General features: G+C 37.0%; 3 protein-coding genes and 1 pseudogene across 7 annotated transcripts; 1 reads left to right on the top strand and 3 right to left on the bottom strand.

The window, feature by feature from the left end:
* Positions 1-7,006: 7,006 nt before the first annotated feature.
* On the bottom strand, positions 7,007-7,422 carry LOC134372592 (protein FAM32A-like; annotated as a pseudogene).
* Positions 7,423-17,525: 10,103 nt separating this feature from the next.
* On the top strand, positions 17,526-18,839 carry GCNT3 (glucosaminyl (N-acetyl) transferase 3, mucin type). Its single transcript, XM_063091953.1, has one exon. The coding sequence runs from the start codon at positions 17,526-17,528 to the stop codon at positions 18,837-18,839; it is 1,314 nt and encodes a 437-aa protein (XP_062948023.1).
* A 15,526-nt stretch (positions 18,840-34,365) lies between these two features.
* GTF2A2 (general transcription factor IIA subunit 2) lies at positions 34,366-47,340 on the bottom strand. 4 transcript variants are annotated; one of them, XM_063091065.1, is made up of 6 exons: positions 47,225-47,340; positions 44,395-44,507; positions 43,376-43,496; positions 42,238-42,342; positions 37,322-37,448; positions 34,366-34,667 (listed from the first exon to the last, which is right to left on the bottom strand). In XM_063091065.1, exons 3-6 carry the CDS (start codon positions 43,445-43,447, stop codon positions 34,642-34,644), a joined length of 330 nt encoding a protein of 109 aa, XP_062947135.1. In that variant the 5' UTR covers positions 43,448-43,496; positions 44,395-44,507; positions 47,225-47,340; the 3' UTR covers positions 34,366-34,641. The 4 variants fall into 4 exon arrangements, with proteins under 4 accessions (XP_062947135.1, XP_062947134.1, XP_062947137.1 ...); XM_063091064.1 differs by lacking the exon at positions 44,395-44,507; XM_063091067.1 differs by lacking the exons at positions 44,395-44,507; positions 47,225-47,340 and adding an exon at positions 46,911-47,209 and having other exon boundaries at positions 43,376-43,515.
* Positions 47,341-48,288: 948 nt separating this feature from the next.
* BNIP2 (BCL2 interacting protein 2) lies at positions 48,289-70,928 on the bottom strand. Of its 2 annotated transcripts, XM_063090457.1 has the most exons (11): positions 70,746-70,928; positions 65,087-65,193; positions 64,013-64,080; positions 63,350-63,526; positions 61,028-61,204; positions 58,741-58,843; positions 57,803-57,934; positions 56,521-56,607; positions 56,312-56,410; positions 55,528-55,563; positions 48,289-52,827 (listed from the first exon to the last, which is right to left on the bottom strand). In XM_063090457.1, exons 2-11 carry the CDS (start codon positions 65,134-65,136, stop codon positions 52,776-52,778), a joined length of 981 nt encoding a protein of 326 aa, XP_062946527.1. In that variant the 5' UTR covers positions 65,137-65,193; positions 70,746-70,928; the 3' UTR covers positions 48,289-52,775. The 2 variants fall into 2 exon arrangements, with proteins under 2 accessions (XP_062946527.1, XP_062946529.1); XM_063090459.1 differs by lacking the exon at positions 55,528-55,563.
* Positions 70,929-72,089: the final 1,161 nt, after the last annotated feature.

The following is a 72,089-nucleotide window of genomic DNA, read 5'->3' as shown; positions in this document are numbered from 1 at the left end:
TTCTTGCTTTCTCTAACTACTCACTACTCTTAACCACTTCACTGTGTTTTTTCAGAAGGGCTGATTTCTTCCTCCCTAGTAGTAACTTCCAATGTCCTGTTGCATTTCTATAGTTCCTGGACAAGCACATGAGTAGCAGAAATACTAAAAAGAACTGTATTTGTGAATTTGGGGATCTTTATGAAAAAAACAATAGAATGTATATTATATTTGTTTAGTATTAGGCTTCAGAAACTAAGCACAGAAACATGTCTTTTTCATATGTCCTAGGGCTATCAATAAGTATTTGTGGTGCTGGATCGGGAACTGATCAACATTTTAGGGAAAAAGAAACTGGTAGTGTGAGATTTCATTCTGGCAATGTTAACAAATTTTCATTTTTTAATTTGATCAAATGAAATAAATGTGCAATATTACAAGGGTCTGGGCCAAATCTTGCAGGAATATTTGAAACCACTGGGGATCAACAGAATTTTCACACAAAATATATTAGCCATTGCACTTTTAAAAATCATACGTCATTCATTCTAAGATGCACGTTTGTTCACAGTTTGAGGTCCCTTCCCATCAATGGCATCTGTGATCCCTCCTGGCCCTGCTGCTGTCCTGATGGAGCTGCCTTTGCTTACCTATGCATGTGAGCACGGGCATCACTATTCAGGTTGTGGTCCCGTCAATTGAGTTAGGTGCCTTGCTGGAATCATACATGTTGAGTTTAATCCAGCTATCATTTTTACCATTTTTAAGTGTATAGTCATACAAGCATTTAAGTACATTGTTGTGTAACCATTACCACTGTCCATATCATCCTAAACTGAAATTCTGTATCCATTAAACAGTAACACCACCCCTCCCTCCAGCCCCTGGTAACTACCATTCTACTTTCTTTCTCTATGAATTTGACTATTCTAGGTACATCATATAAGAGGAATCACGCAGTATTCGTCCTGTGTGACTGGGTATTTCACTCAGCATAATGTTTTCAAGGTTCATCCGTGTTGTAGCATGTGACAAGATTTCCTTCCATTGAATGTATATTACCACGTTTTTCTTTACCCATTCATTTGTTGGTGATTTTCACTGCTTTTTAAAAAACAGCTTTATATTGACATATAATTAACATACAGTAAACCACACATATTTAAAGTATAACATACATGTGTATCTATCGCTATCTATGTATATATATATTTCCGCAATAAAAAAAGATCAGTTTATGATACAGGATTAAAACAAAAGCTCAAAAATTACGTAAATGGTACAAGAGTGGAGCAGAAGGCATAGATTTTATATATTAGAGAAACAAACATTCATTTTTGGAGAAATGACCTAATTCTGTAACAAAGTGTTTTATGAGAGATCAGGAAGTTAACTTACACTTTATAAAGCAATAAAGATTTACACTTTATTACTGAGGCTTTTCCAGGATAAGTGCTGCAACTGAAAGTAGGAAGAAATGCCAAATTCCTCAAAATAAATTTCAAAGCCATGACATGTCTATGTGACTGATTCATGCATCGCGCTGGGCTATCATAAAGGAGCTGTTCTGGCTGAACAGAAGCTGCTCAATTTCCAGAGACATTTGATTCACTTGAGTCAAAAATAAAACGTCATCTGTAGCCAAATAGAAAATGGTCACCAAACTCCCGGGTTCTTCAACACCCTCAGAATTGTACAGTCATGCTAAGGGTGACAGAGAACAAAGGGTTGGCTCAGGATCGGGTCATTTGGTCTAAGTATGCAGACAAGCATGAAGCAGGCACATGGCTAGAAGGCTTGGTGTCCAACTTGAGTTAGCAGCATTTCTTAGCGGCTCCTACAGTAACGATGCGTCTTATAATCAGTGGCATCTTAGACATGAGGAAATGTAGTGACTAGGAAACACATGAAAAACAGTTTCAAAGCCACCAAGTGAATTGTTTCCGGTTGTCATCTTCTTCTTGAGATACATCTGTCTTCTTCACCCCAGGTCCTCAGAGAAGCACAGCCATAGCCAGCGCAGGAATGGATCCCACCAGGTCTGAGTCCATCTGGTCGACCTGCCCTACACAGTCCTACTTTATATTATTACTAGTCCAAGCTGATACATTTCAAATGCGTTTAAACTCTTACTTCAGGCTTTCCCTAAGTTTCCCTTTGTCTTAACCTATTTCCTTTTGTAGGACTTTCTTGCCTGCCTTGTATAGGTAGGAAGAAAACAAAGGCCCCGCAGAATGATCAGGGAATTTGTAGGTGAGACTTCTTTGTTTATTTTGGCAGGTACAAATCATCTTTGAGACCGTCTTTGGAACATTTTATTGGTTTGCCCTGAAGTGAGAGATATGTGAGGTTAAATGCCCAGCCCTTGATACCTTCCTTCTACTGTGTAATGGAGTTCAATTTCACTTACGCACCAATAAATATTTGCTGACTCCTTGCTCATTTCTGGGACTTATGCACAGCACTTGATGGGAGAAGATGATGTGTCCAACTGAGGTTGTCCTTGGCATCTGTCTTCTCCCACCTGTCCTCTCTGTGACCTCTGCCTCTCTGCCAGCTTCCCCTGATGACATCAGATCATCGTTTTGTTGCTGTTTTTGTTTTCTTTTTTAATTCAATATTCTTATTTTTAAGAAATTTATGGGCATGATCATGCTCCCTGGAAAAATCCCAGCCTTTGAGTAGCAACTGAAGTAAAATTTTAATAAGACAAAATGCTCAGTAAATGGAGAAGGGTGTCCTGATTGATTGAATTTTCCTGATACTCTTCAGGTTAAGCAGAAAATATCGGGTGAAATATTTGTAAAAAGGAGAAGTCTACTTTCTTTTGAAGGCAGACGATTAAACATTACCATTAAGAAAAATTATTTAAAAGCTGGCAATAAGAAATAAAGGTAGGCAGCATGTCTTTGCAGTATCATGTGAGGGCATTCTTTAACAAGCCTACCTAAGGATTATTCAGTTACGTAGGGCAGAGCTTCTCTACCTTTACACTAGCGACATTTTGGGACGGAAAACTCTTTGTTGTGGGGTCTGTCCTGTTCATTGTAGGATGTTTAACAGCATCCCTGGCCTCCACCTATTAGATGCCAGTAGATAACCCCTCCCACCACAAGCTGTAACTAAAAATGTCTCCAGACAATGTCAGATGTGCCAGAGGGAGGCAAATTTGCCCCTGTTGAGAACCACTGATTGGGGAGAATGCACCTTTGTTTGGCTTTGCTACTTGCTGTTAATGAAGGCCTCAAACTCAGTAAAAGGTACATGTTAACTTCCAGATTTCGTTCGATAGAGATGAAAATAACTTTTCCCAGTAGAAGAGATCCCCAAATGTTATGGTTTTGTGCTGCCTATGGGGCATTAACCAGTTTTGTATCCTGCCTAGGAACTTTCTTCTAACATTCCTTTATAAATGTCTACAAATATCCACTTTTTCAAGATGTTCTTTGAACCAGCTTTGCCATCTCACTACTCTCACTAATTACTGAGTTGAGTAAATTTTTGACATGTTCAATGTATATTTATAGAGATTCATGTTTTTAGCTCTTATGAAAATTATACTTTGGCATGACCGACTTTTCCTTTTCAGGCTGGGTGACCATTGTGAACTTTGGGATCAGAGGCTCCTAGCTTTCAGGTTTGGCTTCCAAGTCTTCTCAAATCTATCTCTGTCGTGCTTCTAAATTCTTGCTGTCTCCCATGGCTCTCTCCTCCTCTTACCCCCAGTGTCACTGATCAAGTTGGGTACCCCTCATCGTTTGCACCTGGACTGCTGCACTGTCTTCCCATCTGACCTCCTCATTTCCAATCTTTTGTTCCTTCCTTCTATCCCTGGTGAGCTTTGCTGCCCAAAAACGATTTTTGAACCATGGTTCTGACATGTTGCTTCCAGGACAAAGATGCCAGGCAGGATCATAGAATTTCTGAATTGAAAAAGCTGGTCTTTCAGATTCAGGGTTAGGAGTTCAGATTTCTACATGCAAAAAAATGGAGACCCAGAAAAGCCAAGTAGTTGATTAAAGTCACACAGTGGGGAGTAGAATATTTCTCAAGAGATTGGTAATCAGGCTGAATGTGACCTAAATGGTCCCTGGATATTGACTTTGTGCATAAATCCTGGATATCATCCTGTTCCCCATTTACTTCTATTTCAAAGTACAGGACAGAAAAATGTTTTCATTAATGGGCATGGCGAATGGGGTGCCAACTAATTTGGGCTTTTCTGGCTTCAATTAACACTCTCCAGAGCAGGCCTGATCTATTTTCCTTTGGCATTAGGATCCTGCCTGCTTTAACCTCAGAAAGGTCTGGGTTCCTTATTCTGCCACTCAGTTGACTGTGTGGGTGGTTTGTCCTAATATTCCTGTAATTAATACTATTTGCTTTTTGCTATATGTTTCTGCTGCTTTCCAGCTCTCTGGCCTCTAGTAGCACTTCTAACTTCTTTTTTTTTTGGTTTTTCCATAGAGAACCAACAATGGAGTTAGCTACTTAATAAAAAAATTTCTCTCACACGTATAGTTGGTTCAGCTTGGTGTTGGATGCCATTTATTTTTGCACAACTGCACAGACTGCGATAAGTATTGTATCCACTTGATTAAAGCCCACAAGAATATCTTAATTAAATAGTGCCCGAGGTATGTGGTTATAAAATCCTATGTTATACCAATTAAGATTGGCTTGTTTGCTTTGTTTCTTTATGAATTATGTTATTTCCCCTACAAAATCACTGGCAGTGTGTGGTTTTCAAAATCAATGAATGGTGTATACATATCCAAAATCAAATGTATTTTTGGAACTTAAGTGATACCTCAAGGCAGCTCTGTTTCCTTACATTCCCCACATTCCCATTCACTGTTTTTTTTGGCATTTTCTGGAAGTGCTAAGCCAAAAGGTGAAAAGCTTTATTTCAAAGTATAACTATTTGGTCCTAGCATAATCATTGCCTTTCCTACTTCATTCCATAAATCAAAATATATTCTAGATGGATCCAAAATTTAAGTGTAACAAAAGTCATAAAAATTTTAAAAGAAAATGTGAGTGAATATTTGTATGACTCTGGGCTTTTGAAGCATGCTACAAAGCTCAGAAACCAAGAGGAAAGTATAGATAAATTTGACTACTTAAAAGAAATGCAAACTTAGTCAAAGTCCAACAAGATACTGGGACGAAATATCTACAAAACCAAAACAAAGAGTAAATGACCATTAAATTCAAAGAGCTCTTACAAATGAAAAAGAAAAACTAACAATCCAATAAAACAAATGTGTAGAAAAAATCAACAGCAAAGAAATTTAAGAAGAAATGCAAATGATCAAGGGGGGAAAAAACATGAAAAGATGCTTGAACTCACTATTAATCAAAGAAACGTAGATTAAAACCACAGTGTTATATCGTTTTTCATCTAGTGATTATGGAAAAGACAAAAATAAGAGATAATACTATGTGATGAAAAGAGGGGTACTTTTGTATTAGGTGGATAATTAAAGCTGCACAATCTTTGACCCAGAAATTATACTTCTAGTAATTTATTCTATAAAGATAGTTGCACAAATACACAAATATATATGTATAAATATATACATACATTTTTTTAATGCAGCAAGTTTTCTAATTAGAGCTGTATGTAAACAACTTCATCTCTATTGGTAACAAGATTTTAAAAATACTTATACTATACCTCACTCAAGCACAACCAAAGGAATAATCTGTGGCCTTTAAAAACAAGGTAGCTTTGGAGCTGGTTGGTTAGCTTAGTTGATTAGAGTGCGGCGTTGTAAAACCAAAGTCAGTGGTTTGGATCCCTGTACTGTCCAGCTGCCAACTCCCCCCCCCCAAAAAAACAAGGTAGCTTTAAATGCACTAATGTGGGGATCGGCTGGTTAGCTCAGTTGGTTAGAATGTGGCGCTGATAACACCAAGGTCCAGGGTTCAATCCCTGTTCTGGCCAGCTGCCAAAAATAAAAAGTACTAACATGGAATGACTTCATATATACATATATTTTTTAAAAAACTGATTTTTGCTTTATTCTGTAGTTTACATATGACTGCCCCATATCCAACACTTGGTTGTTCTCTTCTGACTTTGTTGTTCTTTTAGTATCGTTATCAACAAAGACCATTTCTCCCAATAGCATACGCAGTTTGATCTTCATCTAGTACACGTAGGTCCTCAAAGATCCTGGCCCTCCAGAACCTGTATTGGACTTGCACCCTTCCACTTGACTGTGTACCCTGGTCTGTCTGTGCTGGGGTTCTGCCCTGGTCCTGTGTACCCTGGTCTGTCTGTGCTGGGGTTCTGCCCTGGTCCTGTCACTTCTGGGGTGTCCTCAGGGCAGGCTCCATGTGATGTACCAACTCTGAATAAATAGGCGACGCTGCTTGGAGCCCCGGGTGGAGGAAGGGTGAGAGGCTGGCTGGGTCTGGGTTCCATGACAAAGAATGCTGTGATTGATTAGCAATGTCTGCCAAGGCAATACCCATTAGAAGTGGCTGGAAAGGGGGTTTTGGAGGAACAGGCTCAGAAAGGGATAAGGCGTGTATTCTATCCTTGCCATAGGTGGTGGTTCTGCTACCCACACTGTGTTGTCTCATTGGCCAAGTGGATGCAGAGGCAGTCTGAAGGCCACAGAGCTGTGAGTGGCTTCCCCAGAGTTTGGAGGGAACAGCATAAGCCCCAAGCTAGAGGGAGCTTTTTGGAAGGGCAGCCCATGCATGGTCTCATGGGGGTCTGCACATTAGTTCTTTATCCTCTAGAGTCTGACTCATCCAGGTGAAGACAGGTGGCTGGCCTCAGAGGGTTAGATGCAATTTGGCATTTTTACATGGTATTTACACAGAAATGACCTTTACCTCTGGGTTAATTCAGAACTTTCCAGTCCAAACTAAAATGGTTTATCTTCTATGTGCTACCAAGAAACCAAAACTGAATGAAAGGACAGTCTTACTTGAAAGTCCCAGAATGAAGGAGCACAGCTTCAAAAAGCACTGTCACAGCAGATATGAGGGCACATGTGAAACAGTGTTTCTAGGAAACACCAAAGGGACTAAACATGACCCCTACTTTGCCTTTGGCTTCGCCTTCATGCCGCTCCATACCCAGGGCCAGGAGGCTACTTTGCCGGCTGACTCTGGGAATGTTGCAATGTACCAGGAGGGTATCCGGGTGTCTGCTGAAGTCCCCCACTCCCTGCTTATGGGGTCTGAAGGCTTTCTTCGGGATCCTTTCCATCTGCTGCTTCTTCTGCATCTTCTGGAAGGTCATCTGAGCGGGGCTCCACTTGTCCAGGCTGCCATGCTTCTTCTCCTTGTCCTTTTTGCTTGTTCCCATGCTTCTAGGAGTTTCACCTTGTCTTTGTCTTTCTTCCTCAGCCTGGACACAGGAAGCTCTATGACACCTTTCACCTTCAGGGGCTCCTTTTGGACCTGCTTGTAGGTCACCATGGTGCCCGCCTGAGGTTTGGAAGGTAGATTCTCAATATACATTGAAAAGAGAAAAAGCAAGTTTCAAAAGGGCAGGTAAAATATAATCCAATTTTTGTAAAATAATAATATATTGACTGCTGTTGACGTGCATTCTTCTAGAAGTTTCCTACAAGGAAAGCATGAGTCAGTCACTTTGGTATTGGATGAAATATGTCTTAGAATCCAGTAATCCTTCCCTTCAAAGCTGGGCAGGGCTCTTTCATTCAACCACTTACTCATGAATTTCACAAGCGCTGATTGTACACCCCCGGCAATGAGTAGGAGGCTAAGCAAACTGACCTTGAAGTCAGATTTCCTGAATGTGACTCCATCATATGGAACTCTGTTATCTTGGGCAAGTTAATTTCTTCCCTCCTACATAATCTCCCTTTATGGGTGGAGAAACCAAGGCCCAGGGAAGAGAAAGGCTGCATCCTAGGTGGCCCCCTAGCCAGGGAGTAGCACAGCCTGATCTAGAGTCACGTTGGAAATGGCCAGCCTACCTAGGAATTGTTATACTCACAGTGTGGGTGGCTGGAGTAGAGTCGAGTGAGGAAGGGGGTGGGCCTGGGGCCAGACTGCCGGGGTACAAATTCTGGCCCTGCCACCTACTAGTTGTGTAATCTTCAGTAAGGTCCTCAGTGTCTGTGCCTTATAGGATTTGTTGTGAGTATTAAGTGTAAAGGGCTTAGAACAGTGCCTGGCACACACTTAGCCTCAGTGTATCTTAGTTGTTATTATTTGTGAGGCACTGGTGGATTAAAAAGTGACAAGAAAGTGTAGTTCTTGTACTGAAAGAATATAAAACACAGTGGAGAACAGAGTGTGGGAAATACTTCAATGAGGAAAGTATTGTGATCTTGAGGATAACAATTAGTCAAAAGTATTGTGACTAAGCTGGACCTTCAGCCTGGCATTTCCCTAGTCCCCTACTATTTGCCAGACTGATCTCTGTGCACCCAACAGGTCGTAGCCACCTCCTCTAGGATGTTTTCCAGGAGTCCTACCTTCCCACAGAGCTTTAGGGCTACTTGCCACAGGAGCCTGTGGTACTTTTGGTACTTCCAACATTTTTTGTTTTTGCTTGTTGCTCTTCTCTATGAACTCCTACACAGCTGAGTTTGCATGGCACTTTCTTACCAACACATACTCATTGGTATGCTCAAGTTACAGGTAACAGAGGCAGGGAGAGGATCCAGGAGATCCCAGCACAAGGGAGCTAGGATTTTCCACAACCACTCCAACATGGGCTCTAGTCCACTATCAATTATCCACAGCAGGTACACACAACCAGGCCAGATGGCAGCTGTGGCTCCAGAAATCCCCTGGGCAGGGCCATGGCAGGAAACGTTGCTCAAAGACAAAGCTGTTCCCTGATGAGCAGCGAATACATTATTTGAGACTGGACTGTTTGACCTCCCACCTGTACAGTCTTCTGCGTGCTTCCCTGACAGGTAGGTGGGGTGGGAGGGGAGTCAGAGGCTCACCACTAGCTCCTACAGGCCTGCACTCACCCCTCCACACCTCCCACTTTGCTCCCCACCAAGGAAGGTACAGACAGACTCTTTTTGACCAGGCCTGGCATGAGTTCTCAATGATACATGCCTGAAGGGTGGCAGTGACCATAACTATTCCCATGAACCTTTCCAGGGGTCCAGAGTGTGGAGCTGATAAGACCTTACAGGCTGGGGCTGCATAGAGAGGGCCTTAGAAATACTTTCCTCATTTGCTACCAGAATGGGTGGCATGAAGAGCCAGTAGATTTTTGGTATTTGTTTTGTCTTTTTTAGATCAAGAAAATAGAACTAAAATGTATTGCATGTTATTTCATACAATGCATTTTTATATTTTGCATTTTATATTTTATAGTAGTTGACATGGTGGTCACTTTCATTAAAAAAAAATAATATCCTTTTGAAAAGACAATATGAGTAAGCAAAGTGGCATTTTTTTTTTTTAAAGATGACCGTTAAGGGGATCTTAACCCTTGACCTGGTGTTATCAGCACCACACTCTCCCAAGTGAGCCACAGGCCAGCCCCACAAAGTGGCATTTTGTGAGAGTTAGGTGATGCAAGTGTTTGAATTATCTTATTTAAATTAGTTGCTATCATTATAAAAACATTCAATTTTACATTCATAAAAAGGTATTTCTATTAGTACCAGTTAGACAGAAGTACTCTCATACACACACACACACACACACACACACACACACACACACACACACACTCACACAAGCCTTCTTTCCCCAATAAAGTAAGGACTAGATCCATTCACACAAGCATGCAAAGAGAGAAAATAAAGAAAAAACATGGTTGACTTCTGCAACTGAAGAGAGCATTGTTTTGTTTTGTTTCCTAAGATTATTTTTAAATAACTTAAAAACATCATGCATGTGCATTCTAGATAAATTCCAAAACTGTTGAAACAAAAAGGGAAAAGGAAAACTAGCAGATCACACAATCCAGACTACTGCAATTAATACCGTGATTCCTTTCCAAACTTTTTCCTGAAATGAGTTTTTAAATAAGAAACAAAAGATGGTCATGGTGGTGTGGGGGTGAGGGGGTGAGGGGCTGGTGGTAGAGAGAATGGGAATTAGAGTCCCTGTTCCATACTCTGCAGGACTCAGATTAGTTTTTCTTTACTTCTCTGAAATGTGTTTTTTTCATATCTATGATTCTAAATGTCCCAGTATTAAGAAACAGCTTCCATATGAGTTAAGAATTTATGAATGACTGCTCATGCCAGAGACCTGAAAAAGTGATGGCTAAGTAAGGCAAAAATTATTTTCTCTCACATAAATGAAGCCCAGAAGTAGGAAGTCTGGAACTCATGAAGTGGCTCCATGGCATTACCATCTTTCAGCTCACGGTTTGCAGTCTCAGTGTTGCCTCATGGTCCTAGATAGCTGCTGGAGCTCCAACCATTACACCTGCATTTATGACAATGAAAGAAGGAAGGGGAGAGGGCTTATTCTCTCCCTTTAAAGGAGCCTTCCAATAAGTCTCATTTTACACTCTTAATTATAGTTCTTTTTTGTGGTTTCTATATAGTCAAATCTCTTTCTTTTTTGTTTATAACTTTTTGGTGTTGGTGTAATACTAGAAAGACCTTCCCAACTTGGGTATCATAAAAATATTATGTATTTTCTGGAAATTTTAGAACTGTCTTTTCTTTTTAGATTTAAATCTGAAATTTATTTATGTTTATATTATGGGGCAGGATCTAACCTTCTTTTTCCAAGTGGCTGCCCTATAGGGATATTTTCTTTAACCTCTTACAGTCACTAGCCAGTAGTCTTCCCTAGGCAATGCAGGAGGCAGCCAGACACATTCCTACTCTTCTCTTTCTAGATTTCATGAACATCTATGCTCATTTGTTTGCATTTGTATTTTTAACCATTCCCTTTTTAGTTTCAACCTCTAAGCTTCCATTATATCCAATGAATATCTCATACACAGCATCCTAATGATCTGTTTTCAAATATTTATCCCAACAAGGCTATGAGCTCCTTGAGAGTAGTAACTGTATTTATAAACTTCATATCTTTAGCACTTACAATTTAACAGCTTCCTCAATAAACAACTGTTCAATGGAGTGAATGAGTGTTAGTTACATGCAATGCGTTTCTGGTTCCCTTTAGAAGGTTGCTTTCTAAAGACACAGTAGTAAGCATCTTAATCTCATTATTAACATGCCTCCAAATCCTATCTCAGGTTACTTCGGAGAATGTTTCCTAAGCAAAATTAATCCCTTTACTGTTGTTTGGATTTCAATTAGCTTCAGCTCTGTGACATCCAATTTTTGTGTATAGCTTACTTCAGGGATTCTCTACCCATTACTTCCAGTAGCTACCAATAAGCCATACTTTCAAGACACCAGTACTTAGAGGACCCTCCTAGGGACACTGAGGCAGCTGTTCATTCAGGAAACATCCATGGTGAATCTGCAAGTTCTTGTGTTAGCTGCTGTGGGGAAGGCACAACTGAGTCACACTTAATCCCTGCCCTCAAGGAGCTCATGACACCACACAAGGACCCGTCTGTTTTGATGAGCCTGTGGCGTAGGGGACAGAAAAGCATGGCGTGCTGCCCTCTTGGTCTGTGGTGCTGAGGAGCAGCAGAGCAGCTGCCAGCAGGTTGCCTGGCCTTGGCAGCAAGTGCGGCACTGCCTCCAAGTAGGGACTAAGATCTCCTTCACAATTTGGCAAATGATCAGCTGTGAGGATGACAGTGGAAAGGAGGAGTTGGATTCCTTCACCTGAGAAGATTGTTTTCTTTCCTACTTTCAGAATTTCCCTCTTGCTTCAGTGAATAAGTATTTACTGAGTACTGTGGGTTTTTTTCTTTTCTTTCTTGAATCTCTTTTCTCTTTGACTCCAGGCCATGTGGTGTGTGTCCAGGGTTGTCTAGGAGGAGGGAAAGCTTTGGGTGATAGAAGGGGTAGAGCTCTAAAGAGGAATTATAAGGTGCCCCTGTCTTTCAAGAAATCACAACTGAGCACAAGCTTCGTTTTACAACCCTGGCTTATCACACTGGGTCTTTTATCCACTTGTCTGCAGCCAGAGATCATAAACTCATCTTTGCCAAGGACCAGTGTCCTGGAACACTAAATAAGGTTAGAGCTCAAAACACCCCGCCTCCTCCCATCTTCCTCAATAACTTCAGTCTCTTTCAAACCCTAGCGCCAGCCTACCTGGTAACACATTAACTTGCTTTTCCTGCTTATCTATTCTCACTTACTGCCCTTCTGACTCTTCGTCTTTTTTCCCTTATTGGACCTGGGACTGTCCTTGTACCTACCACCCTTGCTACCCATGATGCTCCCTGCAAGCAATCTCTTTTGTTCTGGGAAGTCTTGGAATTCTGCTAATACCTGCTGCTGTAGGTGCTGAGAGGAAATGGAGATAGAGAACATGACTTCGAGGAGTTTCCTGTCAATGAAAGGACAAAGTTGACACCTAGCAGAGGTAAATGCCACCATAACAAATAAGTAAAGGGAGCATTAGCTAATTTGTAAATTCAGCTTATGATGGCTAGATCCCTGCTGCCTAGGCCCTCCTCTGACCCTGGTGTGGGACTGTAGGGTCCCCCAAGCCTCCATCGAGGTTAACACCAAATCCCACTGGCTTCTCCGAGATCCACCCTGATGACCTTGACCTAGTTTATCTGTTCCCCATGACTGGAACTCCTAGACCTTCCCACACACATACAAGGATTTATAATTCAAAGATCAGGGGATGAAGGTAAAGCTATTTGTCCAACAGGCTAGTTAAACTCATGATTAGGAGAAAAGGATTTAGGAGTCTGGGTGGGAAAAATTTGCCATTTCAAAAACAGCATCACAGTAGTCGTCATTGTGGGAAAACTCAGGACTGAGTTGAACTTTCTTATACTTAACGATGTGGTTCAATGTTGCTTTTGTTTTGGATACTTGAGGGAGGTGAATGCCACCATCTTTTCCGTGCTTGGGACATCTAAATATCTTCATGTAGTCCTGGACTCTTTGATAAATTTACCTCCATGATCATCTTTCTCTGCCTTTGGTTTTCAGCAGTGATAAAAGGAAGCCTAATGAAGGACCTCGTACTCTAGGTCTGGGTTTCTGCCTTGAAATGTGCCTGAGATCCCAGGCACTCTGGGACTGGGTCTGTCCTCCCTCTTGCCAATGTTCCATCTCCTATTCAGGAGAGCATGGAATTAAGATGTGGAATCTCCTGGCCATCTTTCCAAATGCCTGCCTGATCTCTGCAGACCGTCTGGCCCCTCATCTTCCCGTGCCCCTCTCCAGACATTCTATTCCCTCTCCTGCACCTGTCTGGGGTTAGCTGCAGGTCATCCCTGGTCTCATTCTCCCTGGGGTGCTGACAGTGACAACTTACAACTGGGTCTCTTTCCAGACCACAGAGAAGGAGGGCAGTTCCGGGTCCTTTCCCTCACCATATCACAAGCATCAACAATTCTGCCTGGCCCAGAGCTCAAGAATGCTATTTGTAACCCTCCTTGAGTTATTCTGTGAGTAAAACAGGTCTTTGTGGGCTGGCACTGGAGCCTATTTAACGATAACCTTCATTGAGTGGCTGCAAATGCCGGGCTGCATATACCAAGTCTTTCTTATGTGCCATTCTCTTTAATCTTCACAACTATACTATAAAATAGGTATTAGCATTAGCCCCTATTATGCAAAGGAAATCACTGAAACATAGACTGATTAAAGGATTTGCTCAAGGTTATACAGCTAGAAAGTGCAGAGCCAGGATTCAGACCTAGCTTTATCCTGCCAAAGCCCACACTTGCCTTTAACTACCATGCACTTCATGTTACTAACCTGTACGTTATCTCAACAAAATAGATCCACAATTTTTTAATGTTATATTAGCATAAGAGAGAATACCTGTTATGGTTGTCTTAAAAATAAAATATACAAAATGTTATCTCGTTTTTGAAAAAGAGACTCCGTGGTGCAGTTTTTATGGCAAGGAAAGTGGGACTTGAGGGTGCCCTGGATGACAAGTCCGATTTAAAGAAATTGAAGGGATTTTTCTAGGTTGGATACAGGAGCAAGTGCTTATCCTTTAATCATTCTTGCCCCAGGGATTTTACAGCTCAGCAGTGGAGTCTCTGAGAATCCGAGTACTGGAAGCCGACAGAGGACAAAGCGGTCGAGTGGGGCCAATAGAAGCAGGGGCCCAGATGTCCCTACATGGCTCCTTTGCCTTTGCAGAGTATTCATCTACAGTCAGAAACAGGCAGGGAGAACCCCCCAAAGACCTAAACTCCCTATACTGAGGGTCTTGGGGGTTGGGGTGTAAACAGTTCACGTACGAAGGAGGCAACTCTGACCGGTCTCCATCACTACATTACTGTCTTTAGATGAAACCCACCGTTCCGCGCTCTTTGTGATGCTGGAAGCGGGGGGGGGGGGGGGGGGGGGGGACTCCGGGAATCACTGTTCTTCGCCAGCAGCTCCCTATTGGGCTTTGCCAATAGGGGGCGCTGGAGGAAGAGCGCCAGGTAGGAGGCGGGACTTCCGGTTTGCTTCCTGTCTCCTTCCTGCTTCTGTGACCGTCACCGTGTCAACGCATGTTTCCCTCGCTGTGGCCCTTTCTTTGTTAGTTGCACTAACTCCAGTTTGCAGTAAGGATGGACTGAGACACCAGCTGCCTCCCGAGAGGTCTGGATCTCAGCCTCAGGGGCCCTCTGCTGATCTCAGACACCCCAGCCCTAGTTGAGCTGTGCCCTCTCCTCAGAGGTCTGAGTTTCACCTTCTTGGGGCTTCTCAACCCAAATTCTAAATTTAATAATTTTCAGGTCCTCCCTTTATTTCTCCAGCCTAGGGGTGGTAGCTACTTCCAACAATTGCTACTGTCCTAATAATTTAGTGTCATTTTCTTCTGCACCCTCCCCCCCACCTTTTTCAGTTATCTGTTCAAATTTATACCTAATTCTTTAAATTTGCTCCGTTCAGATATGTGGCTGGGATGCTGCTTTTTTGGACGGTTGGTTGGGGGTGGGGTGGGGAAAGGCAAACAATGTCAGCAGCGTTGAAAACCGCATTTCTCACTCTGTGTTGCCAAAACCACCCCATGGGGCTCTCACTGAAGTCCAACAGTGTAATACATTCTTCAGACTGCCACGAACCCTAGGCTAGCAGACAGTACTGAGGGAGATCTACAATCTGGGACCCTGTGGATACCTCTACAACCTACACATTGTTAATAGTCACGTAAAGATAGACACAAGCATTTATTTTATTTTTTTTATTTGAGCAGTTACCTGTGAAGAATGAAGTCTGGTTTTCTTTCATTTGCTTTTTGGAAAAAAAGTAAAATAGCAAAAGAAAAAATCTTTGAAAGGCATTTTTACTGCCTTGCTCCTATAAGGTTCAGGGAACATGGGAAGTGACACTTGGACTCCCAAACAAAACAAGGCAGTGACATACGTGTGTTTCTATTGTTCCTTGTGGAGAGGAAAAAAATGGCTTTTAAGTTCTTGTATGAGCACTGACAGGTTTTTATGAATGATTTCGTGGCAGGAGAACACGGATACAAACTGGGTTACTGTTGAAATACTTGCTTGTCTTCTCAGATATTGTCAGCATTTTTTCCTGCCTCTCTTACCTTCCTGAGTGACTTGTGCTTGAGAATATGTTCCTAATTCATCTGAGCTTGCTCTCTTATCTCAGAGCAAGAAACCAAAAGGTGAGTGATAGACCCTCTTGCTGCTCTGTACTTTGCAGAAAGTAAGGAGGACCCTGAGTCAGTTTCTTGGACATCTTGTGAATACATCAGAAAAATTACTTGGAGGGTTAGAAGACCAGAAGATATGGTGTTCACATTTACTTCCATGGATCCTAACCAGTCTTCACTTAGATACAGAATCACAGTGTGGCATGAAATCTTCCCTTAAGCAGGAAAGACGCTGTTAAAGGTGAGAAGTTTCTTAATTTTTCTTTTATTCCCCCTCTTAGATGCCCATAAAAGTTATTACTAAAGAGGATACAATGTTATGCTTGGGAAGAGATATAACAGGGGAAAAATCATTACTGGAAGGATGTGTCATATTGTTTCTCTCCTTTCAGGGATTTTTTTCCCCCCTATAATATCTGGTTTTCTTTGGTGGTACTCAGTTTCCTGTATTGTATTTAAAAAGTAGGTGTGATTTGGTGGAACAAGAATTAGGCTTACAGACAGACAAAAAAACTCGGGGGAAGGGGAAGTGGAGGAGTCCCCGATTTGCTGCTTATAACATGTGATACTGGCAAGTTAGTTAGCTTCTGTATTCCTGTCTATAAAAGACCTAATAATGATACATTTCAGGTTCACTGTGAAGATTAAATGGGACAATGTAAAGAAATATTTGTGGTCCATAGAAGGTACTCACAAAATATTATACACACATGGCTGTGTGTGTCCCTGTGTGTAGATATATTTTAAATTTGGATGAACTATATGAATGATTATAATGCCTTTTTTGGAGAATATCTAATTGTTTATCCTTCTTTAGGAAAATATTTTAAAAAGGATAGCTAGATATCAAATATGACCAATAAGTTATGTGCGGTGAAAAACATCCTCATACATAAATTGCCAAATAGGAACAAGAAATGTAGTTTTGCCTTTAGATTTTTAGAACTGATGCTGAAAGTCTGAATTTCATGAATTTTTTCTCTAGATCTACAAGAAATTCTAGACACCAGGTAAAAGCTACATTCTAGGTGGTAAAGGGTGGGAGGAAGAATGAGGAATGAAGGGCAGGGACTTCCTCATACTCACTACACCTTTACATCAGCAGGTGCTCAGTTCAGTTTCCCTTCTCTCTCCTGGGCTGGAGGTGGAGCCAGATCCTGATCCCAGTGCGGTCAGCTAGTTTGTATGGTCAGGTTATACATCTCCATCAGCAAGCCAGGTGTAATGTAAAAGGCTTCTCAGCAGGTTGTTACTGAGGGTAACTAATATACAGTAATACAAATACTGAGGGTGTTTGTATTAGTCCGTTTTTGTTGCTTATAACAAAATACATGGAACTGGGTAATTTATAAGGAAAAATGAAATTTATTGCTTACAGTTTCTGAGGCTGAAAAGTCCAAAGTCCGTCTGGTGGTGGCGACAGTGACCCAGGGGTCTCACACTGCAAGATGGTGGGAGCAGAGAGAGCAAGAGAGAGACTCTCCTCTTCTTTTTAATCCCTCAGAACCATGCCCCTGACCACTATTTTTAATCCATTCACTACTGCATGGTCCTACAATTTAATCCCTTCTTCAAGGCTCCACCCTTCAATTACCATAATAGGATTTCCCACACTCTTAACAGTCACAGTGGGGTCTAAGTTTCTAATACATAAAACTTGGGGGACACAATTCAAGTTCTAGTGAGTTTTGGGTGGACATAATTCAACCCACTACAATATTTGTCTGGAGAATAAATATATTTTTGCAACTAGTTTGGAGTTGAACTTGATGTTCCTGGAAATGTGTTCAGTGTTAGTTTGTAACTGGAAGCATTTTGTTCTGTCCAAGGATTCTGTCCTCCTCCTGCTTCACAGTGCCCAGTCTGTACTGGTCTCGCATTCTGTGAAGATGATTAAGTGGAAGAGACTCTGCCAGAAGCATTACCTGTGGGCTCTAGGCTGCTATATTCTGCTGGCCATTGTTGCTCTGCGACTTTCTCTCAGATTGAAATGTGACTCTGATCATCTGGATCTGGAGTCCAGGGAATTTCGTAGCCTGCGCTGTAGGGGTATCTTGTACAAGTCCCTGAAGCTGCCAGCAGGGAGGTCCATCGACTGTCCAGGGATCACCCGGGGGTACCAGGAAGCAGTGAGCCAGGCTATGCTGAATAAACTGGAGGTCAAAAAGAAGCGGGCACCTTTCACAGATGCTGACTACCTCTATATGACTAGAAACTGTGAGCACTTTAAGGCCAAGAGGAAGTACATACAGTTTCCACTGAGCAAAGAGGAGCTAGACTTCCCTATTGCATACTCTATGGTGGTTCATGAGAAAATTGAAAGCTTTGAAAGGCTGCTGCGAGCTGTGTATGCTCCTCAGAACATATACTGCATCCACATGGATGAGAAGTCCCCAGAAACTTTCAAAGAGGCAGTCAGGGCGATTACATCTTGCTTCCCAAATGTCTTCATAGCCAGTAAGCTGGTTCGGGTGTTTTATGCTTCCTGGTCCAGGGTGCAGGCTGACCTGAACTGCATGGAAGACTTGCTCCAGAGCTCAGTGCCATGGAAATACTTCCTGAATACATGTGGGACAGACTTTCCTATAAAGACCAATGCTGAGATTGTCCAGGCCCTCAAGATGTTGAATGGGAAGAACAGTATGGAGTCAGAGATACCTACTGAGTACAAAAAAATCCGCTGGAAATATCACTATGAGATGACAGACCAATTATACATAACCAGCAAGAAGAAGGATCCTCCCCCTAATAATGTAACTATGTTTATAGGGAATGCCTATATTGTGGCTTCTCGAGACTTCATTCAACATGTCTTAAAGCACCCCAAATCCCAACAACTGATTGAATGGGTAAAAGACACCTACAGCCCTGATGAACACCTCTGGGCCACCCTTCAGCGTGCACCATGGATGCCTGGCTCTCTTCCCTACCACCGCAAGTATGACATCTCAGACATGACTGCCATTGCCAGGCTGGTCAAGTGGGAGGGACATGAGGGAGATGTCAGTGAGGGGGCACCTTATGCACCTTGCTCTGGAGCCCACCAGCGGTCTGTCTGTATTTATGGAGCTGGGGACCTGCACTGGATACTTCAAAACCATCACCTGTTGGCCAACAAGTTTGACCCAAAGGTGGATGATAATGTTCTTCAGTGCTTAGAAGAGTACTTGCGTTATAAGGCCATCTATGGGACTGAACTCTGAGACACACTGCGAGAGAATTACTACCTGTGGGGAAGGGACATGTGCAGACATGCCCAGAACTTTCTGGGACTATGTGGGGTGGGAGACTAGGGCTTTGGAATCTGTGGCATCCCCTAGGATAAGGGGGCTGCTATTGGAGTGTGGGTAACTACATCTGCTGCCCCGGGTGAATGCTGACTGTGCTCTCACCCTTATCCTCAACAGTTCCTCCACCGACTGCCACAGAGTGAGAGTGAGAACCACTTATTTGGGAGAGTAAGGGAGGGACATGGGGCAGGGGACCTTGGATTTCAGTTGAATGCCTGGTGTCAGTTTTCCACTGGATGGAGGTGCTGTTCCTAATGATTCTAGGCTTAGTAGTGGGGAGGGGAGTTTTGATAGAAAGAAGCCTTCCCTTTTGAACTGTTAACTTAAAAATAAATAGCTCCTGATTCAAAGTACTACCTCTACTTCTGTCTAATAAATCAGAAATAATATAAATATAAACAGGTAAAATATGTGAGACTTTTTCTCATGACTGTCAGTGACATTTAAAATCCCTAGTGGCTGGCAAGAGAGTCCCCATTATTCTGGAATGAACTTGGCAAGCAGAATGAATAGCACATTCAAAAGAATGTAAAGGAACAGAGCTGATTCTTTTGTTATTGAAAGCCTTCCTCATTTTATTTACATCACTAGATTCCTGACTTTTCTGTAGGAGAAAAGGCAAGGTGACTTAACCAAGTTTGAACACTCATATACTTATGGGAAAATTACAGCACTAATTTTGCCAGCTTCACAGCCAAAGCTTAATGTTCCATAAGAGAGATAATAGCCACTGAGGTAAGATCACATATAATTTATTGTCCAAACTGGAGCACATTAGTAGGGGGAAGGACTGAACTATTAATAATTATATTGGGAAACAAATAAACTAGGACAGTCTAGCTAAACCAGGATGTTTAATAACATAAGGTTTTCGGGCCGAGCCCGTGGCGCACTCGGTAGAGTGCTGCGCTGGGAGCGTGGCGACGCTCCCGCCGCGGGTTCGGATCCTATATAGGAATGACCGGTGCACTCACTGGCTGAGTGCCGGTCACGAAATAATGACAAAAAAAAAAAAAAAAAAAAAAAAAGAAAAACATAAGGTTTTCATATCAGAAGAGTCAAATTTGTCCATTATTTGTCTAGTGTATTTTAGAAATCATACAATTAAACCAATACAACTATAGATTTTTCCTTCCCTCAGAGTCAGATATGTTTCTTTAACTTTTCTCTGGACAGGAAAAATCTTACTAATGTATTGAGCAACCATGTTTGTGTTACTTCTCAAGTTTTGAATTCCTTATTTTTGATTGGTGAACTATTGGTGAACACTGTTTTAATAACTATATTTTTTGTTGCACACTATTCTCATTGTAATCTTTGTTCTTCTCTTGCTTGAGTGAAAATTTTTTGAGAAAGGAAGAAAAGGCAGTTGGTAACCTTGTTTGGGAACATATGACATAATTTAGTTGGGGAGGTCAATCAAGTATTTTGATTAAAAATGGAGAGACTATTTAAATACCTTGCCTGCCTGCCTTAAATACTTTTAATTTACTCAAAGATCTGTTCTTATTTCTTCCATTTAGTCAGTCATTTATTAAAAAGATAAGTATTCCCACCTTTATGAAGCTTGAGTGTACTGACAGGTAATGAAATAACTTCTTCATTCCACAAATACTAATTGAGCTCTTACTATTTACCAGGCATTGTTCTTGACACTGGGATACAGCAGTCAATGAAACTGGCAAAAATTCTCACACTCATGTTGTTCACACACTAGTGGGAAACAGACTATAACTATTATTAGGAGACAAGTGCTAGAGAGAAATCTAAGAAAGTAATAGAGACCTTGGGAGGACAGGGTGGGGAGAGAGGATGCTTAAAATTCTAAATTGGGTGGTCAGGGAATCCCTCAATGAAAAGGTGATATTTGAGTAAAAATCTGAAGGAGATGAGGGAATGATTCCTGAGCATAAATGAGGAAAGAGGAAAAACTTGCAAGGTCCTAAAGCAGGAACACACCTGCCATGTTTCAGGAACAGCAAGGCAACTTGTATAAATGAAAAAGAGTAAGGGAGCAGAAGAAAAGTTAAGAGGGGCATAAGAGGAGGAGGGTATATTGTGAAGGCTTCTGCAAGCCATTATATGCACTTTGTCTTTTCCTGAGTGAAACAGGAAGCCAATGGAGGGTTTTGAGCAGAGGACTGACATGATCTGATTAACATTTTAATAGGATGACTCTAGCTGCTGCATTGAGAACAGACTGGTTGGGAGGTGAGGGTGTGTATTCGTCCTTTTTCTGTCACTTATAACAGAATACCTGAAACTGGGTAATTTATAAATAAATGAAGTTTATTTCTTACAGTTTTGGAGGCTGGGAAGTCCAAGATCCAGGAAGCACATCTGGTGAGGGTCTTCTTTTTGGTGGGAACTCTGTGCGGAGTCCCAAGGTGGTGCAGGGTGCCACATGGCAACAGGGCAAGAGTGCATGTTAGTGTGCTCACTTACTTTCCTTATAAAGCCACCAATGCCCCTGCCATGATAACACATTTGTTCATTAACCAATTAGTCCATTAATCCATGAATAGATTAATCTATCCATGACAACATAGCCCTCATGATCCAGTCACCTCTCAACACTGCCACATTGGGTATCAAGCTTCCACATGAGCTTTGGAGAGGACGAACATTGAGACCATAGCAGGGTGGAAGCAGGGAGGCCAGTTAGGAGGCTATGGCAATAATCCAGGCAATGAGCAACAGTGGCTTGGACCAGCGTAGTAGCAATAGAAGTGGTGAAAGTGGTCACATTTTAGAAATATTTTTGAAGGCTTAGTTTGAGAGTTTGTTGACAGATTAAGTTTGTTTATGAGAGAAATGGAAGAGTCAAGAAGACTCCAAGGGTTTTGTCTTATTAGTAGGACAGAGTTGCCATTAACCAAGATGGGCAACCTGTGAAAGAGAGGGTTTTTTATGGGAAGATCAGGAGTTTGATTTTGAACATATTAAATTGGAGATGCCTATTAGACATCTGAGTAGAGACGTTGAAGATAGATGTGTACAGAAGTCTGAATTCAGGAGAGAGGTCTGGACTCTCTTGAGTACAAAAATACCAAAATCAGCTTATAGATTGTGTAAAGTTATAGAACTGATGACAGCCTTATAGGAGTGAAGCTAGAAAAGAAGTCCCTAAATGAGTTCAGGGGGCTTCTCCAAAATGAAAAGTTCAGGGAGATAATGAGGAACCCACGAAAGTTGGAAAGGAGCAGCTAGTGTGGTAGGTAGAAGGACAACTGGGTGAATATGGTGTTCTGGAAGCCAGGAAGAGAAAGTGTTTCAGGAACGAGAGTTAAGATGAGGATGGAGTGACTATTGGATTTAATAATGTGGACAATGTGACCTTGACAAGATCAGTTCTTGTGGAATGTGGAGGTGAGATTCTGACTGGAGGTGGTTCAAAGAGAATGTTAGAATAAAACTGAATTCAGTGAGTATAGATACATCTTTTCAGGAGTTTTACTTTAAGCTAAGAGAGGATAAAAAATAGTATAGTAACTGATGATTAAAAGAAGGTTGTCTTAAAAATTATAAAAATGCTATCATGTTTGTATGTTGATGGGAAAGATCTACTCGAGAGGAAAAGATGTAGGAATGAGATGGGAGGCTTGCCAGAGTAACATCCTTGTAAAGAAGAGAGGGACAATTATTTAGTGCACAAGAAGAAAGGCTTGTCTTTAATGGAAACGCGTATAGTTCACCCACAGTAACAGGAGTGAAGGCAGGGCGGAGGGGCTCATAGGCAGATGTGGTGATGGAATTTGTGGAGTGCTATCTCTTTTTCTTTTTGATAATATATATCATTATATATATAGGTATAATATACATATGGAAAAATACAGAAATCCCAAATACGTATCTCAAGAATTTTTACAAAGTTAACACACTGTGTAACTAGAACCCGGATCAAGAAACAGAACATTACCAGCAACCCAGGGGGCCCCTTGCATCCTTTTCCAATAACTACCCAAGCTGCTACAAAGATAACCACTGTCCTAACTTCTCACACCATGGATTATTTTATCTGTTTTTAAACTTTATATAAGTACTGTGTTCTGTCTTGTTTATGGCTCCTTAGACTTAAAACGTTATATTTATGAGAATCATCTGTTATTGTGTGTAGCGGTTGTTCAATGACTCTCACTGCTGTGTAATATTCCATTATATGAATATGGATAATCTATACACTGTATTGCTGATGAACATTTGGGTCATTTCCAACTTTTGTCTATTATTAATTGTGCTCCTGTGAACTTTCCTGAACATGTTTTTTAGTGAACATATGTATACATTTCAGTTGGGTATGTATCTAGGAGTGAAATTGCTGGGCCATAAGTTATACATATGTTCACCTTTAGTGAGTACTGCCATATAGCTTGACAGTGATCTACCAATTTACACTCCCACTAGCAATATGTGAGAGTTCCATTTGCTCCATTTCCTTGCTAATATGACTATCTGGCTTTGTCATTTTAACCATTCTGGTGGGTGGTGGTGTTATCAGACTGTGATTTTAATTTGCATTTCCCTGATGACTAATGATGTTGAGTAGCTTTTCATATGCTTATCAGCCATTTGGATATCATAGAAGTTCTCTTTTGATTACCTTTAATTTTTTTCAGTGAAATAAAGAGTAAGATGATTTTGAGACAGATGATTGGGGAGGAGATATTGGAGGTTTAGAAAAAGGAGAAGGTAGGGCCGAGCCCGTGGCGCACTGGGGAGAGTGCGGCGCTGGGAGCGCGGCAACGCTCCCGCCACGGGTTCGGATCCTATATAGGAATGGCCGGTGCACTCACTGGCTGAGTGCCGGTCATGAAAAAGACAAAAAAAAAAGAAAAAAAAGGAGAAGGTATAAATAGTTGATTCAGGCTGAAAACCAGAAAAGACACCAGACCAAGGAAATAAAATATGATGCCAGGCAGCATCAAGGACTCATCGACATTAGGGAAAGTGAGTTTAAAGACATCAGCCACTCATCCACATTCAGCTTCATGGTGCAAGCAGAGGAGGATTTCCCCAGGGTTATAGTTTATACAAGCAAGTATGAGAGAGGGTAAAGGGAATGGTCATAATGATGGACTGTGGAATTTAACCTGGGCATGGAGGGAGGGGAGGGGATTATGCTGTGATGATATAAGGCATAGAGTGGAATGTCATGTCCATGATGTGTTGTGATTGCTCTGAAGTGAGAGATTAGTTCTATTTCAAGGAGTCTGTTAAAAGATTTACAGAAACAGTGACATTTGGACTAGGCCATGAAGGAGTTCACCAAATAACTGAAGTGATAAAGGGTTTTCCAGGCAGGAAAATGACATTACCAAATGCATGAAAATACAGGGTGTGTTCAGAGAACTGAATGTGTAGCTCCCTGTCACTAGAGGGGAGACAGCTGGAAATGAGAACAGGTGAAGATGAGCCTGGAAAATGGTCAGACTGCAGAAAACCTGGTGTTCTGCTTCTTTCGAGGAGTTTGGACTCCATCTGTAAGCCAGGAGGATGTGTAGAAGTTTTAGAATACCTTTAATATGGAAACCTTCGAGCCTATACAATAGTAGAGAGAATGGCATCATGAAACCCCCATGAACCCATCACCTTCCTTTAACAATGATCAACTCCTGACCAATCTTGTTTTATCTATATTCTTACAAACCAGGGCTATTTTGAACTAAATCCCAAATATCATGCTGTTTGATTCATTTATTCTTTAGTATGTATCTCTCAATTAAGATAGGTAATAAATACCATTTTGTTTGTTTTTTGGGGCAGCTGGCCTGTACAGGGATCCAAACCCTTGACCTTGGTGTTATAATACTGCGCTCTAACCAACTGAGCTAACTGACCAGCCCATAAATATAAAAACAGAAATATATCATGCTTAAAATAGTAATGATTTTTTAGTTTTATCAAATACCAAATCAGTTTTTCATTTCCCTAATTATATAATTATGTTTTACAGTTGGGTTATTCGAATCAGGAGTCACTGGGTTGATAAATCTCTTAAAAATCTTTTTATAGATTCCTCCCTCCTCTTTTTCTGTTTTGTTTTTGGAAATTTTATTGAACAAGTTAGGTCTTTTACCGTTACAGTTCCCCATATTTTGGATTCTGCTGCTGGCATCTCAGCAGTATCACCTAACATATTCCTCTGTCCCCAATATTCCTTATGGACCGATACTTAGACCCAGAAGCTTGATCAGATTTAGATTGGAATTTCTGTCAAGATAATGTCATTGTATTCACTGCAATTATTATTTTATGATGGCTTAAAATGCTCCATCTTTGGTCAGTGTATATTTTTTTCCTATGGCTGCTGTACCAAATTGTCACAAACTTGGTTATTGAAAACAACAGGAGTCAAGGGACCAAGTGAGAGTGACTCTTTTCAGTTTATATCTAATATCCCAATCACAGAATTTTTGTTTCCTGTACCTGCAACATCGGGCTCTGATGGTTTATAGATTTTAGGTCTCGAGGGAAGGCTTCCGCTAGGAAACTGACAATGGTCCCACTGAGCTGGACACTGAGACTCCCACTTAAGCATTTATGGTTCTTGTGCCACTGGACCAATGGGAAAAGGAGAAGTTTATGGTATTGACTGGGATGCTTGATCCCAATTATCAAGGGAAATATGGTTACTGCTAAACAATGGAGGGGATTCTCTGGAGCACTTCTTAGTGCCTCTGTGTTCAGTAGTAAAGTTAATGGAAGGCTACAGCAATCACTAAAGGCAGAATCACTAAAAAAGGACGCAGATACTTGAGGAATAAAGTTTAGGGTCCCCTACCAGGCGAAGAACCCCAGTCAACTAAGATGCTGTCTGAGGGCAACAGGAAAGTGATATGGGCTCTGAAAGAAGTTAGAAAGATCAGTGTTGGCCATTTGATTTATAAAAATGAGGACTGTGCCAGCTATGTTTATTTCTTCCTTTCTTATATAAGTTTTTACATGGGAATCATTTCATTCCTCTCGTTCCTTCCATTGTTATATATAAAAGGTTTCATGCTGATTCACTTTACAATTTAGTCTTATTATTACAAAATATCGTCTAGAAGAGGAATTAACATCATCCAGAGATGTTTACAGTGATTGATGGGACTATGTGTCTTTTTGGGGAGAGATTAAACATATTTTTTGTACAAGAGATAGTTGTATGTAAATTTCAAAATGGGCAAAAGCATGGGTTTATGTTCAGAGTAGTCAAAGGATGGTGCTGGATGGTGTCTGTTGTCTTTGGTATTTTCCTCTTCACTGCTGTGGCAGATTTACAAGCTACGTTTCCCAGACTCCCACAAGTGGATTTCTGTTTAGTTCTACGTGTGCGAAGTACTATTGAGATATTGAAAGGTAAGAGGAAGGGAGAGGGCATTTTTCTTATGCCTTCTAATAGTGTCACAAGCAATAGTGGTGACAGCAGCAGAAGCAACAGCAGGTGCAGTGGCAGCCAGAGTGTTGGCACTAGCAATGACAGCAACAGCACAGTGGCAGCCTCAGTGGTATAGTGAGTGTGAGTTCTGGGTCACACCATTTCCAGTTGTGCTTCCTCCACCATTAGGGATGTTAGCTGCTTCCTATAGTTACTATTACTTAAACTTACCTTTCCAACTTCACTCCTCCAGCCCTTTGAACACCTTCATGACAAACTTCCTTTATAAAATTCCTTGTTTGAAATACCTAGTGTGGTTTCTCTTTCCCTGACTGGACACTGACTGATACGCTTCCTCTAAGCTGGGCAGTAGAGGGCCCCCCGAACAAGCTGCAGACACAGTTCTTTTCCCCAAGGGTCCTACAGATTAAGTGCCAAGACATGATAATAATTCAATACTAAATGGGATGGTACAGGGAAGGTTGAGAAACACGGAAAATGGAAAGGGTGAAAAAAGCTTCTTGGAAGTGGTGGGGCTTCAGTAGAATACAGATATGAGACAGGCAGGGAGATGACAGATTCTCAGCACCTTTAAAAAGAATTTTTTTTTTTTAATTGTAGAATTATACAAGGGTCTTCAAAAAATTCATGGAAAATTATCTTTTGATTCTATATTCCATGAACTTTTTAAAGTACCCTCATATACATAATATAAAATTTGCCATTTTAACCATTTTTAAGTTTACAGTTCAGTAGTGTTAAGTACATTCACACTGTTGTGCAACTGATCTCCAGAACTCTTTTCATCTTGCAAAACTGAAACTCCATAACTGTTAAGTAACAACTGTCCCCCCTCCCCCCTCCAGCAACCACCATTCTACTTTCTGTCTCTACTAATTGGACTACTCTAGGTACCTCATATAGATGAAATTATATAGTATTTGTCTTTTTTGTGACTGGCTGATTTCACATAGCATAATGTCCTTAAGGTTCATCCATGTTGTAGCATGTGTCAGAATTTCTTTTCAAGATAGAACAATATTCCGGTGTACGTATGTGCATATACCACATTTTGTTTATCTACTTTCCACTGATGGACACTTGTTTCCACCTTTTCAATATTGTGAATAATGCTGCTATGAACATGGGTGTACAAATAACTGAGTCCATGCTTTCAATTCTTTTGGGTGTATGTACAGAAGTGGAATTGCTGGAGTATATGGTAATTTTATTTTTAACTTTTTGAGGAACCACCATACTTTTTCTGTGGTGGTGACACCATTTTACATTCCCACTAGCAGTGTACAAGAGTTCCAATTTCTCTACATCTCCAGCAACACTTGTTGTTACATCTCCACCAGCGTTTCTTTTCTTTTCTGCGGGGATAGTAGCCATCCTAATGAGTGTGAGGTGGCTCTCAGCGCTTCTAAGATTTTGTTTCATGGTCTTCCAGCTGCATAGTTTTTGACAAGAAGTCTGTGGGATGTGTGATCTTTGTTTCTGTGGGTGTAAAGTGTCTTTACCTCTGATTCCTTTAATATTTTCTCTTTATCATTGTTTTTCAACAATTAGATTATGATGTACTGTGATTATCCTTCTTGGAGTTAAGTTTCTCCTCTGTTATAGTTTTCATCAAATTTTTAAAAATTTGACCATTATTTCCTCAATTTCTTTTCTGTTCTCCCTTCCTTTTGAAACTACAAATTTATATATATTATAGCCACTTGATATTATCCCACATGTCTCTGAGGGTCTGTTCATTATTTTTTCCCCAGTCCTTTTTTTCCTGTGCTGTATTTTGGATAGTATATTGCTAAATCTTCAACTTCACTAACCTTTTCTTGTTTAGTGTCTAAACCTGCTATTAATTTATCCAGTTAAATTTTCATTTCATATATTGTATTTTTCATCCCTAGAAGATCTGTTTGATTATTAAAGTTTTTCATTTTTCTCATTATAAGTACGTGTACACAAATAGCTGTTTTAACATCCTTGTCTCCTAGCTCTATTATCCATCTCATTTCTTTCTCTGTTCCTGTTGCCTACTTTTTCTTCTAGTTATGGATCACATTTTTCTACTTCTTAGCATGTCCAGTAACTTTTTCATTAGATGCAGGACATTGTGACTGTCCAGTTACTGAGGATCTGAATTTTGTTTACTTTTGTTGGACTTTGTTTTGGGAGTTATTTGTGAGGTAGTTTGATCCCCTTGAATCCTGTTTTTCTGCTTGGCTAGGGTGAGTCTAAACTAAAGTACCCTTTACTTCAGAGATATTTTATGCATATTTCTAAGGCATGACCCCTCTGGGGTCTCTATTTAATGCCTTGGGTGATTACTGAGGACTCTTCATCCTACCCTATGTGAGCTTTGAGAATTGCTCTGCTTACAACTCCCCAGTCACCCTCTGTTTGGCCTTGTAGAGTGTCATTCTGCTTACGTGCAGCCAAGTACTCAGTAAAGTCTCTAGGAGTCCACTCTGTAGATCCCTGAAGATTTTTTTTCTCCATAGTGCTCTCCTTTCTGGAACTCTGCTGTGTGACTTCCAACCATTTCAGCTTCCCTTAAGTCAGCAAGGCTGCCAGACTCTTTTTGGTTTCCCTCTCCCTATGCCTTCAGTTTGAATACTGCCTCCATGCAGACAGTTGGGATGATTATAGGACTCGTTTTGTTTTTTTCCCTTCTCTTTGGTCCAATATCTAAAAACGTTGGTTTCATATATTTTATCTACTTTACTAGTTGTTTATGGATGGAAGTCAAGCTCCATCCTTGTTACTCTGGCATGATAAGATGTTGAAATTTCTGCAGATAGTGTCTTCACCTTGGATAAGAAAATGTGTAGAGGAAGAGGAAGAGGAAGAAAAGTACAAAGCATCTGTGCTTAGTCCCTTACCTTGGCTAAAGGATCAGTGCTGCCCATGTGTCCCTAGAAGTGGAAAGAACAATCTCACATCTCTGCCCACAGGCAAAAGAAACAGTTTGGAAGCCAATTTCTCCTGGAACAGAATTGCAGGACGTCCACAGAATCAGAGAATAAGAGTTGGGACATTCAACAGGGAGTACTGTTGACAGACAATCTTTCTATACAACGCTCTCTTGAGCTAATGCCACTAAATCCTTTGCTGCATGTTGCCAAGTTCCTGTACCTCCTCTAAGATGAAATGCCTTTCCCCAAATCTCATGCAGTCTACCTATGTACTAAAAAAATAAAATGAGATTCTATTATTATTACAGCATGCAAGAAAATAGATGAATATATTTTCACCAAATTAGAGAGAATTTTTAGAATGGACTGACAATAAGCTACAAATTCATTCTGGAGGCTCCTGGAAGGTACCTTAAAGAGATGGCAAGTAATTGTCCAAAGCTGTTAAAACTGAGTTAAGAGACTGATGTATGAGATCTACATGCTGTGATACTAAAACAACATGGAGAAAATAAGCCCCAAATATAACACTGTAGGCCAAATGCTGCACATTGTAGCCACTGATTTTTTTAAAAAAATCTTTTAAGAAATTTTCAAACATATGTTTAAATAAGTTGGGTGTAATGAATTCAATTTACCAATTAGTGAGCTTCAACTATCAATGCATGTCAATTTTATCAATATCCCTCCCCCCGCTTCTGATTATTTTTGAAGTGCTAGACATCATATCATTTTATTCAAAAATATTTTAGTAGTGAGCATTTTAATCCTTTGGGTTTTCACTTAGCTCCACCTAGTGTGCTCCTAGGTGAGTAGTAGCAAGGACTTATTTAAAAGTGCTTAAATAATTAGCAGTGCCATAAAGGAGAGCTCGTACTTTCATATATTCTAGTTTTACAGCTTTTGGGGTTTTATACTGTTTTCCTTCTGACTGGATTTTTGGTCTTGGATAATTGGACCCCAATCTGGGTCTTAATTTTCTTGCACACCGAATGAAGAGGGGATTCGTTGGATTATTTTTGAGGTTCCATCCAGCTTTGAAAGTTTCTGATCTGTGAACCTCACCATGACCATGAGTTGGCATCTTGGCCAGTAGGTCCTAACAAATGTTCCTGTTCATTAGCAACCTGAACTCCAGCCTCTCTTGATTTTTTAATGAAATTTCCCTGATCTAGGGCTTTCTCTCATTCCAATTACTCCCATAAGCCATACTAATTTTAACTCCTGCCTGGATAATCTTTTATCTTGTATATTTCAAATTTGTTTCATGTGTCTCCTGTCCTCGGACCATTAAAAGCCCCAAAAGAATTTCTCTGCCCAGTTTTTGAGGCCTCCTGTAATCTGCTCTCCTTCTACAAAATCAATTGTATTTTCCACTTTTTACCACGCACTGTTTTCATTGAATCCAAATTTCATAACGCTGCTTCAAATAATTGCTTCCTCAGTCGATTCATATATATATAACCACACTCATATACATGTTATAATTTCAAATATATGTACATATTTAAATTTCAGAATTCTATTATTAGTAGCAATTAGTGACCCACTCAAAACTGAAGGCAAAACATCAGTGTGTTATGACAGTGTGAGTGATATCTAACAAAAGATGAAATATGTACTTCCCCTCCCCCCCCCGCCTCCAAATATGCTTAAGGAAGATCACAATAAACAAGTTAATCAAGCACTAGTCTGACATTAAACCCAAGGAACAGACAATTCTTTGTCCATCATTTAGGTGTTAAAGCAGCATGTAGCTGTGCATCTAGAGAGGACTGACCCTACATTTTCACAAAAAGCCCGGTTTTCTTTCACTGTTAGTCCTGATAGTAGATGGACTACTGTAATGGATTTCTTTCCCTCTTCCACATTATCAGGAAACTAAGCTTGTATCACTGAAGCCTGTGGTCAGGTGGGAGAGCAAAAGTAAGCTCTTGCTGACCCATTTCTATGTTTCCAGTAAAGTCCGAGTTACCTTACGGGAAGATTAGAAGACACACACCTCAGTGCAAGTGTCAGTCATGTGATGTGTATGCAAATAATTAAACTGACAGGAGGCAATGTCAAGCTTTCACTTCAGCACCCGTGCCCAGGCAAAAGCAGAGGTATGCATGGTGACTAACCCAAGTATGAGATTATAACATAATTTGTTTTGACTGACGGAATGTGTAGTATAAATTCTAGGCATTCTGCACCAGTTACCTGTATGAGTACTAGTATCTGAGTACGAGACTGATCCAAGTTTAATCAGTCTGAACAAAAACCTGTTCTATCACAGAGTTGGCCTTCTGCGCAATATGCTGAGCAAAGTACAGATCACTTAATAGTGCAGAACTATATTTAAAGGAAAAGTCTAGATTGAACTATATCTTACAGTTCTACTCTTCCAAGTATTTTTCTAGTCTGTGTGCCTGGCATATAACAAGAGCTTAATAAACGTGTGCATGAATGCTTTCCTTGGATACTATTCAAAAACTAGCTGCAATGCAAAATAAAAATTCAACATGAGTCTGAATGATCCTCCAGCCCTCCTTTGGGAGAAACATATTTGTTCTCAAAAACGCTTATATTGTATCTGTTCTTTTTTTTTTTTTTTTTCCTTTCCCCATGTATTTAAGTGACTCCTTTAGATTCCTCAAAAAACTGAAAACTACCATGTGATCCAGCAATCCCACGGCTGGGTATTTACCTAAAGGAAAGGAAATTAGCCTAATGAGAGATATATACATCCCCATGTTTACTGCACTGTTCACAATAGCCAAGATATGGAATCGACCTAGGTGTCTATCAACAGATGACTGGATAAAATATTGTATATACACATAATGGAATACTACTTGGCCATAAAAAAGAATGAAATCCTGTCATTTGTGGCAACGTGGAAGAACCTGGAAGACACTATGTTAATTAAATCAGGAATAGAAAGATAAACACTGCATGTTTTCACTCATATGTGGGAGATAAAGAAAAAAAAAGTTGAGCTTATAGAAGTAGAGAGTAGAATTGTTGTTACTAGAGGCTGGGAAGGAGACTGGGCGGGGGATAGTGAGAGGGTGGTTAATGGATACAAAAGTACAGCTAGACAGGACAAATAAGTTCTAGAGGTTTACAGTACTGCCAGGCATCTGTAATTAACAATAATTTATAGTATGTTCTCAGTTGGCCGAAAGAGAGGAGCTCAGATACTCTCAACACAAATCATAATTTTTTGTGATAACAAATATGCTAATTACTCTGATTTGATCATCACACATTATATATATGTATGGAACTATAACTCTGCACCCCATAAACATCAATGTGTCAATTAAAAATAAATAAATGAATATTTTGTAAGAGGTCAGAAGGGAAGACAATTTGAGCTACAGAGATACAACTGGGCTTAAATTTTGAAGGATGGGTAGGATTTTGATTCTAAGAGAAAAAGCATGAAAAAGAGGAAACAGTATAACTAAAAATTTAAGAGAAATCTTAGATCCAACAACTTTTTAAAATTTCTTTCCCAAGCTTAACTGGAACAGACTATGTGATGGCTGGTAGTGAAGTTTAGGCAGAGAACATGCGAATAGATTACACAGAATGGGTTGCAAGGATGAGAAAGTTAGTTTTAATGTTAGAGTTAAGGGCTGCACTCACTGGAGTAACTGTAGGAGCACCCATGGAATGGCATAAATCATTATTCCATTACGTCAAGCCACTTAACCATATAAGACACTCCTCACCTAGGGTCAATATGCTGCTTCTGTATCTTTTGCAAGCACTCTATTGACATCATTTACAGGATTTTTAAGTTCCCAAACAGGTATATAACTCCAGCCGTATCTTCCTTTCTGGAAGATTTCAGTGACTGCTAATAACAGGATAAAAGTTTAAACCAAGACTTATTCCTTAAGAAATATTCTAGTTTCTACAACCACTATAAATTTACTACCAACATCCTTGTCTCTTTACCGCAATGTTGAACCCCAAAAGTAAAAAGGCCTTACTTATGACTAACTGCAATTAAGAAAAATCCTAACTATGTGACCTTGGTAAGTCAGAGAGGCTAAGTTTCAAGTTCATAATCTATAAAAAAGGAACAAACTTCTTTCCAGGGTCATTGTGAGGACTACCCAGAATATATGTAATACATATAGCACTTGGTATCACACATAATAAAGTTAGTAATGTTTGCTATTGTCCTACAAACAAAAAGTCTCATTTCTACACTGCTAAATAAATCAGACTTCAGCTTTGGGTTCTTAAAAATGGTGACACCTAATACATAACATGCTGCATCTACAACTGAAGAAAGGGGATAATGTGCAATATAAAGAACTATTTAACATTTTAATTGGTTTATGAAAAGCTATTTTGCTGAAGATTACTGCCAACTCTTTTATCTCTGAGCAGAGAAAAAGGTAACCTTTCATCCCTAGGTAGTATCTTCAGTGCATTAAACTAGGGGTGAAAAGGGGTTGACCACAGGAAGAGGCTATCAAAAACCTCCTCTGATAAAGAGGGCCATGTCTTTATTAAAAATAGTTGGTCTTGATTCATCTATAGTCGGCTGCTAAATTCCAGTCACTCAACTACCAGGTGCCGGCCTGGCATTCTTTTGCCAGTTTAGAAATGCCACATTCTTCATTATATATTCCTAGACAAAGGAAACTTTTTTCCTTCAAGTCCATAAAGGTATGGAAACAAATATCATACATTTAGGACTTTTAATTGAAATCTAATAACTCATAAGGTGTAGATCATTTAAAAATGCATGAAAACTCATCAATATGGCCAGTTCTAGAAATAATTTACCTGTCATGTAGGGACTATTTTACATTATTTGGAATAGGTTTTTTGGTTTTTTCTACAGTAGCTAACTAAAGATTGTCTAACTTTCTTAATCAAGTTGTACTTAGATTTTTCAAACCAATGATTACTCTTGGTTTTGTACTTTAGAAAAAAAGGGGTTTTCTTAGTAAATTCCATCCAGAATTCAGTTTTGCCCCTGCTGATGCTTTCATCAGATAAAGTTACAACTGACAAAACTAAGATGACTTTATTAAAATAAATGCATTTTCTAATTTCCTTTGCAAGAAACATGAAGCTCTTTCAAAATACTTATCTAATATCTTCATACTGCTAGCTTAATAGCTCCACCAATTATTACTCACACTGAGTTTTAAAATAAGTTTATTAAAGAATGTTCTTAGAAGGCAACAACTTTTGATTTGTCATTAAAAAAAAGTTACGTTTCTTCATGCTGTATAATAAAGGTAATATAAGAGGTTACAGAGTTACAAGCTTCTTTCTGCTGGAATTCTCTGATAGTATAGCACAGTGTAGTCATTTCAGAAATGTTAGAATAAATAAAAAAAGTCTCTTCTATGCTTCTCTTCAAAAAGCGATGAATAATAACAGAAGATGGCATAAAAAAGCCATTTTTTCCTATTCATTCGGTAGTATTGGAGCCAGTATCTAGGAAACAGAGGAGAAAATAAATTCAAGGAGCAATTTAATTTTAAATGTAAATATTTAAAAAATATCTATAAAAAAGAAAACAGGAACTAGTGATGGTGGTGGTTTGAGGAATTGGGGAAAAGGAGGAGGCAAGGTTGAGAAAAGCTGACTACAGAAATACCTTGAGAACTTCAGAGATAGAAAGACAACGCTTAGATTTCCTTATTTAAGCTAGAAAAAAACCAAGTTGTACTACATTTGGTCTATATAACTGTCATATAACCACATTTCTTTCAGGTCCTTTACTGTCTCAAATTTTAAATCACAAAGAACCATAACATATAATCACAAGAGAACCGTATTTAAAGATACTTCCAGGTGAGAAACATGAAAATTCTAGCTATTGCCACTTTTTCTCCATTTCTATAGTAGGAACTCAATTTCATTTCAGAAAGCTGAATTTTAGAATAAAATGGACTTACTTTATAGCAGCACCTCATTTATCTGCCATCACTGAGGAATAGTATTTTCTTAATTATTGAAACTTACCTCTACCTGTAAATGCCAAATCATTTATATTTCAATTTTGGAAAGAAAAATCTCTAAGATTCCATTCTTTTCTGAAGATACAGAGTAAATGGAACACAATCGAAGCTTTTCTTGAGTACTCAACAATTTTTTCATTGAAGATTAATTACTATACTGTGCTGTAAGTGGGAAGCTCCTCAGAAGCCACTGCAATAGATAAGGCTAATTTGCTACTTCTCACCCACTCACTTTTGGAAAAATAAGTAATATTATATCTTTAAGCAAGAGTAACACACTCTAAGGACCACCAGACAGGAGCTCCTATAAGTAAAATACATATTTTTATAGGGACTATGATATTATTGTTTGCTTAGAAGCCTTCTTTACTGACTTTTTGGTTCTTAGCCATGTGTTCATCAAATGACTGAAACTGATACTCTAGCTACTAATTAATCTACATCTGTGCTATCCGATATGGTAACCACTGGCTAGCTACATGTGGCTATTTAAATTAATTCAAATTAACTAATAAAATTAAATATAATTAAAACATTAAGTTCTTCAGTTGCCCTAGCCACGTTTCAAGTGCTCAGTAGTACAACTACTGGAAAATGCAGATGTAGAACATTTCCATCATTATGGAAAGTGCTGGTATACATCACTAACTCATTTTTATACAGGTCTAGGAATTATAAGTTAATTTCCAAATTGTACAGTCTATTGAAAACTTAAAAACCTAAAGGGCTATGAAGATGCTATTAGTTTAAATTATAAGAAAAAAATATAAAAATTATACATTATCTCAAATATAGAAATAATTCCTTCACAGGAATAAAAAAAAAAAAAAAAAAAAAAGACCCCAATACAAAATGACATTGTTTTTGCCTAAAGTTCGTAGAATGATTACTCCTGATTAACATACTGAACAGTACAAGTCATTGTAACATTACTGGTTTCAGAGACTTTCTGACATCTGGCAGAGGCTTTTTAAAAAAAAAAGGGCTGAAGGTATAATTTTATACAGCCATTAAAAATCAGGATTAAGGGCCGGCCCGTGGCTCACTCGGAAGAGTGTGGTGCTAATAACACCAAGTCAAGGGTTAAGATCCCCTTACCGGTCACCTCTAAAAAAAAAAAAACAAAAAAAATCAGGCTTAAGAGAATAGTCCACATATCTTTGAAAAATGATATACTTACAAATGTGTCTATGTGCATACATACATTACTTCAAAAAAATATATGCATAAGGATAGAAATTTACATAATAAAACATTTAAAAATGATGTTATCTCCAGGTGGTGTTAAAGATGTTTTTCTTCTGCGTGCTTTTCTGTATTCTATACATTTCTTCAGTGATTAGATATTTCTTTTGAAATCCAAAATATATAAAACAAAAAACTCAACCTACAATCCAAGAAATGAAGGGTATTACTTCCTACATTTTCTTTCTCTTGCTTCTCAAAACTCTCCTTCCTGGAGAGTGGTAGTCTTTTTAACTGCAGGACTAGCTGCTTTAAACACAAATGGTTCAGATTATAAAGTAAAGGTAAGTATGTATTTAAAATGCAATCAGCAAAAAGGAAATAATTAATCATGGAACAGAAAAGAGATGTATAGCTTCTGAAATATTTAAGGACCTGAATAAGTTCCTAGGTCTGCTGTGGGAAATTCACCTGCACAGACATAACAGATTAGAGAAATGAATATTTACCATTATGACTGGAAGGTTCTTAAGGTTAATTAAGATCTGTTTAAAAGTAATAACTTTTAAAATATAAAATATATTGGTATCCAGCAACATAGAAACCACAAGATAAACATTTCCTTAAAGAAAAGATGGTTGTGAAAAGCCTGATAAACATTTAAAATCTGCAACTGAAACAGGGAAGAAAAGCTTACTAATTTGGTTATTTTCTTCCCCACACAAACTCAATCTGTGTAAGTAGTCTATGGATCATTTAAAACGTAACTGAAGTCAGTAAAGAGGATGGTTTGAGATGTGGAATTCATAATCTAGCTGACATAGAAGCTAGGTATCTACCTGGGAATTGATCATTTGGCCATTTTGCCCCTTAGGCTTTTCAGATAGATAAAGACAAGATTTCAAGTAGCTTGGCTTTTACAGTAATTAGGCAAACACTTACTTTTACCATCACAGGCTACAATTTTCACTTTATCCACTTTAATAAGTTCTGTCACCTCTCTGAATTCAACATCATTCAATACAAAAGTCCACACATTATCGCAGAATCTGTACGTATTTAGAGAGCCCTTTAAAACAAAACATGTAGATATACCATGAAGTCATTTTTTTCCCTCACATTTTTCTCCAAAGCAATTTAAGAGAACTTAAGCTACCAAGTACATAATTGTTAAAACAGTATGTTTAGTGCTTAGCTTGCTTAAGATTTTCCTTAATTTTAATCCTATCTACTTAAAAAAACCACAAAAAACCCTAGATAAATTTGCTAAAGGAACAGTTCAAAATATTTTAGTAAGCAGACTATTTTCAGCACTGTAAAAGAGTCTGCAAATTACTTACCTGAAATATAAAAAGCTGAATGAAAACTTGAATTTGTATTTCTACTGCCCTCATGTGGTTAAATTATAAAAGTTTATTTGAATTTTTATGTAAATACTTTTTTTCCCAGGAATATATACTTGAACATTAAAAGGAAATTATTTTAAGAGTGTGGTGAAAGTCAAGGATAGACACCGAGAGAATACAATCAAAACCTGAGATATACACACATACGAGTATATTCACACATGAAATTTAGTATGCGACATTTAAATGACTACAATCTTCAATTTAGAAAAAAAGTATCAAGCATAAAAATGTGCCCTGAAGTATTATTGTAATAGCAAAAATTGTATTAAATCTAAATGTTGTATTAAGTGAGAATGAATAAGGAGACTGATGGCCATGGATGAACTGGTTAACGAATTTAATAAATATGAGTAATTACTGTGTGCTAGACTATGCTGGGCTTTGAGGATACAATGGTAAACACTGGTCCCTGCTGTCAGTGAGCTTAGCTTAGCAGCGAGATTATTAAAACAAGTAAACATAGTATAACAGTGCTATGAAAGAGTAAGTTACTAGGTTTAATGGGAGTATAGCAAGGGCACTAAAGGGTATGGAGGACGTAAGGCAGAGAAAGCTTTTCTCACAAAGTGAAGTTTAAGATGAGTGCTGAAGAATGGTTGGTTAGTCAAGGAAGAGGTGGGACGATGGAAAGGAAGATAAACACTTGAAATGGGGTAGCAGATTCCAGAAAACAGAATATGTCAGCAGGTCCTAGAGTGAAGGGCATCACAGAGAAACTTGGAAGGCCTTTGTCCCATTCTAATGGTATTGGGTGGTCACTGAAGGATTTTAAACAGAGGAGTCACATAATCAGATTCGCATTTTTGGTAATGACAAGACAAATGGATTAGAGGGGAGTACGACTGGAGGCAGGAAGAACAGCTAAGAAGCTGATGCCTCTTAGGTGGCTTTACCATAGCAGTAGCAAGGGGATCAAGAGAGATGGAGAGACTAATTGAGTTTGAGATATATCTAAGTCATGATGTCCAACAAGCACTTGGAGGGTAGGAGAAAACCTGGGAGCAAGAGCATATGGACTGAAGTCATAGGGTTAAAGAGAACTCAAGTAGGCACAATATATAACCCTAAGGAATAGGAATACCAACAATTAAGGCAGAGACAGAAGTGAACTACAAAGGAGCCTGAGAGTAAGAGGCCAGGGAATAAAAGAAAAGGCAAGGTAGTACAGTTTCAAAGGAAGTATGGGTTAAAAAAAAAAAAAAAAAGGGAATAATCAATAGAATCATAAATTATAAATTAGACTTAACAAAATTAACTTGACGAAAATCACTTATGATATAATATGTCAAGCAATAAGGAAAAAATATATTTTAAATTTAGATCTGCTCCTTTGGTACAGTCTGAGCTTTTGGAAGGCTAAACAGCCAAGCACTAACCTCAGTGTTCACTTCTGGCATCCTGAACTTGTGTGTAATGAGTGTGTAGGTTACTCTCATATCCAACTGATGTTAATTGTGTCAATAATTTGAACAAAGGATGCCACTGGGATTTATGGGTAGCATGTGAATATTTGCTTTCAAATACAAATAACACATTTTAGATGCTTGGAGTAAAAAAATCTACTTACATAATTATATGCTGAAATTCTATTAGTTACATCATAAATGCATATAATTCATTTATTGACAAAGTAAAATGCTATAAAATTTGTGAAAGATTAATTTTATATATAAAATAGTTATTAAATGCTTTCCAATATTTAGATTAAAAGAAATGATTAATAAATTAAGAGTACATTAGCTAGATAACTTTTGAGCCAACCAGTGTTCAAAAACATTTAAACATAAGAGATAATAATATAAATCTAATCTTTTTTAGAATAATTTGGTAAACTAGAATCCCTAACATGAAATAAAATAAACTATACTGTATTTAATTTTTAGTTATTTAAATATCTTGCTTTTTCACTGTCTTAATTTGAAAATCAGAATCAATTTAGTATCTAAAATATAGTATAAGAACTGAAAGAATAACTATATTTTTTAAAGTATTCTTTATATTTAAAAAAAGTTCTTTCTATCAGATAATATTTGGCTTTGGTCAGATACCGTATCTTCAGTGCACCTGTAATAAATTCACGTATTTTTTTTTTTACATGTATCCACAACCAGGAAACACTTTTTTTAAAAGTTAAAACAATACCTTAAAAGTTACATAACACACACTCATTGCAGAAACATCAAAAGATAGATGGAAAAAGGAAACTGTCAGTGCTGTTGGAAGGGCTGTTTTTCGTGATCGTTAAATCTTTTAATGCTTGCTTAATTACTGTTTGAAGCTCAGTATTATAATGTTTAAGTAATTATTTTTATCTGTGGGCAGACATTCTCAAAAACTTACAGTGGCTCATAAGAGGCTAACTATACATACTAATTCAATCTGAATTTTCTCCTTAAAAATTAATTCAGTTCAAGGTCTTTGGTACACATGAGGGTACTTCAAAAAGTTCTGAGAAAGATTTATATTATCTTTCAATTCTATTTTTCCATGAACTTTCTGAAGTACCCTTGTGTATTTTAACTTTTTTATTAATAAATTTCAACACATAATAATTAAAACCTTAGCTCTCATACTCGAGGTCTTTTTTTCCTATAATATTTTCTAAATATTCTCAAACGGAATTAATGCAAGAATTTAAAACAAAAAACAATTTAACACGCTATATAAGATTATTCTCCTAATTTCTGTTTAATCTTACTGCTAGGTCAGCAAAAATTATTATAAATAAAAAAAATTATTTAAATGTGATCTAACAATATGGCTTTGAAAATTAGATATTACCGATGCATTCTCTCTTTTGTCTCAATGTATTGAAATCTTTTGTCTCTGCCATATGCTCCACCAAGCTGAACAAATGCTATTTGCAAACTTTCTGGACTTAAAATTGATGAAGTCTGCTGTAATCCAGCGGGGAGCAGGGTGATAAAAGCCTGAGATAGAGCAGCAGCAGCAGAAGAAAAAAAGTAAGAATAGCAAAGTAAGTCCTGGTCAAGACTAAGTAATTATTTATAACTTCTGGAAAACAGACAAATTTACAAAACGCTATGTAAGAGAAATGCAAATGTCAAATTACCTTTAACTTTAGTTAAAGAGATCCAAATTACAAACCTATAATAATGCAACCTGAAGACTATGCAGGCCTTGAGAACCCTACTGTGTCTGATAAGTAGTCCACCACATTTTCTACATGGGCAAAAGTTTATGTATTAACATGGATCAATTTAGAAATAAAGGAATAGGTGTTGAATGACAAACTAGGTAGATTTCTACATATGGTTATACAAACAAAAACAAACTAATTTTTACAGAATCATTACTGCTAAAAATTCAAGAATCCACTGGGCAAATTTTATAGTCTTAAAGACACAGTTTACTTCAGATAATTTTTCACCATGTGAAACTGATAAGAGACCTATTTATATCGATATAAAATACAAGCAATCAAGCTTTGTATCTCATGAATATTCATAATAAATAAATAATAAAAATAAAAAAATACAAGGAGATTTTATCCCTTCACTAAAATTTAAGTCAAATGGGCCTTGTCTATTTTGTTCACCTCTGTATCCTAGAACAATGCCCTATATGTAATAGGCACTCAAATGTTGAATAAATGATGAATTTTTATGTTTTTCATCAACAAAAACAAAAATAGAAAAACCAAAATACCAAGGTTCTCTTAAATGCAAGGTAACCTCTGTTCTTTTCATACATTGACATATTTTAACCTTTTAACTTCTACATTATGGTATATCTTATAACACAACATAAGCATAAATATTAGATAAATAGGATAACAGCCAAACTTCATTATAGAATATAATGTTACATGACTCCATCAACAGCATAATGTTGTAAAATTATTTCTATTCCACCATGATTATTTTTCAGTGGCCCCTTAATCCAAATTTATCATGAAATTGAGAGTTATTTTGTTCAACTTTGGATGACTGTTCTAAGTATAAAAGACTCAAATGAGACCAAGCTACCAGAATAGTTACCTACCACTATATCAGGTTTTTATAAGTCTGGTAATCATGAAATTTCTAGAAATCTCTCTGTACTTTCCTGGAATAGGTGAAGGCCAGAGTTTGAAAAACATAACTGAACCTTAGGCATTACTCTGCCACTTACCTTTAATCCTGCAGATAATGTTTCAGGTGTTTGAAATCTCAGTAACTCTTCAGGGAAGGTAGCCAAACATACACAGGCTGATTTGTGAAACAATGGAATAAAAATCTAAAACAACTCCGTATCTCACATTTAGTGGATGAACTTAGTAAACAGTTGATTTAAAAGTAAAATATAATTTAGTCATTACAAAACATGTTACAAAATTTGATTAAGCCATCTCTTCCTCTTATGATTAATAAATATGTAGGTGTCCTAAAAAAACACTATTGTAACAACCACTGCTGTAGGCTTCTAGATTTAGGAAAATATCCTTACCCTGAAATTGACTCTGTTCCTGACCCTCTGAGCCAATGCTGAATTTATAGCCTTATCAAACTGAAGGAGAACTTGAAGGGCAAGTTGGGGGGTGATCTGTTGAGACTGAGAAAAAATAAAGGTCATAAATCCTTTTAGGGAAGAACATTAAAGACAAAGTAAATAAAAATACATGATTTATCATTTAAAATTTAACGGAGGTTAACCACAGCCTCTAAAGTAGAATTCCTTATTCTCTTTTCCCATAACTAACAATTAAGAAGCAAAGGCTGAAAATATCTTTTGAACTATCTTGACACAAACAGAACTATGAAAATGAAACATGCACTGATGTTACAAACCCAGAACAAAACTTCACCCATCTTTCCTTCACTGTGTTTGGAAAGAGGTGTTCAACAAATTGAGGGAACCAATTTTCTGATAAACAAAAACCATGGGGTGGCTGGCCGGTTAGCTCAACTGTTTTAGAGCACAGCCTTGTAACACCAAGGTCAAGGGTTCGGTTCCTCATGCTGGCCAGTTGCCAAAAATATATAGATAAATAAAATTTAGGTTCAAAATTTAAGTGCTGCCTGATATGTGAATGACAGTTTGATCATTGGATTTATTTAAAAAAAAAAAAAAAAATAAAAACCATAGGGCCTATATTAAAAAAGACCTTTTAAGTCTTATTGAAGCCCATAAAATATATCAAAACAAATGGAAATACTTAATATGTTCTTAGTTGGGAGATTTATATAAAAAGGTTGATTCTTCTAAAACTGAAATATAAGTTCAAAATTCTAATTTAAATCTCAAAAGACTTTATAAAATTGGACAAAATCATCTTAAAGCTACATAGAACATGCCTTTCTTCCTGGTGTGGGAAGGGGAAAACCAACAATCTCAATTTTTATGTTTAACAGAAATTTTTAAATATTGAGATATACTCAACTATATCATTTGATCATCATATTTTATGTCTTGTTGTCAGGATAGTGTAATAAACAGTAATTTGAGGTTATTCATCCGTCAGTGATACTGACTTGCTGGATTAAATAGTCTGTTTTACCTCATATCTCTTGGCCTGGGATAGGTGATATGACAAGAATTATTTTAGACCTATCTAAGTAAAAATATTTGATTTTCAGTCTCCCACCTGTATGAGCTCATCCAGGCTCTCCTGAAGACTGTTTCCCAAAGTGGTATTTCTGTATAACTGATATGCCATGGCTTAGGAGGAAGAAATTCTTTTTCTTATTCAGGCTTGCATTGATGTCCTAAAAATTTAATAGAAAACTGTTAAAAAAAAAAAGAACATTCTGTAACATTATAAATTCTGTATGTAATATTGTCTATTTCATATATTCTAATATAGAACTATTAGAACTTTTAGTAATTGCAAATTACTATATGGTAATTTTAGAATCACAAGGAATAGTTAAAAATCACTTTTCTAGTTATTTTTCCTGTGATTTTGACATAGGTATTTACATTTTTATACAGTGTAGATGTTATATTTATATATCTTTCTTTCAAAAGTCATTTCTTTCTGACTTAGTCTAGAATTTTCCATATACCATCCTTTTTACTTGCTATTAAATCACGGATAAACACAATATTGTGCTCACATTTGCATACCCACACCTTTACTTCCCTGTTTTCTTAAAATTCAATATTTACAGAGTGCCTACCAAGAGAATAGCACTGTGATAGGTACCAGGGAAAGGAAGATGACTAAAGATATATTCCAAATCATAAAAAATGAATACTCTTGAGAGGGTAACAGACATACAAAAAAAGTTAGATTCAGTATAAAATAAGAGCTGTTATAGAGATATACACAGAATACTACGGAGACTGCCTGTAGACTAAGTGACTTGGCTCAGAAAAGCTTCCTGATTTTTTTCAAGCTAGACTTTAGCTAGCAAAGGAGGAAAGCTCATTCTTGCTTGAGGGCCTTTGCCCTGGCTATTGTTTTTGCTGCGAATGTTCTTCCCAGATACCAGTATAGTTTACTCCTTCATTTTATCCAGATCTGTGCTCAGACATCACCTCATGAGAAAGGCCTTCTGTGATCAACCTATAAAAAGAAGTACTCCCTCCCCCCTTACACTTATTTTCATTCATACCAATAACTAAAGATGATATATATATTCTTATTCTGTTTCCACCTACTAAAATAGATGATCCACGAAGGTCGATACTTTTGCTCAGCTATACAAGGATACTTTAAAAGATAATATGAATTCTTCCATGAACATTCTGAAGACCACTCGTGTATTTACCACCTAGAAAAAAATGTGTGTAGTATATATTCAATAAGTATTTGTTGAGTGAATAAATAACTGGGTGGTATGTCAAAGTGCTAATACCAACTATTAGAAATGTGTCTAAGTATGACACAAAGTTTTCTATTTTACTGAGGACACTGAAGCAAAAAAACCTTCCAGACTCTCACAACCACATCCAACCACCGAGCAATATCTACACACATATACTCTGCCTCTCTGTCACTATAGTTGAATTATACATGCTTTGATATAAATCCAATACTTCTACTTTTGTATCAGGTCCTATTCCCTCTAGTAAACGAGGATAGCATTCTTGCTTTCTAACAATTCATTTTCCCCTTCTTCCTCCCCATCAAATGTCCCCTCTTTACAGATCATTCCTATCGGCAAACAGGACTTCTTCGATCTTAAAAAAAAAAAAAAAAAAAAAAAAAAGCCTTAACTCACTTTCCTCGCCAACCACACTCTATTTCTCTGTTGCCCTTTGCAGTAAAACTCCATAGAGCTATGCGTATTCACTGTCTCCCATTCCTTTTCTTCTCATTTTCTCTTAAACTCTCTCCTAATAGGTTTTTGCCTCCCACACTCTAATGAAACAGGTGGTGAAGGTCACCAATGGCATTGCTAAAGCCAATCCCCACCAGACTAGAACATTTGACACAGCTGATTACTCCCTCCTCTTTGTTAAAGGATCTTTGCTTGGCTTCTGGGACACCACAGTTTTTGGGTTGTCCCCTTAACTCCCTGGTTCATCCTTCTTAATGTCATTTGTTGGTTGATACTCTTCTCCCTGAACTCTTAATGTCTCAAGACATGGTCCTTTGGTCTTCTGCTGCTTTCTGTCTACATCCATTCCTTAGTGACAATGCACTCTCATGGCTTTAAATATCACTGCTGACAATTGCCAAATTCATATACTGGCACAGAACTTCTCACTCCTAGATCTAGCTGCAGCATCTCTACTTGCCTTTCCCATCTCAGTGGAAATAACTCCATATGAGGAGTCTTCAAAAAGTTCATGGAAGGATCCATTTTATCTTTAAATTCAATTTTCCATGAACTTTTAAAAGTACTCTTGTACTTCTACGGGCTTAGCCAAAACTTTTAAAGTCATCGTCCACTCCTCCCTCCAACTCACCCACCACACCCAGTTCCTAGCAAATCCTGTAAGCTCTACCTTCAAAATGCATTCAGACACTAACCATTTCTCACCATCTCCACCTTTATCACCTTGGGCTGAGCCACTATCACTGTCATTTGCAACAGCCTCCTAACTGATTTCCCTGCTTCTACACTTGTCCCCCTACACTCTCATCACAACTCAGAGTCAGTGGGATCTTTTAAAACATGGGTTAGAACATGTTCTCTACTCAAAACCTCCCAGTGTTTCCATCAGTCCTTACAATAATCTAGATACCCATTATCTCTTCAACCTTACCCACTATTCACCCCCGCCCTCATCCCTCTATGGACACACTGGCTTCCTTGCTATTCTTCAAACATGACAGGCACGAGAGCCTTTGTAGTGGGTGTTCTTTCTGCCTAGAATGCTCTTCCCCAGATATTCACATGTCTAACTCTCTTAATTCCTTCAAATCTTTGCTCAAACGATACCTACTCAATGAGGCCTAAACTGACCACCATATTTAAAATACCAATTCCCACCTCTACTCTGGAACTTCCCCATATCCCTTATCTTGCTTAATTTTTTTTTTTGATAACACCATCACCTCCTAACACATATAATGTAATTATATTTATTTTCTACATCGTCCAATAGAATGTAAACTCCACGAGGGCATAAATTTTTGTCAGTTTTGTTCAATGAAGTAAATTGGGCGTCTAGAACAGTATCCGACACATGATAGGAGACAAAAGAAACATTCGTTCAAAAAATGAATGAAGGAAAACATCACTCATGGGGGGGGGGAGGGGCGGAAGGAAGGAGTTAAAGAGCAAGGAGAGGTCCCAGTAGCAATAAAAACTTTACAAAGTACAGAAACTTGTGTAATGCTCCATTTGACAAAAGTCTAAGAGCTATCTAGAAAACAGCTATGTTACATAAACGTTTGTAACAATTCCTCCCACTAATGACATTAGATTCTTAAAAATTCCTCGTGAAGTGCTCAAATCTTTTAGATGTGGTGTCAGCCACAAAAATTTAGTACTCCCTCCTAATTTTCCAGTTTAGAAAATTAAAAGGCTCCAAATTAGGAAGTAAACTAGTCTCAGTCCTTCTTAATTAAACCGCCCAGTTCAACTTTGTTGCTCTGTTGGAGTTCGCATGAAGCAAACTGGAAGGCAGACTTCGAACAAGCGACAAGGCACAGCAATGAGACACTCAAGCAATGGGCTTAAGGAAAGCTCCCCGAAATTCGGCAAAAACCACAAGTCGCTGACCTTGTGCTTTAGGTCATTCACCTCGCTGAAAATACGGCGCTGGGCTGAGGACCTCCCCCAGGTCCGTCCACCTGGCGCCCTGAGGACACCAAGCCTCCAGCGACAGGATGCAATGGACCCCGCCGCTTCGCCTCCCTTCGCCGGTACCGGCCGAGGGCCTTGCCAGCAGCGAAGTCCGTCTCGGGCCGGCCCCAGGCCCTGGCAGCGAAGGGACCGCCACGTCGCCCTCAGAGACAACCGCAGCCCCGGCTCTGGGGGACGGCAAGGAGCGAGGGCCCGCTTTCCTCCCTCACCCCGCCCAGCTCACCCACTACCTGTGGGTAGGCGCTTTCCGCCGCAAAGTGGACAGAAGCGGCGCGGCCAGGAGCCCAGCAGGAGGTGTTTACTGCCCCAGCCACCTCTTCAGCCGCTGCAGAAACCGCAGAGTTGGGCCGGCGACCCGGAAGTGCTCGGGGAACCTGGAAGTGACGCCACGCCGGTGAGCCGGGAGGCCCCGCCCACCCCACCCCCGCAAGCTACTCAAGCCTTGCGAGGGACGGGCGAGGCTGCGGAGAGGAGGGGCGAGGAGCTGGAGCTTCAAACCCCAAAACGGTGGACGACGGGCTCACTTACAGCGTGATTTATTTCCGAGGTTCCCTAAAGCATTTATAAAGGAATTATAATTTCTAGAGACGAATCTTCTCCACTGTTAGATGCACAATTTACTAGATGTAGGTAATTGACATTTTATGCCTGAGGTGTGTTCAGGGTAATACTTTTAAGACCTTACAGTACTAAGTTGAAGATAAATTCTGAAAAATTCTAGCAGGATATCTCTTTTACCATTCAAAAACAGGGCTGCAATTAATTTCAGCTCGGCAAGCTTTTAATTTGTGATTCATGAAGAATTTTAATTTGGGAGAATCTGTATTTAAAATTTTTGCCTAATACTCAATACAAATATACTTCAATGTACATTTCGAGTTTGCATAATCCCAAATTCCTCTAGGTGTCACGACCTGTGGTATCCTAACTGTGGATTAAATGCAGCAGTAATGTGTACAGCAGTTTGCCATTAAGTAGCTGGATAGTGATTAAGGAATAAATGCGAAAACACCACCAACTGGAGCCTCCAAGTTTCAGCCACTCAGAATTTCATCCTTAGATTCCAAACTAATTAAAATAATTCTAAACTGAGAAATATGAAGTTTGATTATAATTTGGATAATGTTACAAATCAAAGCTGGGTGAACTCTTCACCCCTCGAAGAGTAAGCAGCACCCGGACAACAGAAAGAGAAACAAAAGTAAAGGTCTGAAATTATTTGAAAGGCTTACAAGATAATTAAATGTAAAATTTTAGTAGCATAATGGAAAATGTGATAAAATGAGGCAAAATCAAACTTTCCAATTAATTTATTTAAATTCATTAACGTTGCTAAAATATGTGCAACAAATCAAGACACAAAGTTATTGTATTCCTAACAGGTCAGAAAAAAATAAAATATTACATCTCCTTAGTAAATCATGATCAACCCTAGTATTTCTTACAGGGACACCATCAACATCTTGCACACACAGACATCAGAACTGAATTTCACACTGTAAAATGACAGTACTGGGCTAGGCAACAACATCCTAATAGTAGTAAAATGATTACAGTACATTAATTTTGTCTAAATGACAGCATGTGAATCTGTGATAACAATATATGTATTTTTGAAATATGTATCAAAGTGCATTAGCATCTGGCTGAATTGTCTTCTGTGTGAACAGTGCCCCAAGGGCTGTGCAAGTCAGTGGCTCCAAACACCACCAACTTACTTAGCTAGGTTTATGTAAATAAACAATTAAGGAACAGTTAAAGAAATATTAAACTTTGGAAAGTCCATATACAACTGCAGTGGAGTAGCTGGTGTTATTTCCCAAGTTCCTCCTTAGCCAAACTGAATGTGAAAATGCATAAAAATTTAAAATGCAAATATTTTAACCTCTTGCAGAATGTCTTTAGAATAACAAGCTAGCTGAAGCAAACAGCTGAAGATCATTATTAATTTGAAAGCATTAAACACTTGATTTCCATCTGATGCTTGATTTAACTGCTTTAAGAGACTTTTTTTAATAGCATTTTTAATTTATTTCTCAAAACATAAGAAATTAAGTAGATCTATTACATGCAGTGGCAACAAACTGTTCTATTCAAATTTTAGTGTCACTCCTTACTGTTCAACACACTACTTTATTTTCAATTACCATTTAGAACTTGAAAGGAAAGTTACATTTCTGGGCCTCACCAATGACCTGATTCTAAATCCATGCAGAATCTCAGGAATGGGAGAAGGGGGCGAAGGGCTCCCCAGGTAATTCTTTTGTAATAGCTTAGAACACTGCGTAGATAATACCCCACCTCCCTCACCAGCTGGCATTCCCATGCAAGTCTAAGGTCTAGACTTGTACTCCCAGGAACTCAAACAACACAATTCCTATTCCCTATGATAAAATAAACTCTTTTAACAGCATAATTGGCCTAACTCAGAAATACACTAATTCCTCTATTTACCCCACCCCTCAGATTTGTTTGTGGTCCATTTCTCAAACATTCATTACGATGGGGAAAAAAATAGGCATGAAAACAAAATAGAATGATGTAGCAAACTATTTTCTGCCTATTTTCTTATCCCTTCTGATTGAGCAATGTTAACAATTTTCCACATAAACACAGGAAAAGGAAGGATGAAGCTACTGTCACCTTGCATACAACCTTACAAACCTCAATCAGGAAACTGGCCTGTTTTACCTGATAGAACCTAATGCTAATTTATCAACTGAAGAAATCTTTTAATCAAACATGTTTCCAAATTCTCTGAGCACTCACATAAACAGCCATTAAGTCATTTAAAAGAAGTCTCTATCAGTAATGCCCAATTTGGAAGACAACGTAATGTTTACCAAGCATGAAATATGAAAAAATATCCCAGTCCTAAACTTTAATCTGAGCGCTGTAATTGCTAAAACTACCTGTTCAAACTTGCTTCTATATGGAGAGAATTAAAGCAGAGGAAAATATGAATTCTCATCATATGTATATTTAGCCTACCCTTTGATCCGTGGTCTCCTTATTCACATATTCTGTGTATAACCTGCAGGTTTTCCTGCTGCATACAAGAAACAGTACCAACAGCTGTCTTATACAGTACTTCTCTCAAGAGGGACACAATCAGTGGCATCTTAAATAACAGCTAAGTCTTTATCCCTTTATAAAGGTTTTCTTTCTCTTCCTTGTTTTATCATTCCACCTACCCTGTTACTTTATTTAGAATCGTATTTCTTCATACCGACCTCTGAATTATAGACTATTAAGCTTAAACTGTGGGGTTAATATAATGTATTTCCTTGATGGCTGGCTTAGGAATATGATTACGCAGAACACAGAATCAAATTACTTCATATGAGAAACTTTTGACTTTTAAAAAGGGGTACTCAAGAGCCTATGTGTAACAAAAAATAGACAGAAGCATCAAATTAAACCAACTAAGTTAGATCCATGACTCGAACAGAAAGACAAAATAATACAATTTTATGTACTTCTACCTCAAAAAATAATGAAAAATTAAAATTGAGTAATATTGGAAAATGTTACATAGCTATAAATTATAAATAACAAACTTACATGCTTTTCATCTAACCTACTAGTTATGATCTTAAGTCTTGTAGTTATGAAACATTTAGTGTGGGCATGTCTCTACACCAGATTTCATTAAAGTGTAAGTTAAAGCAGGTATCCATTTAATCTAGTGATTACAGCATATCCCTTTTGTTATATCCCGAGTGTTATCACTGTTTCCTCTGAATTTTAATGTTCTAACAGAATATAGGCTACTTCTATTTTAAAAAAATATTTCACTTCTGCAACAAGTTGTAATTATAGTTAGGAATAATGACTTCGAAAGCAAAAGTCAACAGAGTTGAAATCATTCTTTGTATTTTTCAAACTAAAGAACTGAGAACTTAATGTGATGGAAAAACCACCTATTAAGAAGCTCAGCCCATTTTGAGCAAAATAAAGACATACAGATAAAAGACTACTTAAAATATTCTACAAATAGAGGATCTAATCACAATTAAATTCAACATGATCTTTTATTCATAATCCCTATATAGTAAATTCAGAAGGAATGCCTAAGTTGTTATTGTTAGTTTGCATCTTTAACACAGTGTTTCTAAGATGTGAGCAAGTAATAATGCTTTTGGCTAAGTTCACTATAATGATATTAGTTCAGGATCTGCCTAAAACTGCTGGATCCAAGTTAAATATCAGGAGGCTGCTGAGGAATGTCTCATTCTGATAATCCTCCAGCATCTCCTCTAATGGATTTACATTAGTACACCAAATTTATGACTGAGAAGGACAAAAAGTAAAGGAAAATTCCCTTTTGTAACAGAAACTTTACAGTAAAAAATAGCAATGGTAAACGCCATGGGTATGTTCAATCTAGGATAGACATCTTAAAAGCTCACATCCACTTCAATTTTGCTACTCTAGGCTACTCTTTTGTAAAATACCTTACAAGAAGGCCTGGAGAATAATGTGAACTTCAAATCTGAAGGGTATTAAGTTTAGTAAATGTATATGAGTCACTCAAGTATGACACATTATAATCTGCTGTTTTAGAATGATTTTGTGGATAATTAAGCTCTGTTTGGAGGCACAAGTACAATTTATTTCAGTGTAAAGAAACTGACCACATGAAACAAGTTTATATACTTATATCAAATGTGTCATCCAAAACAGCACTATATAATGCTGCTGTAAGACTTACAAAAATTAACCTAATTTACAATATTGTCAAACATGACTCAACAGAAACTTGAAAACACATCATATTGGACTAGGTCAAACTACTATGGAAGTATTTTGGTAAAGTGCCCACAGTGAGAGCGGTTTAAAAAGCAGCCTGTTTTTTTACAGAAAAAGTCATGACAGTGAATAACTCATCACATTCTCTGTAATAATACATAGCACTCACACATTCAGGGGACCAATACCCTGGACACACAGCTTATTTCACATTAGTGAACAAATCCAAGATTTTTATAAAGTTCTGACTTCGGGCCAGAAGACAAAATGATCCATATATATATATATACAAACCCTAATTCCTCGCCTTTTAAATTCTCTAGTTCTAAAAATGGCTTTTTGACTTGTCTTTAAGTTTAAAAAGGAAAAACTGTGCAATGCACTTCCATTTGTGCTTCTGAATTAAGGAACAATAATTGTTAAGAGAGGAAAAAACTTGGGATATTACTAATCTACTTAGATTATGTACATGATCTTTGGGTATTCATGAGAATCAGTTTAACGTAACTGTTCCTCGCTTTTTGAGCAACTTAATTTTCTAAGTTACCCAGGAAATGTATTTAACCATTTACAAAAACAAAAATTCTAACATGCACTTTACAAAATCATGGTCTTGGTTACCTGCACATTCTTCCACAAGACAGGTACACATTAAAAAATATTGCTCAAAAACATAAAAATATATATTATTTCTTTTCCTTTACCATCTATACTTATAAATATTTTACTGAAGAAGATGCATCATTCAATAAACAAATGCAAAAAATGCTTTATATAAAGTGTGGTTCTCTGCTATTTAGCAATATAAAATATAAAATGATTATGATATGGTTAGCAATTAAAGAGCTAAATTCAAGAGATCTGCAAACCAATACAGCAGTGAACAGTCCCTTGTACAAAAATCCATTAAGAAAAAGTCAAGTCAATTTTGTAACATAAAAATATAGGCCAGTAAGTGCATTATAAATGCAAAAAAGAGCGTTGCTTCATCAGCACATTCTTCAGTCTTGTTCGGACTAGATGCCAAACTTACTGTTCATTTTTCGGTTCATCTTGTTTTCCGTTAAGCTCTTGATCAACTCTGTTTAATAAAAAATATGGTAATAAAACATCAGCAACTGAACAATTTTCTTTCTAAAATTAATAACTACTTTTAGCAAATAATATTATTGTTAAAAACAAAGCTTTGCAAAGAAGCAGACATAGTAAAAAAGTTGCCAAACATTACGTCCCCAAACCGAAAAGATAAGATAATTTTTAAAGGCAGGCGGACACTGTTAAGAAATTTGACTGTTTTTTCTTTAAAGAATTATAACATACTTGACATACAAATGCATATAAATTTTCTTAAAAGTTCAAATTAAAACAGGCATATTAAAGTGTTCACTTGTGGCATGGCTGCAGCAGGGACCCAATGGTAAGAGACTGGCAGGAAAAACAACTCCCTCAAAAATGATTTTTGTTAACTGAAATATGAAAGTACCACTAATGCCACCAATTGATCAATTAATATTTTTAAATCCAGTGATAAAAATGCATATTTACAGAAACCATAACAGTACTCCAAAATTTACTGGTACACTTAGTTTGTGAATGCCTTTCATTTATTTTGATACCAAAAAGCCATCAGAATTAACATTCAGAAATATCTAAATGGACCTTAAAAATCTCTCTGGATTAGTGGTTGGTTGAACAGAGGTCACATCAAAATTCAGGCAATTGGGGATTAGAAGAATGACATAATTACCACACAATACATTATAGAGAAGTCTTCAAAGCTAATGTATGACAGTCTATTATACTTGTAGTAGTTTGAATAACTGATGTGGAGACATTTAAAACAATCTGGTATGATAAAGAAATATACTTTTCACACTTGTTCCATTACTGTGGTCATCATCACCCATTACTATGATCACCTGAACATTAGTGAATAGACCTAAAAGTCCTGGCCTTTGGTAAAAGCCTGATTAACCAACACTTTAAAATACTATTTGTATTGGTACCAAAAATTTGAAAGGCATTTGTTCCTGATAAAGCATGTAATATATATCCAATCTTTTCAATACCTGAAATATCCTTCTGAACTAATTTCATAATTACTTTACTTTTAAACTCTGCTGAAACATTTTAACAATTGATATCTGCCTGGCCACACTTGCACTGAGTTGCTTGAAAGAAACATCTGAAACACTTAAGTCTACTTTACTTCAATACTAATAGTTTTGCACCCTTCTTAGCACCAGTACTTATCATGGAGATGTCACCTTAAGTAAGCTTCCCCACACCTTACCTCAGTAAGGTTTGGTTTTAAAAATATGCCTCACTATTTAATTTAAAAAATTAAATTTTATCATTTTCAAAATGAAAAGGATTGTAAATTTTTTTGGCAGCTGCCTGGTACGGGGACAAGAATTATTTTTTAAGGTTAAAGAAACTACAAAAACTAAAAATGCTCATTTAAGGTTAAATAGACAAAAGTTAAAAAAAAATAAAAAAAGATAAAATAGTAGTGATGGGTTTCAAGCAATACCTATAAATAAAAAGTACGAGTTCCATTTTTTTCCCTGATGCTTAAATTACTTGACAGTTGATTAAATACTAAGAATTTTTTCTAAAAAGCAATAATACAGTACATTTTATCACAAAGGCAATTGATTTTGAAATGGAAAGCAGGTGGCTTTTGAAGCAGGTGGCTTCAAAATATTCTACAATTATAGATTATATTTTTAATTTCAGCCACCTATCTGGCAAATGCACAACGATGCCTAGAAAGGAATGAGAAATCAGCATAATCTGAAATCATTGTCTACATCTCTATGTTAAAGTGATGATTAAACTATTCAGTGTTATATAGAAGTGTAAAGCTATGATTCTGGTCATGTGGCCAACTGAATTCTCATTCATCAGCAGAAGCAAAATGTGTTAAGAATGTTCCAGTTACATACAGTTGGTTTCTTAGAATGGTCAAAAAGATAACTACATATCTCACCATAAGTGTTACAAAAGGAAGATTGTATTAAACTATGTTTTGCTAACTTGTCAGTATTTTAAAAAATCTATCGACAAATTAGATCCAAATCCTATGTTTTTCTAGATTACTATATAAAATAAACTATTTTATATCCTTGCCTTTCATCATCTATGTCAAGATATTAATAGGTAATAGTTTGTTATGCTCAAAGCAGAAGTGTTCAAAATTAAATTTAAAAGGGAAAGCGGAGTGTTTAACTGTTAAATGGACATTGAACTTTTAGGTATTTTATCACATGTATAATTTGACTGGTTAGCAGGCCATTTAATTTAAGCGTACAAGGAAATCAATGTTGGTTAGCCAAAGAATATACGCATTGCAAATATAATCATCAACCCCAGGAAAATAAATTAATTCCTTAAAAAAGTCTGCATAAGTATTACAAAAGCCATAGTTAGAGATTTAAAGGAAATGGTAAAACAGCTAAAGTCTTAAAAGTATTTGATGCTTCAATAGTATTAGTAATTTCTCTGGTTTCACCATCAGTATTTAGACCAAAATGGAAAGAGGAAGGACTGTGGCCTTTAACTCTTAACTGGCATTATATATGGTGTTAAAACAGGGTGAATCCAAGTCATATTCAGCATCAGGAACTTTGGATTCACGCTGTACTTGGATGCTGGGGTATACTTATATTTACAAATGCAATTATCTTTGTCTAGAAGCTAACCAATCAATTAGGAAGAGTTAGTCTGTGCAATGCAAATGGACTAGTCTAGATGCAACCCAGTCAAGGTGTGCATATACCTTTTTTGTTTCTTTTTTAACTTTTCTTCTTCATACCTTGGTAGGGAAGAGTTATTTCAGTAAATATACATGTTATGAAGATGAACAAAAACTTGAAAAGAGGCACTAAAAATAAAGTTATAAGTTTGCAGGCAAAACCAAGAATACTTAATACATGATGTATAAAGTAAAAATTAACTTAATAAATCTGGCTTTGACACATTAAACAGATTAAAACCTCAGATTAACAGAACAAAGAAACTTTTCTACATAATAGCATTGTGATGCTCAAGTATTTATGTTAACAGCCTTCTACCAAGTCCTTTCAAAATCTAGATGGAATTAAGTGGATTTGGTAAACTGAACAAATTCCAGTCACTGGAAAATATTAAGGTTAGGCTGCTTTAAGTAATATATTATTTATCTAGAAATATGATTATTTGATGCCATAATGAGTTTTCTCAAATTTGGAGAACAACATGGTCAAGTTTGGAGAATGGTGTTTTTTAGTACTGACCAATCAGGAAATCAAATCTTAGATTTTAACAAGTCTTTAAAAATATAAAATGAATCAAAACCAGAAATCATTTTTCCTCGTTCTTCAGCTGACAGTCTGAAGAAAATGGTGACTCATGGAGAAGGTGTGGGAAAATGGCTTCTTTCTCTTTTACTTTGTTATAAACAAAAAAAAAGCAGTTACAAAATATCTATAATATATAAGAAAAAAATAAGTATTGAAAAATATTACCTCTTGAGCAAAAAAATATAAAGATACAATATAATTAAAGAAATAAACAAAACATACTGTTTTATGCATTCTGGTATGCCAACATATTCCATGGGGACAAGTTCTGCTAGTTCTGCCAAATTAAAGACGTATCTAATTTTTTGGCTGAATTTCGAGCTATGGAAGAAAATAAAAATAATTACCTCAATATTTCTGACCAGCTGAACTAACAAGCAATTTATACAAGGAATTTTTATTTTTTAAGGTCAATAGCTCTTTAAAATTACCTAATAAATGGTCTAGTAACAGCCAGAAGTGTTCTGATAAACCAAGAAGGATGTACAATGATTAGAGATTTTAGGTTTTTCCGTAACCTGGAGTTAAAAAAGAAAAAACAAAAAAAGAAAGAAAATTTAAAAATCTCTATAAATTCTAATGCTAATAGTTAAAACATCAATAAGTATATGCAAGTTTATACAAAATAACAATTGAAAAATCTCACCCAAGAGTTCTCATTTAGGTGTGATACTCCTGAAGACAAGAAAATACATTCTTGAATTCTGGATGGTCCCTCCTACTGCTATGAAATGAACTTTACTTCATGTGGCCAAATTTATGTTATTAAATGTCTCCTAGCATACATTCACTTGTCTTCAGGACTCTGTTAACCAGGGAAAGAGGCCAAAACTGAATATAAAAGTAAACTATTTTCATTTTCAAGTGGGGAGAAACTGGTACTAATTTCATCAACATGATGAAAGGCACTATGTAGGCAGAGAGGTGGGAGTGGAGATGACCACAGCAACAAACAGCATAAATCAGGTCTAACTCCTAAGAAGTTTAAAATTTTGCTTAAAAATTAAAGGCTTTGTCCTAGACCTCTTCTTTTTAAATGACCAAATAAAAACTGTTATATTATTATACCTATTTCACAGATAAATAAGGTGACCATTGAGAACATACACTTATATTTTTTAACTACAAGGGCTAGCAAATGTCAAGTTTATGTATATAATGAGAAATCTATTAATGGGTCTGAGTTGATTTAACTAGTTTGAATTAGCTATGGCCAAATCAAACTATTTGTAAGACTGAAGTTCCTTCCATTAAGTATTGACAACTAACTCCCAAGAGAATATACATCTAGGACTTGTCCCAAAGAAAGACTACAACTAAATAAGCATCTTTAAGAAACATAAAACATGATAGGCAATATAAATTAGGCAAAACTCAGAATGTAATAAAATAGGAAATGTACTATGTTCTCCATCATTTCCCAAGATGTAAATTGTAGAAAAGTGTTCAGTGTGGTATAAATAAGGAGAAATAAAAAGATGTTTTGTAAGTTTGTTTTGAAGAATTAAAGTTATTCTTTATAAACCAGATCAAATTGATTTCCTTCATGACATTCTAAAATACTGTATTTAGAAAACAGAAACCTGTTATGAAATTAACAAATGTAATTTAAGATGTGGATACATGGTGTCTTGGCAAGAGAAAATAAAATTTAATAGACTAAAGCCATCATAAAAATTATTTAGACTGGCTTTCACTTTGTATTTACATTACCTTCTATCAATTTGCTGGTAGCATTTCCTGAGCCATCCCACACTGGGCATTTTTCTTCGAGTTGTTGCACCATTTAAATAAACTATCATGTAATTTTCTGCTACTAATAGCTCCAAAGTGCCAATAACATACCTGTAAAAGAGCAAATTAAATTTAAGTCTTAAATATCACCGTGCAGAACTGAACTAAGTTCTCTAAATTATACAATTCTCTTTTCTCCCCCACAACGACAGCAAACACAATCAAAATTTTAAAAAGAGTTATTTTTTAGAGATACATATTGAAATGTTTACAGATGAAATGGCATAATGTCTGGGATTTGGTTCAAAATTACACAGTAAGGGGAGAAGTGGAAATAAAGTATAAATTGATAATTGTTGAAGTGGTGACTGGTAAATGGAGATTAGATATACCTCTCTTTACATTTGTGTATGCATGAAACTTTCCACAATAAAGTTTTTTAAAACTGCACTAACCTGAGAAATAGAATCACTGTGGAAACAGAACTGAGTCAGCTCAGCTACATTGGGCTTCTTGGGGCAAATATAATTTTAGCCATATAATTCTGAGATAAAAGTTACTACTTTACACTTAACGTGTCATCAAATGTAAAATAAATAAGTTGGAACATAATCTGAGATTTATTTTCCAGTTTTAAAATGACAATTTTTCTGTAGACTTGGAAAACTATAGTTTCATAATGTCAAATAGGACTTAAAGAATCAAAACCTGGATATCTATTTATAAGTTTTACACAGCTAAAGTTCACTTCCTTTGGGGGCTGGCCGGTTAGCTCAGTTGGTTAGAGGTGATGTTGATAATTGGCTGGCTGCCAAAAGAATTAAAAAAAAAAAAAAAAAAAAAAAGTCTACTTCCTTAAACTAGAGATCTAAATATTTCAGAATTCTGTTCAAAAATTTTTGTTAAGATATGCTTACTTAAAGAGATTGTCCATCAGGTATCTATAGTTAGGTTGACCACTTTCAGGCATAAAACAGACAGCAAATACAACAATGGCATTTAATCCATCCCCATAATATCCTAAAAAAGAAACCAAAGATAAAATCACCAGTACAATTTTACCCTGAAGTTTTATTTTTGAGAGGACATCTGTATGGTTAATAGATTATAGTGGTTTACACCTTCCACAAATTTCTGGATCAAAAGTATGTTTCTAGAACCTTATATATTGTTATACAGAACTTTAAATATTCTCTTCCCAAAAAGAGAACAATAAAATTTGAAAAAGAAAGAGCAGGCATAAAAAACCAAGACAACCACTTAAACTAGAATGATTAAAAAGCCAGCCTTATCTTGGCAAGCAGAATACAGTGAATAAAGTAGAACTTAGTTTAGCAAGTAAATAAAGTGATATAATCCAAGCAGACACAACATCTGAAATAAAATGTTCTGGTGCTTACAAGTTAGTTTGTACTTTTTAAAAGACAGTTTCACATTCAACAATGCCTAGCATTTTGTAGAATTTAGGATATTAAAACTAAGATTACATCTCTAACATAATTTTCAGTGAAAAAAAAAACAGTGCTATAATGTGTGTTTCAATTGCAATCTCTAGATATTAAGCTATATCCAGTAACAAATATTTTTGCTTTAACCTTCTATTGTTTACAAACTTGCACTGAAAAGACTTGAACATTTCAAAAACATTAGCATCTTCACTACCTTTCTTAATACCTCAGTTATAAAATATACTATGATAATTCAATAGGAGAAGATGACACTAATTATCCCCCTGCTCTACCAAATAAAGTGCTATGTCTGAGAGCTATTAGGTTTAAATCATAATGCAAGTCTCACAACTTGATTCCTATGAACTAGCTGAATTAACGTATGTCTGTGGACTTCCTGATCCAGAGTACCCTGTTTTCTTCATCTGAATAAAATTAAATTAGGCAGAAGAATGTAACTACAAGTATTCAAGTGATTTGCTTTCACATGAATGAAGACTGTAGAAATAAGCAGAGAAGTGCATTCGGCAGAGAGTAAATTAAGTAGAAATGACTCCATGTGAAAAAAATTAATCTGCTTGACCTATGTGCTCCTCTGTCCTGTACTAGGAGATTTAAAATGACACACTCTATAGAGGGAGTTGAATTCTGACTTAGTAACATTCTGGCACTATTTACACAGTACCTAGGTAAACTACTACATATGTACAATCAGACTGATAGGAGCTATGACTTCTTCTTTCATAGCATTTCCTATTTGACTTGTAAATTTCTTAAGGGAAATTTTCCTATACCGCACAGATATGCAAATTGGGTGCTCCATAAAAATGTGGAATGAAATAGTTCTCTACTAAAGCTAAATGATTTGTTTAGGGTTTTAAGGTAAATTAAGAGTTATAGTTTAAAAAGTCCAATTTTATTTATATCCACAAAAAGACTTGTATAACAAAGTTCACAGCAGTTTTATTCATAATATCCCAAACTGGAAACAACTGACATAACCACCAAAAGGAGAATGAATAAGGAAACTGTGGTTTATCCATGCAGTGCAATACTACTCAGCAATAAAGAGGAATGAACTATGGGTATATGTAACAACATGGATTAATCTCAAAAACATTATGCTGAACAAAAGTAGTAGACAAAAGAGAGCACACTATAAGATTCTAGTTACATAATATTCTATAACAGGCCAAACTAATTGTGGGAGGTAGACATTAGAATGGTGGTTACTGGAGGGGGCACATTCATTGTGGGAGGTAGACATTAGAATGGTGGTTACTGGAGGGAGCACATTCATTGTGAAAGGGTACTACAGAATTTTCTGGTGGCAATGAAAATGTTCCATGTTTAAGAATGTGGGTTATACATATAGGTATATAGGGTCATGTGGACATTTGTCAAAACCTATCAAACTGTACACTTAAGATCAGAGCATTTCACTACATATAAATTCTTATTGACTAATAAGGGGAGAAAGTAAAGTCCCAGTTTCACGTGGTCTAGGGATAGGGGTAGGAGGGAGACAGTTTTTACTATATACTCTTCTGTACTTTTTGAACTTACTGAATGCATATACTAATGATTTTTAAATGTTGGTTTTATCCTTTTACTTCAACCCTGTTATATTCCTAAAATGATATGAAAAATGTTTATTATTCTTTCAAAATTATATAATATCTCTAGGTAGATTTTAAAAACATTTAGATTTCTGACACCTCAGTATAAAATCTAAATAACCTTTAGTAACTCTTACCTCCATGGCTGATAACTTTTTTATAGGGTTCAATTGCCTTCATATCAACCCTGTGGTCCTGTTCTCCAATCCGGAACATCCGCCAGCGCCGTCCATCTTCTTTTTCCTCTGCTGCTGTGTATTCAGTAATTGAGCCTTTCCTAATTACCTCAGTAGTTTTGGGTTTTGGAAGATCATCTGTCAAAATAAAAGGTTTTTGAATCATAAATTATTACTTATGCAATAAAAATCAAATTATATGTTAACCACTTTACTATCTAGATTGTTCAGAGAATTTTCATTATAACATCTGCAGAATTTTAAATCTCTTCCATGATAGAGGAAAGGCTTGATCTTAATATGAGGCCAGCTTATGTCTTAGGAAATCATGGTTCTTTAAGCTTTTTTTTTTTTTTTTATTGACTAATTCAGCAAAGCACCTAATCACAGTGCAATGTATATCCACAAGTTCAGCAAAGATAAATTCATATAGCCATCAAAATCTTAGTACATTGGCTCTGCAATGCCTTTCCAGATTCTACTTATAACAATGTTGTCCTTGCAGTTACTACTACGGGTTACTTCAAGTAACTACCTGGGAGCCAACTGCTTTGTTTTTCTGAGCACATAAATGAATTCTCAAACATTGCAATACCAGATAGAAAGTGGTTAACTACTCAATGATCATTTCTAATTTGATTAGTTTTATGAAGCAGAAATGTATTTATAATATTCTGAAGTGTACATGCAAAAGTCTATTTAAATTAATACTGGCCAAAGCATAAGCACCAATGATTAGGTGTAATTTATGTTTCAAGACTGCAGTTTAGCTGATTTTTAATGAGGTAATGATTTCCAAAATTTTAGTATCATAGTCCTTACCAAAAGATGGGGGAGGGGGGAACCTACTGCATGTTAGTTGTTTTTTCCAAGACAAAGCTGTTAACGGAAAATATCCTTCCAGGAAATGACTACAGCAGCATTAAAGAGAGAGACAAAACACACAGGCAGAAAACTATTTCAGTATCTTTATAAAATATTGCTTATTTCTGGACTGCTTATTGAACCAGTAAAACAGGGAAGAAAAAAGAAACAAAAGACAAGGCATAGCACTGTTTACTGAAGATAAAATATCTAATGCTAAACACTGCTTTGAAGTACACATCATTTTAAAGATGGAAAAAAAACATATAAAAATTATTAACTATATAAAGATACTATAGACAGCAATTATCTAGTTAAAGAAAGCACGCAAAGCAAAACACATATCGATTCCTTTGAATTCCAGATAATTAATGACAAGGAATACAAGGTTTGCTAAGAGTATATACATTAATTCAAGTTGGTCATTTCACAAAGTGGAGCACTACCAGGCAAACCTATTTAAAAAATCACCCCCAAAATCTCCCTTCAAAACTCCCTCTCTGTAAACTCTTAACTGTTTTTAGTACATTCTCTAAATTATATGTCTCTTCAATAGCTGATTAACTGAAAAAGAGCATGCCATAATTATCAAGCAGTATGTTTGGAGCAAGTATGAAAAAATAAGACTTTACAGCATTGGGAAAATAAGGAAAAAAAAAGCCACCTGTGTAACCTTACTATAAACAGTTGTGAAAACCATGAGAAAATTCAAGTGTTAGCAGAATTTCATATGTTAGTAACAAATATAAACTTTAGAAATAACATATTTCAAACAAAAACCCTTAATATATTGATTTTCGTTCATAATCAAGTTTTTTTGGTTTGTTTTTCATGAAACTAAGATTATTTTTACCTTTTAGTTAAAAATGTTTAGATTATAATTGCAACTATGCACTAAGTCTTAGAATAAATATACAATAAAAGAAGGGTTGACTTTTTGGCTTAACTGTGTTGACAAAATTGTATAATAGCACATTGAGACATCCTTTGTTTTGTGATTGACTTTTCAGCAGTATCTTAAAAAGTCTAAGTTTTGCAAAAATATATCAAAACTTAACATTTAATTCATAAGACCTCTTTTAACTTGATATTCAAATTATTCTCACTTGAAGTATACTGCTGTCTCCTGTTGATTTTCTCTTCTTTGACTCTCCACTGGTCTAGTTGCCCTTTTATAATTTTTTTTTAAGTTTAATTGAAGTATATTGACTGTACATATTTATGGGGTACAGTCACATTTCAATACATGTATACGACGTGTAGTGATCAAATCAGGGTAGTTGGCAATTCACATGATCAAGTTTTAAGGTTTTCCATTTATCATCATTTTTCTCATGACAATACTATTGTAAAAACATGTATGTATATAAAGACCAACATTCATTAATAAAGATCAGATAAAAACAATGAAACACTTACCTTCCCACTCAAATTCATTACTGTTCTCTGACGGTGTGTCTAAGCCATCTAAGTCAATTTCCCCACTTTCATCCAAATCATCTGACAATACAGAGCCATCACTAGGATCCAGTGTCAGGCTAATATCCGGAGCCATTAGTTTCTTTCTCACTTTACTTCCATTAACTTCTAGTGTGTCTGGAATAAGAAAACCAAGAAAAAGACATATTAGAGGGATACTTAGATACTTGAGTTGACTAAGAGAAATATTTTAACCTCTTTATTCTTTAAAAAATGGCATAAATTAAACATAATTCCAAAGCACTAATTTACAAAGTTTGGATTCAAAAATTGCTTCTACATTACTGGCAACAGATCACTGATGTATCAATGTCTTTTTAAATAATAGAGGCAGACCTTTTAGTCACCTCTTACTATACTAAAAAATGATCTCCTCCTATCCCTTTACTGTAAAAATTTCCAAAAGCCAAGGGTATGTTTTTGGAAAGTTAAAATTTCTCAAGCATTCTAAAACTGCCTTCCTCAATGTTTAACTTATCCTTTGGTTCTCTATGATGGAATGAAAGCTCAAAACTTTTTGTTTTTTGTTTTGGATAAAGAAATGTGCTAAAAAATAAGACAAAGTCCATCACTTTATTGGAAGTAAAAGTGTCAAATTCTTACCAGGCTGGCTCTTTGGTTCCATTACAGCTAGTATATCTGCTTCAATACTATCATCTTCCGGTAAAGGTCTAGAAAACACAGACACACTTTTTTAACCCAGAAATTAAAAAAAAATTTTTTTTTGAAGTTCAAAGATCTAGTTAAAATATATTTTACAGAAACAATTATATGTAAAATGGAATAAAGCAATGTTTCTTAAGCTTATTAATTTACAAACCACTTTTAAAGAAAAAGTTCTCAGACTGTCAGAGTTAACATATATGTAAACAAGTAACATAAAAGCAATTCCTTATGCAACAGCTCTTATACAACTATAAACCTTAGGTAATTTTAAACTACAAAACGAATATAATTGAAATGCAGGAATATAATGTAATGTGTGATAAAGCTAAATATTTACTCACAATGACAATATGAAAGATGGCTACAATTCTTTTGAGTTCAACATTCCTATATTACTATCATCATCATGTACTACAATAGTTCAGTTCTCCCACCAGCTATCCATATTCCAACTGCTAAGGCACCTTACTGTGCACAGGCATGTCTCGACCATGATGACATGAAAGCATCACTTAAATATAAGGTCTGCTTGTGTTCTTTTTTCACTTGCCCACCTGCTGCCAACACAATTATAAATACAAATGCAAACATGCCAAGAGGGCTGGCCGGATGATCTTGAAAATCCTTGTTTATTTAATAAACTTTTTCTTGGAAAAAACCCACAAAATTTAAAAATTCTTACAGACAACTAAAGACCCTCTTCTTCTAGGAATCCCTGAGGCCCTAGTTTAAGAATACCACATTAAAGCACTGTTTATAACAGTAAAAATTTTCAAACTTAAATGATCAAAACAAAAATTAAAGATTATAGAAGATTGCATATATATTTGGTTACAAAGCAAGAGAATTATTCTAATTGTTGGAGACAACTTTCATTTCCTAGTAGCAAATGGTCACCTTGTAATAATGGGTTTCTTTAAGAAGCCCAATATTCATTTAATAGGTGACACCTCAATAAAGAAATTTTGAAGTTTTATTCTAAATTTGTTTTCATTTAAAAGCACTGCTCACATTGGAAAGTCTTCATCTTGCCATTCTTCTTTAAGTTCCACACCTTCCATCCTCAGCTTGGATTCGATGTCAACTACCAACTCCTGATAATCCAGAGAGCCAATGTCCTTGAAGAGGAAAGAAAAATTTTATAATAACTTGATTTCCACTTTACTTTTTATGTGCTGAAAACGTGTAATAATTTTATACCTCAGTTCACACCTCTGCTCTATCAACCATAGAGCTTTAGTTCCGTGGTTTGGTCATGAAATCAATTTATTAGGTTGCAACATTTTTTTAAAAAAAGAATCAAGTTAGAAAATATTCAGAGTACATATATTCTAGTAAAGTAAGTACAGTTGTCCTTCGGTATCCACTGGAGATTGGTCCTAGGACTCCACATGGATATAAAAATCCACGGATGCTCAAGTCCCTTATATAAAATGGTGTAGTATTTGCATATAACCCATGCACATTCTCCTGTATACTTTAAATCATCTCCAGATTATTTAAAAATTTTTATAAAATATTTTAATTGTTGTATTATTATTTTTTACTTTTTTCCCTTGAATATTTCCAATCTGTGGTTGGCTGAATCTATGATTGGCCGAATCTACGAATGCAGAATCTGCAGGTAGAGGGCCTACTGTACTTGTACTGTTTGTACTAAAGACACTGTTCAGTGAAAGTATTTATTTTCGGTTGCATATATTCATGTTGAGTCTCAGGTCATAATTTAAAATATATTCCATACTATGGATTATGCACAAAAAAAAAAAAAAAAAAAAAAAAAACCTGAGGTGGAAGCAAGAAATAAAAGTAAATAAATATATTCTCTACTATGGCTTCACAATTAAATTTTCTATCTTTTGGATAGAGGTTGATTATAGATATTGAATCCTATCAAATAACATTTACACTTTCATAATTCAGCAGAGCCAAGTGGTGTGCTATCATTTGTATTTCCTTCTCTATAGTTCTGATGCCATAATTCCTGAGTCAAAGAAGTCTATTCAGCAACTTGTCTAGTAAATGGATTATGCTACCTTTCGGCATGCCTTTCTCATACAGCTTGGCTTAAGTTTTCAGACACTGAACTTGGTCTTTGTTTATGCAACTACATATTTCAGTTTATGTCATGAACTTTAGTTTCAGTTTTTCCCAGGACGGTGTGACTGCCAATATCCTCATTTTACAAAGTGAATAGTCTAGAGATACTCCCTCTAGTTGATGGAATAAGAGATAGAGGTTTAAGTATGGTATTTAAGAAGTCATGAAGATCAACTGGTTAACAGTGCAATAAAAATAGTGACAACTTCGGAGGCAAGAGGTGTAAATGAGCGTTTAGTTCATTTACATTAGAGTAAGTCAACAGATGTCTAAAGTTATTTAAAAAAACAGCCGTAACACATACTTAAGAGGCTAGAGGTACTAAAAACAAAGTTAAAAGTGTTTGACACCAGTAGAAGAGAAAAGAGGGTGAGATGGGGAGAACAACTGCTGCTTTTCACAGTATGTCCTTCTACACCAATACTTGACTTTTAAAATTATTCATATATAACCTTAAAAAATACTTGTCAAGGAGCTGGCCAGTTAGGTCAGTTGGTTGGAGCACAGCCTTGTAACACCAAGGTCAAGAGTTTGCATCTCTGTACCAGCCAGCCACACACACACACAAAATAAATAAATAAAACATCAAATAAAACAAATGATGCCAGCCATTCACATCAACTAGTCTAAAACACATATGTGGTCATGTTTTATGATTGCCTTACCTGCTATGTCATTACAACACTCAAAGATACACAAAGTTGTACAGAAAAAGCATTATGTTCCAGAACAATAACAAAAAAATTACAATGGAAATTGCCTAAAGTGTTAGATTTCACATGGTAAACTAAATTTGTAACTTCTCTAAGACTGGAAGGCTTGCTCTCCTCCCAGTTTGAATTTTTACATATCCTTTGTTTGAAACCTTTGAGAAGGTTTCAAACATTCTCAAAAGGTTTGGATATTTGAAGATCCGCTTGTCAGCACAGAAAAAAATGGCACATGCTGACTTTTCCTCACAAACATATTTGTTTGGAAAAGTCAGTTTATTTATAAATAGGAATAAGGCATTTGCAATTCTCTGGGAAAACACTGAGCTAGGCAATTTTAAGAAATTAATGAAAGACACTTAAAATACAACAATCTTGACATTTAGCAGTTTCTCTGTTTCTAATACATAACCTATATTTTATAGTAATTAACACACATCTTCCATGATCACTTTATAGATTGCTTTCTGACAGCAATCCTTCCTATCCGTAGAGGAAAAAGTAAACAAAAAGGGACACCTACCTTACCAAACGACTTCTATTTAGAACACAGAACTAGTAGAAAAGATCCCAGAATTATAGCTAACAAGCCCAAATATTTACTGCTTATTATGCTAGAATTATGTTCAAGTGATACCAAAGCATTCAATCACTAAAGGCTGAAAAACTGACAGTCTCTTCTAAATTTTTAATTCACTATACTTCTCAATGTTAAGCTTTCTCAAGTTTTTGTTACTCACACTAAAGTGAACAAACACATATTTCCTAAATTCAATAATCAGAAAAGCTTTCCATGATTGTCTCACCTTTTTACTGGGTACTGGAAAAAATATCAGGATGTTCTGGGTATCTTGCTCAAATATCTCATATACTCAGAAAAATATTTACCACTTCAAAAATAAAAGCAGTGACAAAGTTGCAACCAATATATTCCCAATACGTAGCATAGTGTCTGGCACAAAACAGGACTATAAATACTAGTTAAGTGAATAAATATTTAACTGTAAGGTATGACACGGGATAGCCAGCCTTTGCTCAACCTTTTAGGCTTATTTTGCTTATTAAACTACATAAATAGAATTCTTGCTATGTTTTATCTCACAAAAACGTAATGAAAATATTCTGTGGGAATCTACATACATACAATATAAATTTCTGTTTGTAGAATTATTCCTTATTTGTAAGAGGAAATATTTATCTTGAGAAATTCTAGAAGACAAACCATGCCTTTTAGCTGCTTACCCACTTGAACAAGTTTATCACTTAAAAATAGCTCCTCTAAACATAGACAGCCCAAGTCCTTCAGCTCTCTCAACCTATTTATTCAATTTTTACTTTTTTATCATATTGAATCATGTGATGTTAATATACCTCAGCATATGGACATGGAAAGTTAGTTTATAAAGATAATTAATTAAGCTAGTTAATCAGAACATAGGAGAGAGATAGAGACAGATATAAAGACAGAATTAATGAAATGGTTGACCATTGAATTTTAGGGGGAAAGTACACTAGGTAGAATAAAACAATTTAAATTGAGGGAGTATTGTTCTTGGAAGCACTTTATCATTAAGCAGCTGTAAGGACAGGAAACAAACAAGAAAGGAGTTAATATAAGCACAATCACTTTGAAGGAAAGGAAATCAGGATATTGCTGACTCACAAGTTAACTGTAGTTGTTTCCCATTTTTTTGTTCATTTTAAAAAAAAAAATTAGAATGGGGAACTAACACTTCAAGATGCTATTTGTTAAAATAACCTAATGCAACAGGAATAACCTGATTTCTCAACAAACTGGTGGTAGCGGTGGCATATCCTGACATATGCTAGCTATGTGTGGAGGTCACAAAGACGAATTTATAAGTCACTGACCTCAGTGAGGTTAAAAATCAAGGAGATAATGGATTTCTTCCTGACACAGCTTCAGATGGGATGTGTGATGATAAATCTCACCAAGATGAAGAAGTGGATTTCCCCATTGGGCTTGGCAATATAAGCAAAAATTAAATATTAAGATCATATTTAGATGCCTAGACTATAACTTATAATTTCACATGGCAATTTTACTATTATGTAGTTGAACATTGTTGCTGGAATAGGTGTGGTAACAACCATCTGTGCTGAAATCAATTACAGCTGGCAGAAGGAAATAACCAGGCAAGGTTTTCACTTCCCCATTTAAACAAAAAGATTTAATTCTACATGTTTATGTTCACTTTTTTATGAACAGCTTTTATGTTTATGAAGAACAACATCCCTGGGAGAAATCCTATATGCTTGCTTGTCATTGCTCCCTTGAATGTAGGGTCACGTAAATTTTTAAGAATGAAATAAGATGCTCTATCAGAAATGTTAACACCAAAATTTAAAGAAACGAGAATGGTGATGACTTCTCTCAAAATAGTGAGAATAAAGCAAAAGATAATGATGCCACCTATAAAAGGTGTATTTATTAAATTATCAGTATGCAGAATATACTGGAGATGCTCTGAGACATTTAAAAAGATGCTCTGAGACATTTAAAAAGACATTAAAAAGTCTTATAACTGATCTCTAACACTTTGTATAATGTTATAAATATTACTTGTAATAAAAAATTATAATTTTGGAATATTACTATCACGATATCATACTAGTATCCTGCTTTATAGGATGTAAGCTTAACAAGACATCTTTTAATCCATTTTTAGTCCAGGTTAATTTAATGGATCTCACTACATACTTTCCCAGATGTCTTCCTCCCTTACTGCTCCTTCTATCAGCATTACTCCCGATGGAATGAACAGAACCACTTTCCCAAAGAGTGCTTTTCACATTTACTAACCACTTTTACATTCGTCATCTCACATATTCCAACCAACAACTTTGTGAGGTGTTATTATTCCCAATTAACCTTATATATGGGGCAAATGACACCAAATCCTGGTTCCCAGATCTAGTCCAGACTGTTTCTAATATGGCACACTGTCTCCAGTTCACTGGCAACTTTATACAGAATAAGCGTGTAATGCTAGATTTGGTTACACTTAGCTTCAAAGGTCCTGTAATGTCTAAAGACTTATGATAATCTAGTTCAAGTTCCCTGTGTGCAGAAGTTGATCTGTCATACTTCCTGTCTAAACTCAACAATATTAGGCTGCACCTAATATTGTTGATTACCAAGACTAGGATTAGAGTTTAGAGAATATGGAAAATAATAAGAACTAAGGAGAAAATGAGCAAGATGATCAAGAAACTAGTCTGCAGAGTAACTTAGTTGGGTAACTTCAGTTATAATTTTCAGGAAGCATCCATTATAAATTACAGAATTTCTTCTACGATTGCAGAAACTCTTAGTCCATGCAGAGACTCAGCTTTTCATGTACACACCCTGTACTTGGTTTAACCTACTCGGGATGGTCTATTAAAGCCCTGATTACTTATGCTGCTACCGTGTCTATTCCCGGAGGATACGAGGCACACTAGAAATCCAAGTTTCTTTGTTCTGCACCAGCATGGACTCTGGTCATAAATACAGAACCAACGTAGCCCAGTTACCGCACCCAGACTGGGGTGGAAGAAGGGGGAGCGGAGAAGAAGGAAGGTTCCATCCCGAGCACAACAACCACAAACGGAAAGGGGGTAAGAGTGTGGGGGGGGGAGGGTAACTCTGGCAAATGCAAACAGGAGCCGAGCCAAGGGCGGGGTCCTAGGCTGGGTGGGGATCCGGGAAGCGCCTCCCGAGCAGGTTCCAAGGCTCCCGCCTTACCCCCTGGGCTTCCTCTCGCCCGCCGGCCGTGAGCACTCGCCCCTCAACGTGCGCCCCCAGGCCTGTTCCCAAGCCCAGACCACCGTGCCGGGTCCTCCCAGGCCGGACTCACCCCGGAGGAAGCCTTGGCCTCCTCGTCCTCTTCGCCCCTCCAGGCCGGCGACGTGGGACTGACGGCCAGGTCGCAGAAGGCGGCGCCGAGCGGAGCCCTCTCCCCTCGGTCAGTGGTGGAGACCCTGGCCTAGTCCCCTGGCACAGCTGACCGGGTGGCGGCAGCGGCAGCAGCAGCAGCAGCTGACCCGGACGCAGTGCACAGCACCGGCGGAAGTGACGACACCACGACCCTCTCCAGGCGCGGCAGTGGGCGGAGGCGGAGGCGGAGGCGTGGCGTCTCCTTAAACCCTGTAGCTTTCCCTCCGCCCCTCCGCTCCCCGACTTTTCCCTAAATTCGCGTTGGGCGGGACCATCGCGTGGAAATCTTATTGGCGCATGTCTGGGACTCGAGGCGCTCCCTCCGCCTTTCCTGTCCGCTGGGACGAGGCCCTGGAGTCTCAAAGTGTCATTTTTATTTTCTCTCTGTTTGTCTTTATCGATCATTACATAATGGCCAGTAATAATGTGTATTTTATGGGTGAAGGGAGGATAAATATCCGAGGCCTCATTTTGGGGAGCTAGCCCTCAGAAGAATCCTTAAGAGTTTGGTAAAATCCTCGAGTGTGAACATCTTTACTCTGCAGTAGTGCTTCTCAAACTATCCGTGGGGAGCGATGAGTTATTGACTTTTTAGAATTTCCAAGTAGTTGTGGACCACACTTTGATAAAATAGAAAAATGAAATGAAAAACACACGAAATCTAGGTCAAAACATTTTATTAATAGTCAACAGTCATAAGATTACCTGTAAAATTGCCATAAAGCGTTCTTAACTCTGAATCTCAATTTCTGTACTTGTCTGTCCATGGACTAGTAGCAGTTTTGGAAAGGGTCCAGGTCTGTGGATCTTACTTTGAGTAGCAACTGTGTTTTACAGCTTCAAGGAAACAAGGAAATGAGATTAGTTTGGAGAACATAATAATCCCTTTCAGAAGCTTCATCTACTAAATCTGTACAAAGGCCCGGTGGTCAACTCTGAGTAATTCTGTTAGGTAATGATTGGGCCTAAGGGAACAGAAAAGCTCAAAGATTTAAATCCCTGGCTGGAAATGTGGCACTCTGGAGCAGCTGTCCGGATTCTCATTGCTTTGGCAACATTTACTCACTGTTCGTAGATGTTTAAACTCTCTGTGCCTCATCTATAAAGTGGGGAAAAAAATAATACCTACCTCAGGGTTTTTGTGAGATAAAGTCGTATGTATATTAGAACAATGTTTGGTATATTGTAATCACGTACAAGTGTTAGGTATCATTATTTTCCTCCTACTTCTAGCAATTTTGTTAAATGTCTGGCGGAGAGGAAG

The sequence above is a fragment of the Cynocephalus volans genome, chromosome 3 (genome assembly GCF_027409185.1).
Source record: "Cynocephalus volans isolate mCynVol1 chromosome 3, mCynVol1.pri, whole genome shotgun sequence".
NCBI lineage: Eukaryota > Metazoa > Chordata > Mammalia > Dermoptera > Cynocephalidae > Cynocephalus > Cynocephalus volans.
Note: the sequence above shows the minus strand (reverse complement) of the source record. Positions and strands in the feature narration are given on the sequence as shown.

Excerpts from the sequence above, each read along its gene's own strand:
- GCNT3 (XM_063091953.1), top strand. The coding sequence starts at position 17,526 with ATGATTAAGTGGAAGAGACTCTGCCAGAAGCATTACCTGTGGGCTCTA.
- GTF2A2 (XM_063091065.1), bottom strand. The coding sequence starts at position 43,447 with ATGGCATATCAGTTATACAGAAATACCACTTTGGGAAACAGTCTTCAG. Across the intron at positions 37,449-42,237 it reads GGAACAGAGTCAATTTCAGG|GGCTCTCTAAATACGTACAG; the intron begins GTAAGGATATTT and ends TTTGTTTTAAAG. Across the intron at positions 34,668-37,321 it reads TGTAGCCTGTGATGGTAAAA|ATACTGGCTCCAATACTACC; the intron begins GTAAGTGTTTGC and ends TCTGTTTCCTAG.
- BNIP2 (XM_063090457.1), bottom strand. The coding sequence starts at position 65,136 with ATGGAAGGTGTGGAACTTAAAGAAGAATGGCAAGATGAAGACTTTCCA. Across the intron at positions 63,527-64,012 it reads GGAACCAAAGAGCCAGCCTG|ACACACTAGAAGTTAATGGA; the intron begins GTAAGAATTTGA and ends TTCTTATTCCAG. Across the intron at positions 55,564-56,311 it reads ATACCAGAATGCATAAAACA|GTATGAAGAAGAAAAGTTAA; the intron begins GTATGTTTTGTT and ends TTCCCTACCAAG.